The sequence below is a fragment of the Mytilus galloprovincialis genome, chromosome 10 (assembly GCF_965363235.1).
Source record: "Mytilus galloprovincialis chromosome 10, xbMytGall1.hap1.1, whole genome shotgun sequence".
Lineage (NCBI taxonomy): Eukaryota > Metazoa > Mollusca > Bivalvia > Mytilida > Mytilidae > Mytilus > Mytilus galloprovincialis.
This window is the reverse complement of record NC_134847.1, coordinates 31,660,887-31,732,975: the sequence shown is the minus strand read 5'-3', so window position 1 is coordinate 31,732,975 and position 72,089 is coordinate 31,660,887. Positions and strand designations below refer to the sequence as shown.

Sequence of the window (72,089 nt, the reverse complement as noted above, 5' to 3'; positions counted from 1 at the left end):
TGCTATTGCATATACATTGATTCTTACAATTCTTACAATTAATATTCGTTTTAAGGTAAAGATATGAAAAATAATTATGTTGAACATGCGTAACCTTCAATAAGCATTCAGCTGTGTCCGCCGGAGTGAAATTTGTAGATCGGTGTCAAGCTCGAGTGCAAAGCGAACAAGTGAAATGGAATAAAACGTGTATATCTCTTTGTAACAGTACATAACAAACAATAATAGCTCAATTCTTATACATAAACACCGATCGCTACCTTCGGATGGTAAAAATATTATAACATGTAAAAATAAGCAAAATAAGCAATAAATTGAAATTAATTTGCTATAAAACACTGATATTCTATTAAATGTTCAATAATTGTTGCAGGAGACTTACTGTAAGTATACCACCTGAGTTCCAATTGTAAAACAGTGGTACAAAACCTGGACAATGTGGGTCCTATATATTTAAATCACCAACCTTATTTGGTTTAAATCATCAAATAATATTCTGTCTGCTTCAAATGTCGAAATGAAAAATATCACGTGCGCAGTCATATTGCGCATTGACAAACATACATCTGACAGACTACATTTAAAAGAGGTGAAACAGCTAATAACACAAGTAATCTATGCTTACACTAATAACCGAATTTATGCTGCATCATGAATTCTATTATTTATCTAAACAATTTTCATGGTAACTATTAAAACAAAACACAATTCCCGAACCTCCATCTCCATTTTCAAACTCCATCAAACAGGTTAACTTTACCGATAAAAAAACTCTCCAACAGAAGTTAAGCATTTCAGATAATTTATTTAGAACTATTGTGACGAATGACTTGGGGACGATTGTGCATTAACAAGGGCGAAGTCAGTAGTTACTGTCCCCTTTCCTATTTGAACCTTAAACAACGAAACATTGGAATTAAAAGGTACAGTTACAATTTCTTGATCTGTCTTAATACTTACCTTAAACTTCATTGTATTAATAAGTTACATATCTATTAAAGTTACAGTGAGGTTATTCATTTGATAACTTGCATTATTTCGGACTATATTCTACTTTCCAATTCAAGTAGTAATGCATATCTCTGACTATTTTATAAACTGGCAAATGAGTGAACTTGTATGAAGAATCTTTAGCGTGAGAGATGTAATAACAACATAATTGGTATTTTTATTGTCATCGGGTACTATAATGTCTTCCTTGAGATAAGATAGTATCGTTTGATTACTTGACATCCCTTGTTACTATGATATGCTCAATATGGCACAGTCCAACAAAGGTAGACTCATCCAGGGTTGATACACCCTCGTTACTAGGCAATATAGGATAATGGTATTGTCCAAAAGTGGTATATCCTAATCATCCAGGGGTATATAAACAGCCGTCAGCAGTCAGTAGGATTCTGTATTACGATCAGATCACACGTATAAGTGATAGGATAAATACCTGCTTATTGTTCCAAACATTGGATTCACTGCTCAAGTGTTTCCAATAACTGAAACTTAGTAGAAGAATTATCTTAAGCTGTAAGTGAGCTGTATCGAGAGAAACGGAAGAGCTAGAGAGCTAAGAGAGCTTTTTTGATTGAAAGATATAGCGGAAAGAGCGACAATATTGTGAGCCAGTGGAGCTACAGCGCTAGTGAGTCTGTCGAGCTAAGAGCTACAGAGCTAGTGAGCAAGTAGATCTTGCTATTTAATTGACCTATAGAGTCAGTAAGCCAGTAAGGCTGAATAATCATTGAGCTGGAGGAGCTTTAATGAGCAGAGAGAGAATTAGAGAGTAATTATAAATAAAAAAGTATATATACAAGTCTCTGATCTCGAGAATCAACTCGGGTACGGACCCCAGACACGTTACACTATTTGGTTTTCACAATCAATCAAATTTTATATATAAACAGATAACAGCGAATTTCGAATTTATTGATCGTAATGGACAAAAGGAATTCTAGATTGGATAGTCTTCTCCCATTTAATAATTGTGTTTGTTCTACACTTTTCCCAAACGTCACTTGCTTGAAAAAGTGCCCATCAACTTAGGAAAACAGTGAAAACTAACCAACTTGCAGTAAGGCGAATAATGTGGTAAGATTGAGAATGTAAATATGTAAGTTAAGCAATACTGATTCCTCCAAAATGGTTAAATAAAGGTACACTCCCTCAAATTTGAAGTTAGATTTTTTGTTTTGCTTTTGGGCTTGTTTCTATCTACATCCATATCGGCTGAAAGAATTATTGAACGTACATTTTGAACGATCATCTTTAGTCTTTTCTCGATTTCATGACGATCATCATTAGTCTTTTCCTCTATTTCATGACGATCATTTATGCCTTTTGTTATTGATTTCAAGTCCAAGTATCAATACGGTAGCTGAAATACAGAATCAATGAACGTCGCCTCAAATGTTGGAGATTGTGGATCGGATTGTTTTTATATATCTGCTTTACACTGCTTATCCGCTATATATATATATATATGTTAATTTTCATTGCTTTATATATGTAAACTGTATATAATGTATCATGTTTTAAGCCATTGGCCCATATGGGCTTCAAGTGCTTTTCAATAAAGCTAAAAAGCTATACATGCTGTCTTTAAGATTTAGACCAATTATTAGAAAAACTTGGAATCAGGATAATGCTAAGAGGTTGACCATTTATATCAAACTCAGCGTGATAGTCTTCTACGTATCATTGCCATTTTGCTTAGTTTCTTTCGTTAACTATTCTGACATAGGACTCGGACTTCTTTTAAACTGTGGGTATTATTGTGTGTTTGTTTATTCTACATTGGCTAGAGGTATAGTGGAAGGGTTTAGATCTCAAAAAACATGTTAAACCCCGCCGCATTTTTGCACCTGTCCCAAGTCAGGAGCCTCTGACCTTTGTTAGTATGTTTTTTTAATTTTAGTTCATTTATATATTTTGGAGTTTAGTGTGACGTCCATTTTCATTGAACTAGTACAAATTTTGTTTAGAGCCAAGCTGAAGCCCGTCTCCGGGTGCGGGATTTTCTCGCTGTGTTGAAGACCCATTGGTTGCCGTCAGCTGTTTTCTACTGTTTGGTCTGGTTGCTGTCTCTTTGAAACATTCCCCATTTCCCCCATTTCCATTCTCAATTTTATTCTGAATGCTATAAACATTTAAGGCAAAAACTATTTCCTTGAATTTTATTTAAAATTCAGCGTTTTACATTGTCCTGGTTTTGCGAGAGCAAATTTTAAAACGTCCTAGTTTTTTAACAAATGGACCATTTTTTTTAAAAGAAAAAATGTGAATAGAAAAATGGCATTCTTTGCATTTTTTTCTTCTAGATTTCAACTGTTTTCTATATATATAGTGAAGAACAATATTATATATTCCCATGAAATCAAAAAATATATTTCAATATTGATCAAATTTAACCTTTTTCGATTTAATGTTAATTTTCTGTACTGAAATTATTTTACAATTATTATATAATAACCTTGCAGTATTACGATATATAAGAAATCTCTGGGTGCTTTTTAAAACGGTCTTTAGCACCGAGTACATGATATTCATAGTCTTTTCAATTCAATCTCATGCTAACTTTGTATTCACAGTCAATAATAAAATGATTGATACATATTACAGAGGCGAACTCATGAGTTTTAAAAATAGGGATTAGAAAACTTAGGAATAGCAGTGAAAAATTAGAAACAAATTAGTATAAAAACAATTTTTCGCCTAAAAGGGATCTCCCCGCCATAAATTAGATTACAGTTACAAAAACCTTAACCCGACATTGTACTATTTCTCATTGACAATAACATTTGAAGTGAATGGAATATCCAATGAAAATTTAAACAACACTTGACTGCATACAATGTACGTCCGAAGCGCTTTTCTGTATTTATCTACACCCGGAACGCTCAAAGCTAAATATAAGAACCGAAACAATTGAAGAGGTGAATTGCCAAAAGGGACATTAAAAATAGCAAAATTCATCTTAGTAAAACTTTGCCCGGAGGAGTTGAAACCTGAGTTTCTTTATAGTTTATATATAAACGGCCTATTTTAAATGATTGATTGTTGGTTGCCAGTGGCAAATATTTCATGCATGATCAGGACGATAACAAATTAACAATCAATACAATAGGTATGTCCTATACCAAATATAAAAGAAAGAAGATGTGGTATGATTGCCAATGAGACATTTCTCCACAAGAGACCAAAATAACACAGAAATTAACAACTATAGGTCACCGTACGTAAAGTCCGTTCAGGATGAAGGTCGGCAAATTTAGATCGCCATTGGATAGGGACAGAAACGAACCACTCAAAGAATTGTTGTAACAGTTCGTAAGGTGCAGAGAGCATGGCACTCTCTTTACACGCCCCATTTTGACTGGACGGGGCTGCGTAATTGTATTTTGCTCAAAGTTGATTGTCGCACGATAACTTACAAAAGTGCATAGAACAAATACGGAACTATCCCTTTTTGAAAAATCGAATATCCCGGTTCCTTTTATTCGCTTTTTAAGAATAGCAGTACAAGTAATTTCTGCATATTGTTCATTTAGTTAGAGAATCGAAGTGTGTCAAAATCAGGTCTTACTAATTTTTTTTTAGACTTAAAGAAACATATTTCTCTTGTTCACCCTGTAGATCAAACAAAAGAGGGGCGAAAGATAACAGAGGGACATTCAAACTCATATGTCAAATATAAAAAGACAACGCAATGGCTAAAAAAGAAAAAGACTAATAGTCAAACAATAGTACACAAAACACGACTTAGAAAACTAAAGACTGAGCAACACACAAAAAAACTGGGGGTGATCTCAGGTGCTCCGGAAGGATAAGCAGATCTGCTCCACATGTGGCGCTTGTCGTGTTGCTCATGTTAATACAAACCTGGTAATAAGTAATTCGGTATGTCACAAGTTAGCCTCTTGTTTTTATCATTTTTATTATATTTTGATTTTCAGAAAATATTGTTTTCGTTTTGATTTGTTTTTGTAAATTTTATTTCGTTTCCTTCCATTCTTATTCCGTTTCGCATTTGTAACAGGTGTCCACTTTTTAGTCCTTTCTCCCTTTCCTATATTTTAATAAAAAATAAAAAAAAATCAACTTTCACAAAGCGAAATGATCAAAACAGTACGTTCAGTTTAGTATTTTTAAAGTTTGCTTTAATAACTAAACTATTCAATTTTAACGAAGTTTATACTTTTAAAAGTTAGGTTATTTGGTGTCATTTTCGAAATTTTAAAAAAAATTAAAAATTTGGAATTTTGATATTTCAAAACTTCGATCAAAAATCCAATAATCTTATATTTGAAAACTTTTTGAAATTTTCAATTGATAAGTGTTACACGGATCACTTAGCTGTATTTGGCAAAACCTTTCTGAATTTTGGGTCCTCAATGCTCTTAAACTTTGTACTTTATTTGCCCGTTTAACTGTTTTGATTTGAGCGTCACTGATGACTCTTTTGAAGGCGAAACGTGTGTCTGGCGTACTAAATTATGATTCTGGTACATGCATCATTGATTAGCTTTTTATAAAGATTTATGAATTGAATTTTATTTTGCAAGAAGCTAATATATTTTGTACCTGAATTTGATGAATATAATAAGTTTTTTTGTCATTTTCATATTCTACATGGCGTATTCTTTTACATAAATTTTGTATTTAAAAATAAAAATATTCATTTTAAACACTTAAAGATGACAGCATGAAAATGAATATAACAGCACTGTTATTTTCTAAAAAACTTAAGCGATAAAAGCTTTCTTCGATTGTCTAAGCTGTTTGTTTATTCATTCTATTTTAACAACACTCTTTTACAAAACTGAAATATCTTTTAAATGCATACCTTTTTTGCACAAGTTTTATTAATAAATTGAAAACCTGAAATTACTATGATAATGCTACTATTAAAAATAATAGTAATAATAATAATAAATGAAACACAACCACAATCCTAGTCAAATTATTATAATACTTTATTGGATCAAAAGCTTGAGCTAGTGTGCGCAAATTTTTGTTTGAAGAAATGTTTTAGGTTTGAAAGGAGGTTAAGATAATAACAATAATATCGTAATTTAAAAATAAATGTCATAACAATGTATCTATCCCAATAATAACAGAGAAACATTATACCACATAATCAAGGGTCATACCACAAACACATTAAGTGAATAGAACTAGTTAGTGATAATTCTACAAAGGACTTTGTTTTTACAAAAGGTATGTATGGCAAGGTAATCAATTCAAACAATTTTTTAGATGAACGAAAATGATATATCGACTTTAAATATACTTTGATGTATCAGGTGACGGCTCAGTCATACTAGCTTTTTCAATATTGAAACATTATACGACTTCTAGGAATGAAAGCTGCCTTATCTTGTTTTTATATTAATTACAGAATGCGGCTAATTAGATTACAAAAAAGAATTAAAATAAATGAAAACAACATACATATTATAAATTGCATGCGTCCGAAAAAGAGAGGCCAAATATATCAAAGGGAAATTCGAAAAGTCGACAATAAACTGACAACACCATGGGTAAACAAGAAAAAAAGACCAACAGACAAAAAAGCAAACAGACAAACCACACTACACAACACACAACATAAGAAACTAAGAACTGAGCAACACGAACAACACCAAAAGCTGGGGGTGATCTCTGGTGCTCCGGAAGTGTAAGCAAATCCTGATTCTTGATTTACCTGCATCAGGAATGCTCAAAACCGAATATTTGAAAGTCAACGTTCAATAAGTTGAATAAATTAAAAAGTATATATTTTAATATTCGGAAAGACAAACTGATTCGCTGGTTTGTTAGTAAAATGCCATGAGCATGGACCTTTTAGCCTACGGCACATGGTATCTCTTTTACGAACCAATGCTTATCCGTTGTGTAATTACTAAAAATTATAATAAAAAACGTGACCGAAAGGAAAACAAACACAAAAGATGGGGATGATCTTTGGTACTCCGGAAGGGTAAGCAGATCCTGATTCTTGATTTACCTTCATCATGAATGTTCAAAACCGAATATTTGAAAGCCAACGTTCAATAAGTTGAATAAATTAAAAGGTATATATTTTGATATTCGAAAAGACAAACTGATTCGCTGGTTTGTTAGTAAAATGCCATGAGCATGGACCTTTTAGCCTACGGCACATGGTATCTCTTTTACGAACCAATGCTTATCCGTTGTGTAATTACTAAAAATTATAATAAAAAACGTGACCGAAAGGAAAACAAACACAAAAGATGGGGATGATCTCTAGTGCTGTGGAAGGGTAAGCAGATCCTGATTCTTGATTTACCTGCATCAGGAATGTTCAAAACTTAATATTTGAAAGCCAACATTCAATAACTTGAATAAATTAAAAACATAGAAGTGTATATTTTGATATTCGAAAAGACAATCTGATTCGCTGGTTTGTTAGTAAAATGCAATGAGCATGGACCTTTTAGCCTACGGCACATGGTATCTCTTTTACAAACCAATGCTTATCCGTTGTGTAATTACTAAAAATTATAAAAAAAACGTAATTGAAAGGAAAACAAACACAAAAAGACAAACAAGTCAAGAGAACACTGCATATGACTCTAAAGATTAGAAAAACAAACACACACCGAATATGGTGTATATCTTTAGTAGCTGTATAACATACATAGTATCTGATCTACATGTGCTACACGTCGTGGTTCTAGTACGAAGTAAAAATTCGGAGAAAAGTAACATTCCGTGATGTCAAAATAAAAAAAGAGACAATTGTGACTATGTCTGATGAAACTTATCCGTGACCATTTGTGACACAGATAATTCATACCTATACACACCAGCTAAAAAGTTTGCACTTCGGCCCTGACATGATTTATAACAAATTGTCCGTTTATAAATTTTGAAATATAACGAAACTAAGGTTTTAACTCCCAAAGTTAACCGTAAAAGGATTAACCTATTTTTTGGGTCTTTTTGGTCATATAGCTCTTCAACTGTTTTGGTTAGAAAACATTCTTGGCTTTCAAATATTCGGCTTTGAGGATTCCTAATGAAGGTAAATCAAGAAAAGCGCGTCGGACGCTTGAAATTTATAAAGTGTTGGTTTCATTTTTTTACAGCACTGAGTCGATACCTCTGCTGGTGGACCATAAGTCCACGAGGGTATCATCAACTCAGTAGTTAGTTTTTCGGTACTAACATGATTTAAAAAAAAAACAATCTTGATGAAATTGTCCGTTTATAAATTTTAAAGTTATAAAGAAACTAAGGTTTCAACACCCTCAAGCAAAGTTGACCTTACAAGGATTTTGTTATTTTAGGTCCTTTTCCATATAGCTCTTCAAAACAGTCTTGGCAATTAAATATTCGGCTTTGAGCGTTCCTGATGAAGTTAAATCCAGAAAAGCGCTCACGTGTTGGTTTCATTTTTTTACAACACTAGGTCGATATCTCTGCTGGTGGAATATCAGTCCCCGAGGGTATCATCAGCTAAGTAGTCAGTACGTTGATACATGATTTATAACAAACCTATATGATATTGTCCGTTTATAAACTTTGAAATTATAAAGAAACTAAGGGTTCTACACCCTCATACAATTGTTGAACTTAGAAGGATTTGGCTATTTTTTAGGTCCTGTTGGTCATTAATTAATACTATTTATAAAGTTATCTCTTATTTTCCGTTTTGTAAAAGAAAACATCTCAAGTTTTCAAATATTTAAACACCCTAGGCTTTAATTTTTTTTATTTGAACGTTTCACATAAAAGTTAATCCAGCCATGTGCAACAGACGCAGAAAATTTATACCGTGTGTATTTTCATTTTTCAGCAGAGATCGATATTGCTGCTTGTTGGACAGCTAGTTTCTAACGTAAAACTAGTTGGTTTTTTTTGTAAATGATATCATTTATAACACATCTTTCTTCTAAATACACTGTTGATAGATTTCTAATTTATCCAAACTAAAAACCCCAAACTAACTAGATTTAACGATTTCTCCGATAAATTTATTTTAATGGCATTTGGATATCCCTTGCAGTGCCATTTGGTTATTAAGTCCCTCGTTTATTTTAGTACTTATACATTTTTGACTTCCAAATCTTTGGATTAACCCGTTCCTAATTAAAATAAAATTAATCAAGAATATCTTTTCAGACAAAATGTATATAGTGTTATTTCCATTTTTAGGATAATCAAAAAGCGACATTGTTGACTTTTTACAGGTGTGTGAAATGTGGCAGGGCTAAACAATTGTTTAGTTAATCGACCATTGTTTGCATTGTATGAGAGATTCTATCGTGATATACGAAGAAAGGAACAGCTGCATCAATTTGTTTTGAAATCAATCGTTAATGAGATATACTAAGTAGAGTCACCTGTTCGCCTACATTTAGACAACAGATATATCTATTGGTCAGTAAATGCAGTTATTTCATATAAATATTCAACGTTATTTAAACTAAACCTCATAGAGCGCTTGATCCATAACCAAGTCAAAGGTGAGATTTGTTTTATTGTATCATTATTCTATTTTTTGACATTGTATAATTTTGGCTGTTAACAATTAGCATTTCCTACCCACAATATGTTGCTTGTATAACCTAAAGGTATTTTGCAGCATTGGCTTACCAACCATGATGCACATATTGGATTCCCTCCGGTATTTTGTCCGGTTCGTGTTAAGTTTTTGTTAAGTTACATTTTCTGTAATATGAATTCCGATTTTCGTCTATTGTTTTAGACTAAATATCTACCATTTAGTAGTTATTTTTGTTTTTGGATTGATGTCTTATTGTTGTATATTGCTTTTCTTTTAGTCTATGAAACGATGTTCTTTGGATTTTCAAATACTTTAAGTATCACTGAAGAGACCTTTATTGTCGAAATACGCATCTGGTGCAGAAACATTGGTATCGTTAATGGTATAATTACCACTAGGTCGATACTTGTGCAGGTTTGATGTTAGTCCGCGAGCGTTTAAACGGCCAATAAGCCAATACTTTGGTACCAGCATAAAGATATGGATTGTATGTCATTAAAACTTGATGTTTCAAAATGTTCAAACTATTTTGAATAAAGTAATGTATATCCCTCATCCAAAGTTATGATTCCTTGCCAGGCTCTGGCTATACTTGTTGTCCATTGTTTGAATAATGTTTGGATTTTACTTTTACTTTTAAAATACATCTTCATTTTTATTCTATTCCGAATGAATTGATAATAGGATTAATCAACACAAAATTCATGGAAGGACAGATGTTATGACCGGAAATTTTACATCTTATTTAAAAAATATTAATCATAAAGCCGTCAATTTTATTTGAGAGATTTTAGGTTCAGTTTGGAAAAATGAATACCTACAAGTTATCAGTATTTCCTTTATAGGTTATTGTGCATCTCTTATTGCAAATTAATTCATAAACAAATACAAATACAAATTAATCATATAGCTTCACATCAACCCTACAAAACACAAAACACCATTGGAGAGATGTTTTAAACAATACTAGAAAATAGTTAATGGTATATTCTTATATATACATAATTATATTAATATATACTAATCTTAACGAATAAAACTTCTGTGACAAAATGATAAGTTGGAAATTTAGAGAATTATGAAAATGTATAAGAATGAAATCCATGAGATAACTCTATATATTAGTGTTTTTCTTTTTTTTTAATTTCAGGCCAAATCATAAGTGAGACCTTTTAAATGTAGGAAAACAATGAATGTAAGTAGAAACAGTTAAAAGGTTTTAGAACACTTTATGAATATACATTGTTTGTATTCCCCTTGCACACATCGTACATTTATCAAAAGATAATGAGCGACCGTTTATGATAAAGTTTCAGGAGTCATACTAAGAAAATTACACACGATCGCTCTCATAATCAATACAATATGACTAGAAATACATTTGAGTAATTTCTTTGAAATACAGTATATAAACATTCACTGTATACATGGCCTTACTTTAAAACAATAAAACAATTGAAACAACAGTGGAGTCCCCAGTACTCGTGCGGCCGGAGATATCGCGCATTACCTGATTTCGAGATATCAGCAATGTACACAAATAGTATCGTTCTTGTAATTGTTTTAGTCTTTCAAAGGTACAGAAAAAAAAAATCATAAGTCCAAGCATAAATTTATAATTGCAAGCCCATTGATTAACAATATTTAGCAATTTTCCATAAAAAAAGACTAAAAATTGGTTTAATTTTAAGTCAAATTTGATTAAAATGACATAAATGTTGATTTGCATCCTGGCCATCATTTTTGGTTTATACTGAACTATATTTCGTAGTATAACATCTTTCCTTTATTCAAAATTATCCATTTTCAGATGGCATGTAAGCTATCACTGGACATTTGAAAAACCGCTAAAGCAGGGATTCCCCTGATTTCGAGCTCACATTACACAAATTCTTAAGATGAAACCAAAAGTCTTCGTTGCGCGGATATACCGGACTGCACAATTTTGAATACCTGTATTATGATTTGCCTAAACTTCATAATCGTTTAGAATATTTTAATCGATATCAACTTATCAAACAATTTACCTGACAGCAAGATATCGTTCATGTACCCAATTTGGCCATATCATTCTTTACACGTAGATATATTTGGTTCAATTTTGTTCCTTTTCCCTATTCTAAAAGTTTACTTTGTGTATGTTATATTAAATGAGAGTGGTGTAAGTCAATGAGAAAGCAACCCAACAACAAGTAATACCATAGAGGTTACGTCCAATCCACAACATATTACAGATGAATATCCAAAAATAACAAAAAATTAGTCGTTGACATGTTAGGTGGGTTAAGACATTTTTTTAGGTCGCTTTTGGTCACATAGCTGCTCCAGTATTCAATTATTCATAATTCCATGAGTTTCAAATGTTTTGATAAGTGAGTACCAGATGAAACTTCCAGATTTTGACTTTGCACAAGATGCATGTAGCGTGCTTTGACGAGTTTTTAAAACCTCAAATCTCTCCGTTTTTAATATCGATAAGTGATATGTCATTATTATCAAACCCTGTAAACGGAATCATATTTTCAGAATATATAACAAAAAAATAGTCGTTGACATCTAAGGTGGATTTAGACTTTCTTTTGAGGTCGCTCTTGGTCACATAGCTGCTCAAGTATTCAATTATTCATAGTTCCTTGAGTTTCAAATGTTTTTTTGAGTGCGTACCAGATGCACCTACCAGATGAACCTACCAGATTTTGACTTTTGGCCAAATATATGTAGCGTGCTTTGACGAGTTTTAAAGACAGCAAATCTCTCCGTTTTTAATATCGATAAGTAATATGTTATTATTATCAAATCCTGTAGACAGAATCATATTTCCAGAATATATCACTATATTTTTTTACAATACAATCACGTAAATATTTTGACTAATTTATCGTATATATAATCTTGCAGTACTAGTTTTTAGTTATAACTTATTATTATGATCGATATTTCCCAGTGCTCTTCACGAGTACACTGTATCCTTATTTCGCGAAAAGAATGCATTTCTTCACATTTTTATATCATTTCAGTCAACATATGTATTTAAAACTGTATTAAAATCTATTTAGTTTGTCCGAAATGTCTCTCATTGTTAACCCTTTTTATATCGTTGTACAAATACTCATTTTCATATTGGTATGTTTAGTAGAGCATAACATTCATAAGCCGTAGGGTGACTAATTCACTGCGTCATGTGGTTGGATCGGCACCGAGTATAGTCAATTCTGCATCTAGTCAAATCAGGACCTGGTTAATTCAGCTCCTACGGGAGTTATTTCGGCACCCATGATTACAATGATTACATTTGCAAGTAAAGTAATGAAGACTCCGTTTTTTCAATATTTTTTTCAACATATTTTCACTCGAGATGTCAACTTTTATTTGTCACGCATAACAGAAGTTCCATTGGAAATATTGCTATGAACAATTCCATAATATCTGTTCCTATCGGAACATATATAATACAATGGGACTCTTATGACAATTGCACATGCTTTTTGTTTAAAATTCAAACATTGAATTTGTTTTACTCTCAGTTGTGCGTGGCCTAAATAGTAGCTGTAATGTCTTTGTTTTAATAAATTTCCTCAATTATAAAATATAAAAACAAAAACAACCTGAAAATGGTTAAAATAACAAACGGGTTATAGTTCTCTCGGCGGAGGACATTTGAGAGAAAAAATCAGACGTAATAGCGCCTGATTTTTAACCTATTTTAGCGAAAATTAAAATTGTCAAAGCCCATTTTAGCGAAATATTGTTTTTGTTTTTGTTTTTTTTTTACAACAAATAAATATTCTTTTTTCTTCAAATTGCTTGTTACAACTTTACTTCATTGTCCAAGCTTCAATAAAGTATCCCTGTGAAATACTTTCTGAGTATCCATGAAAATACAAAGAATTATATAATAAAATATAAACATTATATTTTTTTTATATCAATTATATTAATCTTTTTAACTTAATGAAAAATATATTTTGATATACTGTTCTGTTAACCTTCGTAGCTCCTTTATAAACATAGCATACACATGAAAAAAATTCAGTTTTTGTTCTGATACATAGTACGACTCGTAAATACAAAAACCTAAAATTGTCAAGAAATGGTTAAAACCGTTATACCCTTGATCTGATACTTTGTATCCAAATACTATATGTTTTGCTAATATCATGTTTTGAAAATTCATTTTTGTTTAACAAAAATTGCATTTACCTTTCTCAGATATTTTCAACTTTAATAATAGCTTCTTTGTACGAATAATATACTGAAGCAGTTTCCATCTGAAAATTTTTAACTTATTTTCTATTAAAATTTTAAATAAAAAATCGTACACAAATGACATATGTGGTACGTATTCTAATTTTAAATATCTTGTCCAAATGTTGATACCGATTGGCTTTGCATATTTTTAATCTATAAAAGTTTTATAGAGTATTTTATTGTTGATATCTTTTGTTTCAATTTGTTTATTTTGCCATCTTAATTTAACCTTACATATATTGATTATACTCTTAACGGAGTTTTCTTTTTTAAAACTTGCATCCATTCTTTTGGGATGCAGAATTTTCACACCTTAAACTCTGCAATCCAGTTTGTTTTATTAATCAAATTTTTTAAAATAAAACTTTCGGATACATTTCCTTCACGATCGTTAATATACACCAATCCACTTTTAACCCAGTTCGGGAAAAAAAGCATTTGTTGCGATATTTAATAGATTTATTTCCCCAAATAATCTGTTTTCTAATATTAGAAAAGTGATTAGAAAATGTTGATAAACCTCCTCCTGTTTTAACCCAACTATAAATTACTTATAAATAAAAATCGGGTATTTTCCAAGTCTATCTATTGATTTAATATTATCTAAATTCATTTAAAGACAAGAAAGTTTTTACCAAGATTGGTAAAATATTTGGTAGGAATAATCTTCCAATTCGGCAGATTGGTTGTTGTTAATTTGGAGACCCATGATGCTTTCAGTGCTGTAAAATAACTGTCAAAATCAATCATTCTTAACCCCCTTTTTTGGTATTCGCCAATAAGTGTGTTTCTTTTTACTTTGTCATTTTTTCCTTCTCAAATATACTTGAAACAGCAGCTTACAATTTCTTTCAAGTAAATATCTGGAACTTTGCACGAAGTAGCCAAAAATGTAAATTTGTGTAATATTAAAGATTTTATGATCAATATTTTTCCACCCATTGTTAATTTTCTTTTTTCTCATGTTTTAGTTAAAGATTTCATGTTATCTATTTTAGGTTCCAAATATAACTTTTCACATTGAAGTTCATCATGACCAAAATAAATGCCTAAAGCTTTGACGGGTTGGTCTGTCCAGCGTATGCCCTCAATCTTATCTACGCTGTTTTTAAGCGCCCCAATCCAGATTCCTTCTGTTTTATTACGGTTTAGCTTCAACCCTGAGAAGGAACCAAATGTTTCAATGATATTCATAGCTGTAGATATATCTGATTTTGAACTCCAAAACAGTGTTGTATCATCAGCTAATTGTGATATGTTGATGCTATGTGTTTTATTATCTATAATAATACGAAAACCTTAAATGTCTGAGGTTTGCTCAATCGCTCGGCCATAATTTCGACCGATAAAACAAATAGTAAAGCCGATAAAGTACATAGATTTTTCAAACATTTCGGATACCCATCCATTATTCATTACACACGTCTGTATTCCCTTATATAATGTTTCCACCCATGATATGAATGATTCATTAAAACCAAAATGTTTTAGAACACTTAACATAAATTCCCATTCCAAAGAATCAAAAGCTTTTGTAAAATCAACAAATATTATAGCTCCATCTATTCCGTTTGATTCTGCATAGTCCATTATATCTTGGATTTACCGTAAATCAAATCCAATCAAACGATTTTTTTACATATCCGGTTTGATCTTTCTTTCATTAAGAAGAAGTTGTTTTTGTCTCTGTGCTTAAACATGAGATAGTATTTTCAAATCTACATTTAATAATGATATTGAACGATAATTGTCTAAAGATAATGGATCATTTTTTTTAATAATAAAGTTAGAACACCTGTTCGTTGTGTAAATGAAAGAAGTTTTTCCTCATGACCTTTATTTAGAACTTTTACTAACATTGTTTTTAATTTCTTTTTTAAAATAATTAATTACTGAGAAAGAACTTTTTCACTTTTTCGAAATTGTTTACCAAAGTTCAGTTATACATTTTATGATTTAAAAATCAGTTGACACCTACTCACTTGCATTTACCTGTTAAATTACGTACCTGCAATTTTCACTTCAAGATTGGTTTTTACACGGTAAACACATAGTTCTTTTATTATATAAAATTTATCTATTTCCGAGTTAAAGTTAATATTTTTAACCCATAATAGTATACTTAGTAAAATAAATAAAAAAAAACTTTTAAACAGACTCAAGACAGCACAATATAAAACATATGATGTTCATTAAAATACAGCACATAATGTTAAAAGATTTATATAAATGTTAAAAGTTCGTTCTAGCCTGGAATTTAGATCCTAGAGAACTGTAATTGCCTCTAGATATACCCCTGCACAATACTGATTTGCATTAGGAACTGTTCTTTCTCTTCATCTTGTCTAAATTGTGATGCAAATTCGTCTATACTTCGTATTTTTGTACAAGTTTATGTTTGCAATTTGATAATAGTATCAAGAAAAACGTAAATAGCTGGGTGACAACTATAACATTGCTCATTATAATGGTCATGGAATGACTCTGGACCATTATTTACTCTGGACCATTTTATGTTCCCTTTGAATTACATTGAACTTCTGCAAAAAGCTTAGTGAGTATTTGTCAACCAGGTAAGTTTTCTCTAAAATGGGCTATCGAAAATACAGTAGAACGGATTAATCCGGCGCAAAAATTGACTCTAATGTTGGCACTCAAATGTCCCCTAGTAGTTCAAATTTTTCGCTAAAATGTCCTGCGCCCAGTTCTCTATTAATTTTTTTTTAAAATGACAACCAATCAAAACATTATTTATAATTCATTGAGAAACTTTTTTTTTGTATTTTGTATTCTAACTGCTCACATTGTAACTACATGTGCTAATTTTTAACGATGTACGAAATGTATCTTTTTAATTAACCTCTGAAATTGTATGTTTTATAGAATGATACACATTATATACAAAAAAAAAGAAAAACTTTTTTCCCAATACCTCAAATAAAACGAAAGAAAAAAGGTAAAAGTAATAATTGATGCCAGATTGATTAATCATATATACCAAAATGACTTAAATAAGGTGCCGATTTGACTGGATGCCGATTTGACCAGGTGCTGATTTGACTTTTTCTATAAGTTCCAAATTGGCCAGGTGCTGATTTGACTTTTTCGGTAATGTGCCAAATTGACCAGGTGCTGATTTGAATTTTTCGGTAATGTGCAAAATTGACAAGGCGTCGATTTGACTTGTACCCACTTTTAGCTGTTAACCTCTACGTCACGTCTACAGTGAAGAGTTGCCTCATTGACAATTATACTATATCTTCTCATTTTGATAAATTATTCTTGTTTCTATTTAGAGCCGACTGAAATAATTTTTTAAACTGATTGTTGTGTTGTTTTTAGAGGTCCTTGTTTATAGAATATATACACATATCAATATAAAAGGAATTCTCGCTACATTGAAGACCCATTGGTTGCCTTCGGCTGTTGTTTGCTCTATGGTCGGGTGGTTGTCGCTTTGACATATTCACCATTTCCTTTCTCAATTTTAAATTTTACTACAGAACAATTTACAGTTAAGTCGGCCTTATATCTTGACTTACATCTAGAAATTGACAATGAGGGTCGGTTGAAAACAAAACTTTACGACAAAAGAGATGAGTTCAGCTTTCTCATTGCGAACTTTCCATTTCTAAATAGCAACATTCCGGCACCTCCATACATGATATATATCTACCAATTGATACGATATTCCCGTACTTGTATTTTCTATAATGATTTTCTTGATAGAGGGTTGCTGCTAACAAGGAAGCTATTAAACCAAGAGTTACAAATGGTGAAGTTGAAATCATCCCTTCATAAAATTACGGACGCCATCACGGGTTGGTTGATGGAATTATGGAATAACCGTTTTACAGATGATATCTGATACGTCATAACTACAATCCCTTTCCCTTTCATGAATGTGACCTACCGAACAGACCTATGATTATCCAGGATTTCCTCTTTGGTTAGTGTCGTTAGGGTATATGTTGAGTTTCCAAATGATTTGTCAATACCTAATTCGTTTATCAAGCAGTTAATGTAATGAGATTTACACACATAATCGATGTTGTTTGGGGCTTTGATCAACACGACGAGTTCCACATGTGGAGCAGAATCTGCTTACCCTTCCCGAGCACCTTAGATCAAGTGTTTGGTTGGGTTCGTGTTGCTTATTCTTTAGTTTATATGTTGTGTCATGTGTACTATTGTTTGCAAGTTTGTTTTTTTTTTATTTTTTAGCCACCGCGTTGTCAGTTTATTTTCGAATTATGAGTTTGACTGTCCCTCTGGTATCTTTCGTCTCTCTTTTAAAGATATATAAAGAGTGCAATAAAATCCATAAATCGAAGAGTTACAGACGAAACATGTACCATAAAGAAAGCAAACAAAAAGAAAAAAGATCAACACATCTCAACACATAATAATTAGCACCTTTTAATCCTGATTGAAAATCATGGAAAAAAGTAAAATCACAAAAATACTGAACTCCGAGGAAACTTCAATCGGAAAGTCCATAATCACATTGCAAAATCAAATGACAAAACACATCAAACGAATGGACAACAACTGTCATATTCCTGACTTGGTACAGGAGAACAGGATCGTAAACTGAAACATATCCGTGATTATTAAAAAAGGAAATACTTTTGACAATTAACTATTCCTGACGTAATAGATTTCTTGAGCAAGCCCTATAAAGGAAATGTGAACTCTGGCATAATGTATAGACCTGGAAATTATTTCCCATCTGTTTACTATGAGTAAAACGAAAAATACCAGGCTGAAAATAGTGGGTATAATTGTGTTCAACAGGATCGGTTCGGTGAATATTCCTACATTTCTAAAATGTATACAAACAAATTAATTTTCCGTAAAATAGACGTATATCGTATACTTATGAGATAGCATGTGATATCTCTTTTTTCTAATTTTTGTGCTATTTTTACATTTCCTGACCGGTGTGAGAAAAATATTTCTCCTCACCAGTGAAAAATCTGTTCTCGTCAAATGATTGGTTGAAATTTAACTGTGACGTTAAATTTTCTTGTTTTCTTCTGAACTTTCTTATTGTGACGTCATTACAAAAGGCGACCATACCTGATGACGTCACATCAAAAGTACACAACTTTCTTCAAATCTTTACTTATGAGATAACATGTGATATCTCTTATCTAAATCCCAAATGATGCAATAAATAATGCTGACATTGCATGACGTCATTAAATTCTACAATTGTTTCAATTAAAGATGATCGATGTAACAAGAAAGGTAACGTAAATATGAAATCAATTAAACGTATTGATTGATTAGTTGGTTGATTGGTGTTTAATGCCACGTTTAAGCACTATTGGCTAATTCGTGATAGTCATTTTTTAATTGGTTGAGGAAGCCGGAGTGCCCGAAGAGAACCACCGACATTCAGTAGGAAAACGGAAGTGAATCTAGATTTTAGTTGAATCATGTATATCTATAATTATATAGTCATTTTATAAAATTTACTGTTCACAAAAGTATGAATTATTCTAAATTCTTAATAATAATAATGGTCTTATCCCAGGCGTATTTCTTACATTTTATGGGACTTTGGTCCTCAGTGCTTTCCAACTTTGTACTTGTTTTGGCTCCCAAACTTAGCGTCACTGATTAATCTTGTTTGGACGTAACGCACGTCTGGCGTATTAAATTTTTAACCTTGTACCTTTTAGCAGCTATTATTCATTTGTTTCTCTGTCATGTAATATTGTCATTTTAATGTTATAATAAACATTGCCATTAAAGCGGAAGATTTCGCATGCCAAAAAAAACAGGTTCAACCCACCTTTTTTATTTTATTTTAAAATGCCCTGTACCAAGTAAGGGAAATGGCCATTGTTATATTATAGTTCGTTTCTGTGTGTGTTACATTTTATTGTCGTGTTTCTGTTGTGTCGTAGTTTTCTTATATTTGATGCGTTTCCCTCAGTTTTAGTTTGTAACCCGGATTTGTTTTTTCTCTATTGATTGATAACTTTCGAACAGCGGTATACTACTGTCGCCTTTATTTAGTCGTGCGCACCTGCTTTGTGCGGGATCAATTACAAATGAGCAGTTTATGTAATAAACTAACTTATATTATTCGTATCTTTTCAGACAACAGTGAACATACAACTGGCTCCAAAGGTCAACCATGCAGTTACAGTTTTATTTACTGCATTAGCTGGACTAACAGTTTTAGTGGACATCAGTTATATCATAGTATGTTCTAAGGCTCTGAAAAAAACGTACCATCATCTTATGATTTTAGGTCTTTTTTTTAGCGACAGTATTCTTGGGATATCATCAGCACTCTTTTCGTTAAGTTCTATAATACAACACAAATTCATTGGATCCTGCCTAGTACAGATCTTTCTTTTTTCATTTGGTATTCAATTAAACTATTGTTTGATATTCCTTCTGTGTTTACAGAGGTACTTTGTGGTGAGCTCATTTAACTTCGGAAAGAATGACAGATTTAATAGGAACAAATTTATACACATCGGGGTAGCTATCTTCCTCTCGTTCATATTTGCATTATTTGGATCGATACTAACTCCAAAAGCTGAGTATATGCAGGTCTGTACAGGTCCTGTCGTATTTGGAGATAGCTTTTATATATTTGTAACTGTTATCTTTCTACCCATAACTGTGATAATCATTGTTCTATTGATAATGTCAATAATCACAAGTTTTCGTTTATGGAAAATATATTTCAAAGGAACAATTGCACCAAAGCAAAGAGTAAGAGAGGATATAATCATGTCTGATTGTATGCAGTCGTCGAAAACAAATCAATGTTCTCACATATCAAATAGTAATGCTTCTGAAATCAAAGAACAAAATGAAGACAAGGAGAACATTGATTTGAAACACTATAGTAATAGAAATCCCCTAACTACATCCACTGACAATAGCAGTTCATTTGACGCAAGTAGACAGCTGAAAAAGTCTTGGGAGATCCGAGCATTTTTGACTACTATTATAATTGCTTTCCAAACTATAATATTAACAGGGCCTTTTGTAGCGTCGTTTTGGATAGAGGTGTTCTCGAATGCACCATTAGCATTGCAGATTAAACTTTTGCTATTTATTCCAAATTTGATCAATTCCATATCCAACCCTTTTATATATGCATGGAGAATACCGGAAATTCGACAGGAGTTCAAGAAACTCTTTAGAATAAACAATTGATCAGACTGAAAGCAACAGCATTCAATTTATTGCATGTAGTTCAAAGGGAAATTATCATTTACAATAATATTGCCTTCTAAATAAGCACAATTTTATGTAGTAGATATACTTACAAAATGTCATTTACATTGTATAATCTGTGGTCCTTGAATTTTTTATTTTTAATATATAATCATTTTTGTTGGTTTAACGTAACGGAATTTCAATTGCACAGGTGCCGACGGATATATTATAATTGCCGTCACCACAATTCCATCGTCATTCCTCGAATGTGAAATTGCTGAAAAAGACTTATAGCTGAGTTTGTCCTTGTACATGTTGTAGTGATGCTTGATGCAACATATATACATGTATTTAACAGATCAATATCATTAGAACAAATGTAGAATGAATAATAACGACAGAAAAAAATATTCACAGTTATTTTCTAAAAAAAACTTTGAGAAACTGACAGCTCAACCAATTGTCTTGAATACATTGTGGTCTACTAAGGGTTTACTATCACTTGAAAAACATGGAATAAGGTTGAAGGTGTATTGTTTTAATATTGTGAATCGGAATCTCATGTTTGTTTGTTAATCTTATGGAATAAATGTAATGCATCTTTTGTAACTTTGCTTATATCAAATAAATATTCTCCTAGTTTCAGTATTCAACTTATCTTTTTTTTTAAAGTATGTTGAAACAAGGGGTTTGTTTATGGTTTTCAAAGAGATGCAAAAAATACCAGAGGAACATTCAAATTCAGAAATCGAAAATAAACTGACAACGCCATTGTTTAAAGAGACAAACCGACAAACGGACAAACAAAAGTACACAAATCACAACATAGAAAAATAAAGACTGAGCAACACGACCCCCACCACTAACTGGGGATGATCTCATTTGCTCCGAAAGGGAGAAGAGATCCAGCTACACTGGATATTATGAACTGTATATGTGCGTTCATTTAACCTGTCTATGTTATTTTTTATCAATCGTCGAAAATATGGCATAGCAATCTTATATCTTATAACCCTAACATGCTGTAGATCAACATAGAATAAAAAACAAATAGTAATTCATCTTTGAATTTTTAGTCTTGATCAGCTGTAAAGGGAATTGGATTAAAAAATATGTTTTGAATTATGTATAATCAATTCAAGAATACATGTTATCTTATACATATTATGATCTATTAGTCTGTTTCAACCAATGCTCATCCGACGTATAGTAACAATTTTTAATTCTTAGATTTTTAAAATGCCTTCATGGGATGTAGCTACAATACGCGGATGGAGTATCATTCCAGTCATTGAAGACCAGATATTGATTTTATATTTGATATAGTCGTCTGAGTTTAATTTAAGATGTTGTTTAATTGTTACATTTTAAATCAAAATTTGAATTGTTTGCTGGCAAGTCGGTATCCGTGTGATGGAGCTTTTCCCTATTATCAGTATACTAAGTACCTATAATATAACTATCACGTTTTCTCAGTAACACATTATAAGAACCTGATATTGTACGGTTGTCATTATCAAAATATGCACCATGCAATAATATACAAAGAAATCAGAATCTTTTACAAAATTATGCTTTTTACTTTTTTTTTATTTGAAATATATGAAAACTAAAACTAAAAACTTAATTATGATTTAAAAGAAAATATTGAAATTATATGAATTGATTTAGTGTTACATACATTGCTAATGTGCTTATTAAAACAAAAACACAGAAACAAATAGTTTGTTGTGAAGTCGAATTACAGCACAATGGCCTCCCGCAACATTCTGGAACACATTTTCCATTTGCAAGATTTCAATCACACACAATATTGTTTTTTGTACAGCAATCACTTGCACAATTTTGTTCATCTTCTCCTTGATCACAAATTTTATCAAAGCACGAATCAGGTACCGATCTTTTTTTCCGGGTTTTCTCGTAATACTTCTTACATGTGTCTTCGAAACAATTTGTAAATACCCAACATAAACCCTTATGCTTTGCTATTGACGTGGCGCATTCGTCATAAACTCTTTGTTGGCCGCTGCAGCCTCCGCACTTAAAAGCCATTTTTTCCCGTTTCCAGTTCCATCTTTTCCACACTAATTACAATATGATCTGGTAGAAGCAGTGTGATAGATACTGTTATTGCATGAATCTTTACTGGAGCCACAATTATTACAACAGCTATAATAGTGTACTCATTCCTCCTCTGTTGAAAACGAAACATCTTCCTGGAGAAGGTTGTTGTCCAGTTTTCGTTTCTCACGTACATGTGGAACTTGTTGTATGAAGATTTGGCATACAACATAAATCAGCTACAAACTGAACCAAGGCTTGAACATATTTCTACAAAAAAGTAACTATTATGAATACCGGGTAACCCGTTTATGTTTCAAGATCAAACTGTCATGTACTGATTAAAAAAATTCTATAAGCCATTAAAGATACAAACTAATCAAATAGATGCATACACAGCTAATCTCTTTAGGGGTTGTATTTCATTAGTTAATCAGTTATATCAATTACAATTTTGATAATATAAAAACGCTCGTATCGTCTCAGAGCCATATTCCTCTTTTAAATTAGTTACATTAACTTTTGCAGATAATCTCTCTTGGCCAGCATTTATAAGTACTTTATACGTGTTTTGATTGAGTTTAGCCTTCCAATTGATATTTATCGTGTGTTTTTCTTTGTTGTGATGTTATACTATTATTTCAGAAAAAGGGAGAATGTCCTAAGTCAGGAATCTGATGTACAGTAGTTGTCGTTTGTTTATGTATGATACTTGTTTCTCGTTTCTCGTTTTTTTCTATATAGATTAGACCGTTGGTTTTACACGTCTAGTAATTTCGGGCCCTTCATAGCTTGTTGCTCGGTGTGAGCCAAGGCTCCGTGTATAGGGCCGTACATTGACCTATAATAGTTTACTTTTATAAATTGTTATTTGGATAGATAGTTGTCTCATTGACACCCATACCACATCTTCCTATATCTATGTTACTCTATGGTTTGAAGGATCATTCACAATGTACTTACAAAACTTTATTATGTATATGTTGCCCGGGTCTGGTTGTTATCTAGGAAAAAATAGAAAAATTATAAAAACATTTTCACATCATTTATTTTACATGTGGTATGTCGGATTATCAGCAATGATTAAGAATTAGCATACTGTTATTAGGGTTAACAATTATCATACTATATGACATAATTGATAACTATATGCTTGTACTTGTTTAATAATTTACTTTTTACATTACTTAAACTCTGTTATATCTAGGAACCAATAGTCCATTTGCCAATTACCGATTTGATTCTGTTATTACACACTTTTAAAACAAATTACTTCCCTTTGGCAATAGTAGACTGGTTCCATACCGGACAAAATTGGCCTTTGCCAATGCAAAGCATGATGAATTAAAAGTGATGTATCTGCGGTTTAACTAATTTTTCATGAAAAACAATTTCTGATGTCGAAAGTATTTAGCTTAACAACATGTTATTGTAATTACAAGATTTCAAAACCTTATAGATTACTTACATTACGCTCAGGTAAATTTGCTCTTCCTGTTAGCTCTCTATTGTAAATAAAAATTAATGTCCCCCAGAAGGGAGACAACTAAGAAAGGGATCTCTAATTACAGGGTCAATTTTGGGAATTGGCAAATAGCCTATTGAACTTTAGTATTCATTTAAATTGGTCTTAAAATACTGTTTATCCATTGAATGAACTTCATGAATTAATTGAAATAACTTGTCATTACATTTATTAAATTAACTAAACTTTCTGTTCATAAACAATATATGTAATATTCTTAAATAAAATAGGTTTTTGTTTTCAGAACGTACATAAGAACATTTACGGTATTCTATTCTTATCTGGAAAACTCTTCATTGATACCAATTCGTAATGAATTTGAGGGTCAATAAGGGAAACATGAGATAAGAAAATAATACAAAATGATAACTAATAAATGGGTATAGGGCTACATAAAAATATATAAAAACTAATCTAATAACAATAATATAAATGTAATAAAGAATGTATTTTCTACTATAGCACAGCTCTATATCGAGGTATCACGTGAATTCCTTTGTTCTCTGAAGACACGTGTTATTCGTACATTCCTATACATTTCGTGAGATAAACAATAATACACTAATCAATAAAACTAATACTTTCTACCGATAGTTCAAAGTGGAGCATTGCAAAAACTTAAAAAAAATATATGTTTAAAAATAATAGTGAAATTCATTATTAAAATATTAAAACAAACAAAGATGTAACCAGTTAAATTAATCAATTAAAATTAACTAAAGATTAAAAAATATCCAAGAAGTTTAGAAGAAATTAAAAATTTCTTTAAAGATGAAAATATAATAAAATTAAGCTTCTCACCTGGGAAATAATAAAGAATTAAAAATATATTTTCATAATATTTATTTTACATTTGGTATGTATGTATGTTATGTATCTTCCTCCTATTGTAGGAGCACCACCATGGGTTATGTTGTAAAAGGAAGACATTTATTGCGAACCCAATAATACCTTTCCATAGATTCACCTGATAGCTACCTGTCCATTTCTACTTTTGGCAGTTCATTTGTCCCATTGAACAAATACAACAGGTAGACTGTTCTCTGTTTAGTTTTATTCACTGGGATATTTAATTTTTTTTTTAAGAGAAATCTATCACTCAATGATTAATCTACTTGAATAAAAAAAATATCTGCATAATAATATGATTTTTGTGTTTATTCAACATTAATAATATATTTTTCAATCTATTCAAAATAAATACTAATCTAATCATAAAAAAAAATATTTTTGAAAAAACAATTATTGTTCCTTTTAAAATTTGCATTTCTTAGTTTTTGTTTAGTTATAGAATACTTTTCAGAAGGTATAATTATATAAACATCACCATTTTTAGGTTTTTTTTTGTCAATTTGTTTTTTTTGGAAAAGGAGTAATGTTGATTTTTTCTGAAATCAGCTTTAAATAATGTTTGAAGTAGTGTTTACATTCACTGCTATGCCCTTTTTAATTAATAGTAAACATGTTATTTCCATCAATTTTGCAGATAATTTTTTTGCTCAGGTAGATGGATCAATGAGTGATAGATTTTTATTAGAAGAAATTTAAAGTCCAAGTGAATAAACTAAACATAGGACAATATATGTTGTATTTGTTCAATGGGGAAAATGAACTAACTGCCAAAAGTTTAAATGGACAGGTAACTATCAGGTGAATCTTTGGAAAGGTACAATTGGGTTCGCAATAACACATTGTATCGGTACAGATTTAATGTGAGCATTTGACTATCCAGTTTCCCAGACTGGCCGTGACTGGTCGTACTACCAGAAAGTTAACCTTTTCCAAAACAATAAGTGCAAAGTAATAAAGCATACGAACACACCCGATTCGCTTGTCATAAAAAATATAAAAAATGCATAATAAAAAAAAAGACATTTCACCCCGGAGGCCGCACAAATGTCTAGACAACAAACGGAAAACGGAGAGGACATACATGGAATTCGAACCGATACCACTAAATGTCCAGCTCTATTCCTGGTAGAGGAAAGCCTAAAATCCTATGATAAATGAACCCGGAAAGAAACTACCTATCCATTAGACGAACAGCCAAAACCCTCAGACATCACAAAGATTGGTCTGGTAGTAAATATGATATGTCTACGACTCAAAATGGTCTTAAAAAATACAGCATGTCTATATTCTTTTTTTTTTTTTCTTTTAAATAAAAGACATTTCAAAGGGAAGAAAAACATAGCCTATAGTCCAATATTATTTTATACTTTAATGCTCCCTCTTTTCTCGTTACGGCAAGTAACGTTAAGTTAGAGCAATTTTCATTCGTTCGTAAGATGTTGAGAAACCTCTAATAAGTCATTTCCCATAATTCAATATTAAGTTGGTATGTGTTCTCCATGGCTGTGCAAGGGCTCAAGTATAGTATATGTTTAAGTAAATCTGGCTGGTATTTATAATGTTGTTTAACAGTCGGGGCACTTAGCGAACTCCATAATATTATGGAATTCCGTAATTTTTGTGGAAAATTAAAGTTGTCTCCCTTTGACTAACAGGCTAAATTTAAGATGGGAGATAACTATATTTTGAAACTGATTCTCTAAAAAAAACAAGGGAGACAAATGAAATCTATTTATTGTTTTCTTAACTACAACGGAAAAAAATATATAATAACATGAAGGGATGTTACCTCGGTGAAGAGTACTCGCTCGGTAAAACATTTACAAAATGGAAACACAAAATTATATCCATTTTATGTATTGTGGGTCGTTGTCTTTTCATTGTTTTATATATATGTAAACTGTATATATTATGTATAATGTTTTAAGCCATTGGCTCATACTGAGGGCTCATATGGGCGTAAAGTGCTTTTCAATAAAGAATTTAAGGACTTATAAACGTAAAACCCTCAACATTATAACAATGGACTAGATAATATGAATTATATACCATATAAATCATAATTAAAAGCTTAATTAATACATGACATACATGTTCTTATTTTATTATGTAAACTGACAATTATCTAATCCAGTAATAAAGTGATATCTATAGAAAAATTATTACTCAAACAACAGTATTAAGGGACCGTAAAAAACACATTTTTAAAATAATCATCAAAGGGGTGATGTTTGAACTAACTGATGATCACTGATGACTTTAATAATTTTCTGAGGATCGACATAAGGTGCATTGAATTTGACTGATCTAAAATTAGTATCTTGACAACTGTGCCTGGGATGAGGCTAATTCTCAACTTTATTTGTAACTAACAGTCCTGCTGATGAAAATATATGCTCTGACGATATAAATGGAGAGGGAATGACTTAGATTAGCTTAAAGTGTAAGATTTTGAAAACTGATCTTGTTCATGGCATACCTCTGTTTGGGAGAATTTTAAATGAGAGCTAAGCGGAAATATTCGATTCGTATTTTAATTATCGAAAAATATTAGATAGTATAATTGCAGGACATAAATACAACTATTGACAAATTGTTGATGCAATCACATTGACGTATGCGTATCTGTTTCCATATGTGTGCTATAAATACATTATAATCTGCAGAGATATATAAACTGTGTAATTATAAATCGTCTAAGCTACAAAATATTGTGTTTTATCAATGAAGTGAAATACGATACTAATACATCTGAGTGTGTACTGTAAGCTACAGTAACAAGGTATTTGATTTTTAATGGCTCAAGTGTATCAGGAAACCTCATTATAACTAATGATAGTTCAACGATTAGACATTTCTCTTTAGCTAGAGGTCACATTGGTACGATGATCCCTCAAATTGCACTTGCCCCTTTAATATATAATATTTTGTGATAAAAGTTTAGAGATTTATAATCGCCAACTTTGAAAACAGACAACGCATCATAATACACAAGCGTAGATATTAGTTATAAATTATTATTTTTGTTTTAACTTTAATTGTTAATATGCTTCTGAAGGAAAACAAACTAATCGACGACACAAAATAAAATAAAACTAAATTAATCATTTGAAAAAGTCTATATAATAGAAAAACACTCGCAACAAATTTATGAGTTTGTTTGAATGTTAAATTCGTTTGATTTTTTTTTTCGTATGTTCTAACTTTCACGGACTTCAACGTGAAAGGTTGCTGGAATTTAAATTAAATTTATAATCAATGCTAAAAGCTTGTGAAATACTAGAACTCTTTTCTTCTCGCGTTTGTTTGAATTATATGACTAATGTTATGGCATATTCAACTAAACTGGGAAGCAGGGCTGTATTTTGTTTACGTGCTAATGTACATGTAGATTTAAATAGTCAACAAAACTTAATATGACTCCGCGAGCACCACAGTCTTTCCTCTGACATATAATACAGGGGCGGATCTAGCCATATTAAAAGCTTTAAGGGGGGTCCCAACTCAGGACAAAAAGGGGGGGGGGTCCAACTATATGTTCCCATTCAAATGCATTGATAAGCCAAAAAGAGGAGGGTTCAAACACTCGGACCCCCTCCCCCTGGATCCGCTAATGTAATAGTTCTTATTAATTGCCTCGAAAAATATCACTCATACGAAAGATGTCTATGCCAGCACGAAACTGACGGGTCGGTTTGAACATGACATGACACATTTAATTATATTGCAATACATGTATTGTAATCTTTCTTTTAACATAAGCAGTATTGTTCATATGTTCAATTAATTTATTAAACTTTTCTAGGAGTTTTTGCTTAATTTCATTCTAATAATACGGTAGAGAATTAATATTTCCTGCAGGAAAAAAATGAGTAACAAGTCGACCTTCAATATTATTGCATTCATCACACAAAAGAACTACAAACAAGCTGTCCCAAGTCAGGATCATGTAATTCAGTGGTTGTCGTTTGTTGATGTATTACATATTTGTTTTTCGTTCATTTTTGTACGTAATTTAGGTTTGCATTGTTTTATATTTGTCATTTCGGAACCTATTATAGCTGACTATGTGGTATGGGTTTTACTCGTTGTTGAAGACCGTACGGTGACCTATAATTGTTAGTTTCTATGTCATTTGGTCTCTTGTGGAGAGTTGTCTCATTGGCAATCATACAACATATTTTTTATAAGATAAAGTTTAGTTCATGATTTCTGAAATCTTTCAACATCAAGAATCACTTACACAGTGAAAATTGTTTTTCTTGAACTTGAGGTGAGTGATATTTTCCCCATATCGAAGTCCTAACTAATATTTACTTTTCTACAACGATTCCGCCAAGAGTATACCCCGTTTTCACCACGCTTGTTCTGCGACCTCACTACGATAATCACGATCTTGCTACGCTCATCACATTCTTACTACGATTATATCACACTTTATCCGATTAAAAAACGATCTTAGCACGTTTCTTCTGCGATTAAAGAACGATTTTATCACGATCATTCTACGATCTTACCATGTTCATATGGCGATTTTACTACGCTCTCGGTAATATAATAACGTCAATATAATGTTGTCGGAGTCAATATAAATACTGTTCCATTCCTCCTTATTTTCATTTATACGTAAAATTCTCGATAACAACACAGACAGGCCACCAAAATCTACAATATTTTGTATTTGTGCATGACATGGATAGAGGTAGAGTCAGTGGGGCCTCTGATACGAATCCTGATCCAGATGAGATGTCGGATTAACCTATCACAACGTATATTGCTGATCTATCAAGATCAAATGAAGATATTTTATTGAACAATTAATAGTGGGATGATACAAATGTGTCAAGCATGGCTGAGCTGTTGGAGACTAGCGACATTAGGTCCAAATTATATACAGACGAATAAAACCTGGAGAGCTTTTACATGCTTTATTTGACAATGAGAATGAGCCCGAGCATGGCTATAAGTAAAAATGGTCGTAATATGAACGTAGTAAGGTCGTAAGACGTGCGTGATTAGGACGGCATGAGCGTGCTAGAATCGTTCTATGATCTTTAAAGCGGGGTTTACACAGGGCGATTATTGCTCCCGTTTGAGATCAGACTGCGCTTAGACTCGAAAAGTTAAAAAGTCGGATTACTATCCTCAATGATATGGAATGTCCTGTTATTGCCTGAACGCTGTAGTATACGTTCGTAACACTCGGACTCCTACGGATCGGAGAGTTTGGACAAGCACCCCGACAGTAAGGTGCGTCCCTTAACATTCGGGAAGTCTCAATCAATTTTGTCTAGTCGAATTACAATCGTTATTATGTCGTGACAAATTCTCTAGTATCGCGATGATCAAAATCGTAACATTGATCTGTGACTTAGAATTTCATTATCCCAGGAATTGATCACCTTAGCCGTATTTGGCACAACTTTTTGGAATTGTTGGTCCTCAATGCTCTTCTTCTTTGTACTTGTTTGGCTTAATAACTATTTTGGAACTTAACGTCACTGATCAGTCTTATGTAGACGAAACGCGCGTCTGCCTTAAAAAACTATAATCCTTGTGTCTTTGATAACTATTTTCTGGACAGTGTCATGTGGAACGGGCATGATCTATAAAGATTTACCATTGCTGTTTTTTTGCCGATTGAGTCCAGATTGCATCCCGAATGCGAACAGTTCAAGATACGACTGAGTCCAGCATGCCGTCTTATGACGGCAATTGATATATGAGGTTTGAAAATTTTCAAAACTTTGTACTACAATGACGCACTGGGTCAGTTTATTAAGCGTGCTAGTTCACAAGGCAAATATAGAAAAAAGAAGAAATGGTATGATTGCCAATGCATCAACTCTTCACAAACGACCAAAAATGGCACAGAAATTAATAACTATAGGTCAACATACCGCAAAGTCAGCTATAAAAGACCCCAAAATGATAATATAAAACGAGAAAAATAACGGCCTAATTTATGTACCAAAAAATGAACGAAAAACAAATATGTAACAGAAACAAACGACAGCCACTGAATTACAGGCTCCAGATTTGGGAGAGACACATACATACTGGATGTGGCGGGGTCAAACATGTTTGCGTGATCGCAACCCACTCCCTTACATGAAACAGTGGTGTAATAGTACAATATAAGAACGATCTATAAAAATCAGTTGAAAGTCTGTAACTCGACAGATGATTAAAGATACAAATACTACATGAAATTACACGTGGACGTGTCCGGGTACTTGTACATCCCAAACAAAACCAAATAGACACTAAGTACAAATATGAGAGTACTCACAGTAAGCCTAATAAACTCATCGTAGATACAAGGATTTAAATTTTGTATTTGAGCCAGACGCGCGTCTCGTCTACAAAAGGCTCATCAGTGACGATCGAATAAAGTTCGAAATTGCAGAGTTTCTACTCGAATACATTATTCTGACTCCTGGCAGACAAGATTTTCTGTCAAGCAGCAAATACTGATTTTAAATTTATATGTTTGATCAGGCACAAGTCTTAATCCACGATCTTTTTCCCCCCAAAAAATCTATAACTTTCAGAATAAATCATGGTAGAGCTAAACAATTAATTTTTTGTGAGAGATGCATTCATCTGTTTACTTTTCTGTTGTTTGTTTTGTAGGTGTTTTGTTACTCAGTATTTAATGTTGTTTTGTGTACTCCTTGTCTTTTTGTAGTTTTGCAACATTTCAGTACTAGGGTTTATTTCCGTTGGGCAGCCTCTTCGTGGGTGTGTTACATGCGATACGTTTTTCGTGCAGTTTTGCAACATTCAGACATTTGAATGTGTCCCTGTCGAGCTGACACAATCACAATAGCCGCCTTTCGAACGTGTCTTAAAATATTCTTGTGTTACCTATTCTAAGATCGGTTCCGGACTTCTTTTTACTTTGCATATTGCTGTGTGTTTGTTGATTCCACATAGGATAGATGTATACAGGGGGGGGGGGGGTAAGATTTCACTATACAAGTTATACTAGTATATAAATTGAGGTCTAGCAGGACGGCAACAGTGCAGGCGATTGGGTGTCCCGGCGAGGGAAGAACAAAAAATTTGCGAAAGCACGTTTACAGATCTAACATTGTTGGGTTGATGTTAAGACGAGTTTTATATATATAATTATATATATTTATACGAGTCTAAATTGAAAACTACGTTCAAACCTATGATTGCGTTGGATAAAAACCGCAATTATTATACTCGTGCATGTAAACCAAATTTCGTTGTAGAAGGGTCTAAAAACAGCACAAACAACATTTTCCAAAAGACCAAAATAGTGAAAAAGTATATTTAAACAAAACGCACAACTGATGTTCTTTAACCCTGCTGACTGCCATTATATATATACATGCCGCATTTGTGCGGCTATTCTAAGTCGGGATTCTCTGGCCTATGTTAGTTTAGTATGGGTTTTTTTTACTACTTATTTTGGTTCCTTTATATGTTTCGGAGATTTTTTTTTAAATTAAATTTCATATTTGCTGAACTTGGATACAAACATACTGTTTAGATGCAAGCAAAACCTCACTTGTGGGATTTCCTTACTGTGTCGAACAATTGGTGGCCCTGTGCTGTTTTCTGCTCTTTGGACGGGTTACTGTCTCTTTGACACATTCCCAATTTTCATTCCCAATTTTAAGTTCTAAAGTTTCCAATGAGAATAATGTCATGCTTTATACTATTCTAATATTGATAGACATTACATTTGTCAATATCTAAATGGTCAGAGTCAGAATTATTTCACAACAATTAAAATCGTGATGTTTAAACTCCATACAGTTGCATAAAGGACCTACATGTTGTACTTATGATTTATCTGTTCTTGTCTTGAACATGTTCGAAATATTTGTGACTGGACGTAAAGAAAATAACAACCAATTACAGCGAATCAGTTAAAAGTAATATGTAGTAATATAATAATGTTTTAGAAAAAAAATGTATAAAGCTAGTTCTTTATACAGCCTCAACCTACACCTGGCTACACTAGTATTATAATACTAAAATGAAACTCGCATTTTATAACGTCCAACACATGCATTTCTTCTTGATATAGCGGATAATTATTTCGACAGGAAATCTCAATTGTTGACAGTTTAGTTGGAGCGTTTGTCTGAGATTTATTATCGGAACTCCCAGCCTGTTTATTCTAATTAGCAACAAGCCTAACTTTAACATTCCTATCTTGTTTGATAATCACATTTGATTGTTTCAACAACGCGCCTTTTTCTATCTGCGGTAAATATTGGTGAACTTTGATATATATTTTCAAGGTTGTATAAAATATGTTGTTTTAAAATGCTACACAATAAATTTACAATGAAACTTAACATAACGTATACTTGAGAGGCGGATCCAGCCATTTAAAAAAAGGGGGGTCCAACATATGTCCCAATTCAAATGCAATAATAGTTAAGAAAAAAAAGGGGGGTTCAACCCCTAGAACCTCACCCACCTCCACTCCGGAATCCCCAAACTGTAGTAAAATTTTAATTTACAAATCTACAAAAGTTACTTGCATGAAAATTGTTTTCCATTTTGTTTATAAAACTTGAGGAAGTCATAAAATTGAGAAAGGAAATGGGGAATTTGTCAAAGAGACAACTACCCGACCATAGAAAAGACAACAGCAGAAGGTCACCAACATGTCTTCAACGTAGCGAGAAATTCCCGCACCTGGTCCTGGTCCTGGTCCCTATTAAATAAATATATACTAGTTCAGTGATAATGAACACCATACTAAACTCCAAATTGTACACAAGAAACTAAAATTAAAAATAATACAAGACTAACAAAGGCCAGAGGCAGCTGACTTGGGACAGGCGCAAAAATGTGGCGGGGGTAATCATGTTTATGTTTATAACATACATGTATGTACATGTTTATATAAAATCTGCTATTTTCGGTCGTTAAATTATTTATAAAAAATACGTTTGGCGTTACAGAAAAGAGGGATGATTCCTACTTTCAATTTTCTTAACCCCTATACGAAAATCCGTCAAATCATTTTCACCAGAATATCACATCTTTTACCTCTTCTATTCATCCAGTTCCTAATCCCTTGACCTCAACTGCCCGCCCGCTAACCCCCGCTTCCCTTCCCATGTTCCTTTATCTCTGTCCGTCTCTCAGGAAATAACGGGTTATGTGGGATCGCTTCATTTTTAAGTGATACATGTATGTGTTTACCATAAATATGTGTCTTTTAAAAGGTGTGTGGGTTCCCTAGATAATTATTTACCAAACTGTAACTTGTACAATGTAAATGTGTTCTTAGTGTAATATTTCTATGTTCCCCTAACAGAACACTTCAATGGTGAAAATTGGCATATTTCACTTGAAGACCATTTAATATAAAATCCCCAAAGAAACATTGTATTCAATGTTAAGTTGATGTGTTTTCCTATATGCAAATTTATATATGTTCCTCCCAATATTGTTTCGCTAAATAATAATTTTATTAGGTGTTCCACATGGAATATTTCACTAAATGATGTATTTGTAATTCTTGTTTGATATTTTTTATTCATCTTGTTTTTGGTAATCAGTTTTTCTATTTATATAGTATACATATATATAGGAAGATGTGGCATGTGCTAGTGCCAATGAGACAACTCTCTATCCAAGTATCAATTTATAAAAGTAAACCATTATAGGTCAACACGGAGCCTTAGCTAACACCGGACAACAAGCTATAAAGTGTCTTAAAAATTACTAGTGTTAAACCATATACAAACAGGAACGGTCTTGTGTTTTTTTTTTGGGTGGGTGGGGGGGATTGACAGTCAAATGATAAAATCTGAGTCAAAACGTAGCGGAACTTTAGCCGTGTTTTTATTTACTTGATGTATAGTCAACCCATTGTCCTTTAAACTATCGATTTTCTAGACGAAAAGGTAACATTAAAAAAAAAATTGTCACTCTCTCGGCCATGTGATAGAGTAAATTAACACCCTCGTATAAGCCATCAAAATATTGCATTTTCATATGAAGTATTATTCATTTTTTGTCGTTCACCAATTAAACCATAAGTCAGGCTGTTTGTTAACTTGTTTGTATTGTTTTACCTATCATTTCGAGTCTTTGTAACTGATTTTGCAGTTTGGTATTTTTTTTTATTAGTGAAGGTCGTACGGTGACCTTAAGTTGGTAATTTTTGTGTCACTTGGTCTGTTGTGAAAAATTGACTCATTGATTACAATATCACATCTTTCTTTAAATTATGTTAATTACGCGAGCAAAAATTTAATGCATTACACGACGGTTCCCCAATGAATAGCCTTCATCTATAGATAATTATATATATGGTTAGGAATCTGGGGCCTGTTTATCGAAGCTCTCTTAGGATTAGGACGTTTCCTAAGACAAACTTAGGACACATCTTAGTCCTAAATGGGTTTATCAAACATGTCTCAAATTAGGAAAATCCTAGGAACTGTCCTAACTTTAGGATACCAATTTAGGTGTCTTAAGAGGGTCTTAGGATGGTCCTTACTTTAGAATATATTCTAATTCTTCTTTTGTTCATTTTCACACGTATTATATTTTAGCAGTAGTAAATTAGTTGAAAGTCTCCGTATTTATATGAAAAATGCACGAGATTTGCCTTTCAACTGTTAAAGAATAAAACCGTGACACTTCAAATTCAACTCATTCAAAAACATGTAATTAGAGATTATCGTTGGCTATATCAACGAGATTGATTTCTCGCTTGAGCCGGTCACGGCGAAAGCGAGAAAAGCAATCGAGTTGAGATGACCAATGATAATCTATTTATCGCTATTTTACCTATGACGACGTTGTCAATTTCATGTCAATTTCATTAGCAACATCACGTGGCTCCTTAGTTTCTAGCGATAATTTTCCATCTCAAGCGAGTAGCATGATATGAAAAATTATCACAAAAAAAGATCAAAGGAAAAATGCACAAAATAGCGATAATGATTTTTACCGATTATAATTATAATATCTTGTTTACAATTAGTTTGATAATTTTTTTATATAATATGTAGTTATTTTTTTTCTTCTGTTTTGTTTTACACAGATTAATTTTCAATTATTTATTACGTTTAATCTAAAACTAGTTTCTAATTAATCATATTTAAAAAAACAAAATATTGATAAAATTTGATATCATATTTTTTTTTCATATTTAATTTGAATTTTCTTTTCCGCCAATACTTAGGACATCGGTTAGGACGTCCTAGCTAAGATATTCCTAAGATAGCTTCGAGTGCATGCTGAGACGTGTCGTATAAAGTCGGTCCTAACTTTATCCTAAATTCTGTCCTAAGAAATTCTTAGGACGGAACTTAGGACAATTTGGATAAACAGGCCCCTGATATGCTACTGTGTAACAGTAATTGTAATATTTTCAAAAGTACACAAAGTCATCATGGTCACATGCAGTTGTGATAATACTAATTTGATTGAAAACCTAATACATATTTTTCTTAAAAAAATTACAAGTTGAGAAAATTTTAATAAAAGATGATCTAGTCTTAAGGTGGTATTAGTGTCTTCCTCCATCTTGGATTGTAAATATAAAAAACAGAGAACCAAAGATCTAGATTTTCCATCAAGATAGCAAAATTTGATGCAGGAATGCAGATATTTAATGTGAATTTTCATTTATAAGAGCCAATTTAAATTTATAAGAATAGAACTTATAAATATTAATATTATTGCAAATGTTAACTATTTTGGCTTGTTTTTAGTTTTTTTTTAGGTATCTCTAAAACAGTGCATTTTCTGAAGGATTCATGGAATTTTCCTATTTTGTATTTTAGACGGAAAAAAGTACGGTGACCCTATCTTTTCTTTTGATATTCTCAAAGCAGTGTCTGAAATCTATCTGTTCCTGAAGTATTTAATAATTCTATCATTTTGTTTAGTTTCTAATCACAAAATGGTGTTTTTTCCTGTATAATCCATACAAAATGTGTCATTTTGTCCCGTCCTGTAGCTTGAGAAAATGCGCGTTGACTTATCATTTTTATTATATTTTTCGACATGTATCAATAGATACTACGTTTTGGCAAAGTAACGAACAAATTCTATCATTTTTATTTAGACTCCCATACCACCTTAAGTATTTTCTAGACTGATTTAACTCATTTCTGTACAATAGTTAGTACAATCAGGGAGAATCCATGAAATGTGAAAAGGGAGTGTAAATCCCAAAAAGGCAATTCATACTGGCGAGAGGAGCTAGGTGAAGGACTACTTTATCCTTTAGATACATATAACTGTGAGAACCATACTATTTTCTGTCTATTTCGATGAAAGGAGGGGGTGAACATCTTGCACACGCCCTATCATAGATCGCCACTGGCAATGACAAGACGCGATTCTTTTATGATTAAGTGGTAAAGTTGTTAAAAAAACCTTAAAACATCCATTCTTAAATTTCTACACAAATATATTTGAACAAAAATTTGAAAAAATAAATATAAAAAGTAAATTGTATTTATATAAAAGTTTAAAGCAAAATTTAGAAATGGAAAACTACTTAAACTGTAAATCTTTTGAAAAGAGAAGTAACATAACAAAAATGAGAATTAGCGATCATAATTTAATGATAGAAAAAGGCAGACATTTAAAAATACCTAGAAAAAAAAGACTATGCACATCCTGTAATACAATGGAGGATGAAGCCCATTTTATTTTATACTGCAAAAAAATTGCTAAACTAAGAGAGAACTTTATAGGAAATGTAATTAAACATATGCCAGATTTTATGTCCTGGCAAGAAAATGAAAAAAATACATATCTTCTTTGTCCATCAACCTCAAAAGAAATAGAAAGCTTAGGGTCCTATTTTAAACAGGCATTAGAACTGAGGACAGGGGACTCTTGATTTATTTATAAAATATATATTTATATATCATATAGATAGATTGTTTTGCTTTTTTGCTTTTTTTGTTTTCATGGTTTTGTTTGTTAAATGTATTTTGTGTATGTTTATATTATTTGTCACAAACTTATTGTTTAGAGTTTATATGACAATAAATATTTGAATTGAATTGGTAAAAGATATGACATGGGTATAATCTGTTATAATCTTCATAAGTTGAGTTTGAATATTGATTATATTTTTTAGTAAGACTAGACATCGTGGTTTCGTCCTTGAATCAAAGTACCTAGTATGCTTATTTTTAGACTGGACTTTAAGTACACGTATTGACGACTAATAAACCCATGCTGATCTTAAGGTGCACAGTTATCTTTGATTTCAAAACCTTTCTGTTTGAACCCGTCTTTGTTTTCTTGATACATTACACTTACAATAAACGAAATTTAACTTTTCAACTTATTAACCAAAATCGAGTGATGTTATGGTGGGAGAGGACTGACATGTAAGAATGGTGTACCAAAGATTAACATAGATATAAAATAACTACTGGAAGAAGTCCATAATTAATAATAAATTACGTCTTGTGTGCATAGAGGAGCTTTGATACTACAGTTTATAAAAAAAATATTACATGTTATTAGTCACTTGATATAAACAAGCTTCAATCGATTTATATATACTAGTCAACAAAGGAAACGATTTGATTGGACTCCAGTGGCAAATAGTTCATGAATGGTTCCGGACGAACACAAGAAACAATACAAGGCAATGTATATCATTAAATTGAATACACTGTAATAAGGAAAATAATAGGCCAATTGGTCCTATATTTACAAAGTGTTATGTTCTTATTAAAGCTATTGAAGACAAATACGCGATTTCTGTTGTTGCAATAATTGATATTTCAAAAATCTTATTTTCACCAAAAAAATTCATGAATCGATTTTGAACTGAAAACTTCCAACTTAATCAAAGTACTGAAGTACTAAACATCGGATGACTCAAGTTCTTGTGGATGGTCAAAAGCAGATGTCACAGAAAAAGATCACACCTCTGTACATTTGCTATACCTGAAACTGAGTTTAATGTACAGAGTAACGTAACGGTACCCAAATTGCACCGAGTACCCAAATTGCACCTATTTAGCAAAACTAGCAGCGCAAATCTTACAAGATTTCATAGAGACTAAACAATTTGTATTTTTATGATTTGATACTAAGCACATCTTTCAACATATGTAAAACTATTTAGATATGCACAAAACGTTCACAGTATTTATCAACAGATGTGAAGTATTTACTGAAAAAGCAAAATGTACTGAAACGTGGCCATGCGACGTCATCAAAACGTCATCTTTTTAAAATGAGCAAATACAATATGTTACAAGTATCCATTTAAAAAATAATGAAGAGTAAGCATGGACTAATATCCAATTGTTCAAAACATTTGAAGAAATTAAACAAAAGCTCTGTTATTAGCCTTTTGACGATGTGAATTTAAGCATGGATGCAATTTGGGTACTCCTCATTTCAGAATCATTGATGGTTTGGAGGTCAGTTTAGACCAATTTTTCTATGATTCCATATGGAATAAAAATCAAATTGGTGTACCTTTATAATAAAGAAGGATACGGCTACAAAATAAACACAGAATGGACATTTTTGTCTTTATCATATAAAAACGTAGACGAAAAAACTGTCAAAATAGGTGCAATTTGGGTACCGTCACGTTATATTTTTTTCTGAGACAAGTTCTTGCGTGGATGATGAATAAATGACAGGAAATTCAACCGCACCGTAATATGGGGACGGAGTCCCCAATAACAGTAGAAAATTCAATAAAAAAAAAAAATACGGGAAAATTTCCCGAATTTTTCATTGTACTAATGAACTCAAAATCGTTCAAATTTTTTTTGTCGTGTTTTGAAATCCCGGACCTGCACAGAAATGTATAATGTACTTCCTTTTTCCGGTCTCGTTTGTATGAAACTTTGAGTAAAATATATATATTTATCAGTCTAGTATAAAATAGGAAGGAACGCGCAATACCAATTTCATTTTTAATAATTCCTTGATATGAAAAAACGTTACCTGATGATAGCGTTTCTTTGTTTACATTGCATATGACGTCATAATTTAAATCACGTCACAACTAAATCCATAACAACAGAACCAAAATCGGAAACGTTACGGTATTTCCGTTTCTTTTTTTTTTAAACAAATATTTAAGTTACAAAAAAATAATTCATACAGACTTCGTCCCCATTTACAGGTAATGTCTGCCTCATATTAACTATGATATTGTTGAGATACAAATCAGTTTACTTGGGACTATTATACTAATATGGGGACGTAGTCCCCAATAACAGTAGAAAATTCAATAAAAAAAAAAATACGGGAAAATTCCCGAATTTTTCATTGTACTAATGAACTCAAAATCGTTCAAATTTTTTTTTGTCGTGTTTTGAAATCCCGGACCTGCGCAGAAATGTACTATGTACTTCCTTTTTCCGGTCTCGTTTGCATGAATCTTTGAGTAAAATATATATTTATCAGTCTAGTATAAAAATAGGAAGGAACGCGCAATACCAATTTCATTTTACATAATTCCTTGATATGAAAAAACGTTACCTGATGATAGCGTTTCTTTGTTTACATTGTATATGACGTCATAATTTAAATAACGTCATAACTAAAATCCCTAACAACAGAATCAAAATCGGAAACATTACGGTATTTCCGTTTCTTTTTTTTTTTAACAAATATTTAAGTTACAAAATAATAATTCATACAGACTTCGTCCCCATTTACAGGTAATGCCTGCCTCATATTATAATAAACGTCACAGAGTATGTACTGGTTTGTTGTTATTTTATTATTAATATAACAGTTACATGTACAGTCCTTGGATGGTGTAAACTTCCCACTAACACCATACACCATTACACCATACACCTGACAGCATTACACCATACACCTTGTACCATTACACCATACACGTTACACCTTTGCACCATACACCTTACACATTACACCATGCACCATTCCCCATTCTATCTACACGATCCGAAATTACCCATAATGCAATTAAATTTCAAATATTAAGATTATTATTATTGAGTATGTTTACAACTCGAAAAAATAAAATAAAAAGAAATTCGTTTCAACCAATGAGATGTCGTACACCATCATTCACACCATTCCCGATCGCTAGTTACACAATCACACCATTCCTCAAACACCATTACACCATTCCCCTTACACCATACACCACAGCACCATACACCTTACACCATTACACCATTACACCAGTACACTATACAATTTTTGGAAAGTTAACACCATCCAAGGGCTGTATATATAATTTCCACATTATTTATGTATATGCCCGTCCCAAGTCAGGAGCCTGTAATTCAGTGGTTGTCGTTTGTTCAAGTGTTACAAATTTGTTTTTCGTTCATTTTTTAAACATAAATAAGGCCGTTAGTTTTCTCTTTTGAATTGTTTTACATTGCCTTATCGGGGCCTTTTATAGCTGACTACGCGGTATGGGCTTTGCTCATTGTTGAAGGCCTTACGGTGACCTATAGTTGTTAATGTTTGTGTCATTTTGGTCTTTTGTGGATAGTTGTCTCATTGGCAATCATACCATGCACATCTTCTTTTTTTATATTTCATCCATTTGTATATCAATATATTCTACTATGCTTTTAATAGTGCAGTGTAAGTGCATGGTGGACACTCTTTTGTAAGAAATCGATTTTTCTGAAAGATTAGATATGAGAAGCCATTCATATTTTCCCGCAAAAAAATACAGAGTTACCGGTCCTTATCGGGAGTGTCGTAAAACGTTTTTGAGATATTCTTCCGCAAGCTTTAACACAATTTACAACTTCAAACGTTTAATGTTTTGCATGTTATTTTCTGTAATAAAGCACTAGCATGAATTTTATTAAATGGCATGCATATATATTTCCAATTTCCTTACTATTTCCTATACCTTTCCTAAGATTATAAATATAAGGCGATGTTGTATGATTGCCAATGAGACAACTTTCCACCAAAGTTCATATTTAGTAGATGTTAGCAATAAGAGGTAACGGTACGACTTTCAACAATGACAAAAGCCGATACCTTAAAGTCGATTATGAAAGGCCAAGACATAAATAAAAAGTGAAACAAATAAATTGAGAAAAATCACGGCATAATTCACAAATCAATTGGGAAAAACAAAAATTAATGACATGAACCATTACAACCACTAAATTGCAGGTTCTATACAAAAGACAGGCGCATACATAACGTGGCGGGTTTAAACATGTTTGTGAGCGCTCAACCTTCTAACATATGAACAAACTATAGAAGCCAGTTGAAAATGGCTTGTCTCATCAGATCGATACAAACAGAAAAAAAAAAACTAAAACATAGACCGGACGTGACAGAGTATTTATACATCTCTTACAACAAAATATAAAAAGTAGAGACCTAAGACTATATATATTGATGTTTCAACTCATGATAGGGTTCAACTTGATTTCTTAGACTTAGCCTTTTGAATATATGTTTAGGCTACAACAGTGAACTAATGGAAGAAATAAATGTCTAAAAAAACCGAATGATATAAACATACAACAAAAGTGCCTAACTATATAAGTTTAACATAGAAAAGTATACGACGTATAATTGATTTTAAGACCGAGAAATATTTTCCAGTTAACAAACATATATACATAAGTACGTGTACGTACAATTGAAATTAAAATGAGATTTATAGAATAAATTATCGAAGAATCCAAAAAGAAAAATATTCAACGAGTGACCGAACAACACATGAATTTGCTAATGCGCGCAGCCTATTTGAATTCTTTGATTCGTTATTCTTTTTATTACATTGGCAAATGGCTTTTTTTTAAGTAAAAAGGGTAAAAAACTAACATGTATATCTAAATGAGATTTAAATTTCACACACATTATTTGATAAGAAGATACCAAGTCAATAGCTGATAAAGAAATTAAGAAAACAAATGGCACACATACAGGTGAACTCGTTTGGACCCTGCAAGATGATTGACCAAAAGGAAAAATGTAAATCCTATAATGCACTGGTCATTAGTCATTTCTCTGCATGTCTTCTGCCATAATCATAACAGACTAAATGCACTGATCCAGGGTTTGGTGTTTGAAGGCTCTACCAATGTTGGGAGTTAAAGAACCATATTTTACCACCAAAAAATGGATGTAGTCTAATCTATGAAATATATTCATTTCTTAAAAAAAAGGGGGGTGGGGTAAAATTGAAGAAAAGAAAATAATAAGCAACTGCGCATCCAATTTAGGATTTCAAGCATGTCAGTCATTGTGATTACAATTTCTAAAACATATCATTTATTCATTTTTTTTTCTAATATATTTTTCGGTGTTAAAGAAGTTATCTTGTCCTCCCCTGAGTGCTCCGTATAAAAACATTTTGGGGGAAAAACACAGATACATTGGATTTGACAGTTTGACACCACCATTTATTTGTTTTCATGCTGCTACTCGTTACTCGACACGTTACTAGGATAACCTTGGGGTGATATGTATAAAACTACTTATCCGAAAGGACGGATTTTTTTCTACATGTCCTACGATAAGATCTGTCCTACTAAAAAGCGCTTGGGAACGCCCGAGAGCGCCCGAGAAAAGAAAAAGCGCCCGAGGAAGAAAAAAAGGCCCGGGAGAATAAGTGATTTCCTGAATGAAAAAAAAACATTGCGTGTTTCACCCGTATAAATGGGGATATTAACGATGCTAAATCTAAAGTGTTTAGATAGTGTTGTTGCACTTTTACATTTTAGATTTAAAAATTGTATATAAGTTGGTAAATATAAATATATAGAAGAATCATGAACGATATTGTCCTCGATCAAAACGTATATTTAGTTAGTTTAAAAAAATTCAGTTCCCGAGGTCTAATATTCGCAACTGCATGGTGAACACTTGTTCAATTACTTTTACCGTTCTTAAATAATGTGCAACTCTTTTAATTTTATAAAATTAATATTTATCTGGGAAATTTGAGAAACGTATCTGTCGGTGTTTTTACGATTTATAAATCTTCAGCATAAACTGTGATCCATTATTAGCTTTTCGAAATAGTATTCATATATTATTGTTAGAATTGAAACATTCATCTCTATATATTTTCCCCGGGCGCTAATTTTTTTTCCACGGGCGCTTTTTCTTCATCCGGGCGCTCCCGACGCTTTTTAGTAGGACCCGATTAGAAATCTTAACTTAAATAGTTTTAAATTATTGAAAAACAATAGGTAATAGTTTTAAATAGTTTTAAGGAGTATGATTGAATTTAAGTAGAGTAGAACTCGTTTTTATAGTTTTACTTATAATTTTGCAAGTTAAATTAATCTAATCGTTATTTTTCAGTACAATATGAATTATGTTGAAACAAAGTTACATTTCTTTTAAAAATAACAGTATTTTTTAAATAGTTTATTACAGTGTAGAAAGTTGAACGTTAATCTTTACGGGATTCCTAAATGTTATGACACCTTCAGTAGGTCAGTCTAGTCATTAAGAGTTCAAATAATAGTCGTCTGCAAATGCAGCTGGTGGATATTTAATTACATTGTTTTTATCATCTCTGGGAATCAGGTTAACTTAGTGTGAAATTTTCTGTCTAATGTTGCAGACGTAAACAGTTCGCTTTTATTACAGCGAAAACAATGTTGTGAAATTATAATAAATGTTGTAAATATTGGATAAAAAAAAATAGTTATAAGAAAACATTCGATGTCACTGCTTTAGAGGAGATGATACTTTTGCAAATTTAAATGTGAAATTACAAAAAATCCTAATGCAATTGTTATAAAATATATCATATAACAAATACTATGAGAAAAATATAAAAATATTCATAACTGTCATACAAGCGCGGAATATAGTTTCAATTGGGAGATATATTCTCCGTAACACATGCGAATATCAACCAGAATACAGGTGCGCCTATACATGCGATTTCTTTATAATAAATGACTAGAGGCTCTAAAGTACGAAGCCCTGTTGGTCTCACACAGATTATAAAGTGTCTTTTAAAGTCCTGCGCTGATGATGTGTAAAGTCTAGCGCTGGAGATATAGAGTCTAGCGCTAGAGATGTAAAGTCTAGCGCTGGATATGTAAAGTTCAGCGCTGAAGATGTAATGTCTAGCGCTGGAGATGTAAAGTCCAGCGCTGGAGATCTAAAGTCTAGCGCTGAATATGTTAAGTCAAGCGCTGAAGATGTAAAGTATAGCGCTGGGGATGTAAAGTCTAGCACTGGAGATGTGTAAAATCTAGCGCTGGAGATATGCAAAGTCTAGCGCTGGAGATGTAAAGTCAAGCGCTGCAGATGTAAAACCAAGCGCTGGAGATGTAAAGTCTAGCGCTGAAGATGTACTATCAAGCGCTTGAGATGTAAAGTTAAGCGCTGGAGATCTAGATGTAAAGTCAAGCGCTGGAGATATAAAGTATAGCGCTGGAGATGTAAAGTCAAGCGCTGGAAATGTAGACTCCAGCGCTGGAGATGTAAAGTCCAGCGCTGGAGATCTAAAGTCTAGAGCTGTAGATGTAAAGTCTAGCGTTGGGGATGTAAAGTCTAGCGCTGGAGATGTGTAATATCTAGCGCTAGAGATATGCAAAGTCTAGCGCTCAAGATGTAAAGTTAAGCGCTGGAGATGTAAAATCAAGCGCTGGAGATGTAAAGTCTGGCGCTGAAGATGTAAAATCAAGCGCTGGAGATGTAAAGTTAAGCGCTGGAGATCTAGATGTAAAGTCAAGCGCTGGAGATATAAAGTCTAGCGCTTGAGATGTAAAGTCAAGCGCTGGAAATGTAAAGTCCAGCGCTGAAAATGTAAAGTCTAGCGCTGAAGATATAATAAAATTAACGGTATCAATTTTCTTGCACCAGATGCTCGTGGCCAAAATATTTGAAATCCAAAGCTTATAAAAAAGATGAAGAGCTATAACCCAAAAGGTCCAAAAATTATAGCCAAATCTGTGAAAGGAATCAGAGCTTTGCATGAGGGAGATACATTCCTTAATTTATAACAATTTCTATCAATTTGTAATAGCAAATTTTAATAACACATAAAAAATCCGTATTTTCATGCCAGTACCGAAGTACTGGCTATTGGGCTAGTGATACCCTCGGGGACTAATAGTCCATCACCAGAGGCATCGACCCAGTGGTAGTAATAAAATTAACGGTATCAATTTTCTTGCACCAGATGCGCAATTCGACAATACATGTCTCTTCAGTGATGCTCGTGGCCAAAATATTTGAAATCCAAAGCTTATAAAAAAAAAGATGAAGAGCTATAATACAAAAGGTCCAAAAAGTATAGCCAAATCCGTATAAAGTGTAGCACTGAAGATGTAAATTCAAGCGCTGTAGATGTAAAGTCTATCGCTAGAAATGTAAAATCGTGTTTTATAGTGTGTTGCAAATAAGGATGCAAGAAAAGCCTCGGTCACATCTTACCGGATATCTCGAACGCACGCCTAACGGAAAACCTTTTTTCCATCCGTTCATGTCCGTTAGACGTCCGTTCTTATTCGTAAGACGTCCGTCCATATCCGTTGCATGTCCGTTAAGCGTACGTTTTATCCGTCGACGTCCGTTCTGTCCGGTCGAAAATTTTGAGCATATTCAAAACGTTGAACGGACGTCCAACGGATAAAATGTCCGTTGAACGTCCGTTGAACGTCCGTTAGGCGTCCATTTTGTACGGTACTCGTCCGTTTCGTTTCCATTTTGTATACGTTACGTGTCCGTTATACATCTGTTGGTGGTCTGGATGATAAACTGACCAACGGACTTCTACCGGACGTATAACGGATAAAACGGATGTTGAACGAATGAGATCGGACTTCTACCGGACGTATAACGGATAAAACGGATGATCAACGGATCTGAAACGGATATATGCCAATTGAAATTTTCGTCAGAAATGCCAATTATTGGTATGTCAGATTTCTTAAGGTTCATGAATTCTTATTATTCATAATCAACCTTAAAGTAAGGGCGATTCTTCACAATCAAGCAGCTCTTATTTCAGACGCTGACCTTATGCGGTATTTTGAAGAATAAACCAAAAACAGTTACACCTAAACATTTTGAATATTTATGCGATGTACATGTATTATTATTGTTGCCTTTTATTTTTCCGTATATATTGTTTATCCGTTTTATCCGGTACGCTTCCGTTAGGTGTGCGTTTTATGCGGTACTCTTCCGTTGGATGTACGTTCGACATCCGTTCTGTCCGGTACGTTTCCGTTTCTCGTACTTTGCATATCCGGTATGTGTCCGTAAGGCATCTGTTACACGTCCGCTGTATTCGGTCAGTACATCAACGGACTCCCAACGGATAACAATTCTGTCAACGGACAACTTTTATTTTCATTCGTTAGACGTCCGTTCGTGCTTCGGTCACACCTCACCGGATAGCACGAACGGACGCCTAACGGATGAAAAAAAAAGATGTCCGGACAGAACGGATGTCCAATGTATATACGGATGGTATGCTGCTTTCACGAAAAAATACTTTGGGTAGCACTTTACCAAAGAGTATAAGCCTTCTGCAAATCTCTTCGATCATAAGCTTAAGTTTTATAAAAAATGTCCATGAACCAGAGTTTGAATGGTGTCGAAACTTTTATATTGACTGCTTTATTTGAATGAACGAATCAGTACATTGCTTTAAAATTAATGCACTTATATAATAGAATCGAAGAGTTCATCGATAGAGTATGGTTATTAAATTGGGTATGTTGTAAAGGTTAGATGAAATTGTCTACGTTTTTTTATTCTTCTGTAATGTTTACTGTTTTCAGAGTGTTTTTTTGTTTTCTTTTTTAGCCATGGCTTAGTCAGTTTATTTTCGACTTGTGGGTTTTTATGTCCTCTGGGTATCCTTTGCCTGTTTTTTAGTTATGATTTTTTTTAAAGTAAATGAAATAGCGGATAAATGGTTTATTTTTAAATAAATTGTTACCTATGTCAAATTCAAAACATTGCCAGTGTTTATCTTATGAAAGCACCAAATGTTAGACATGTCTACCGAAACAAAAACATATTCCAATAAAATCGTTATCACGATATGATCGATTTTTTAATATCTTGATGCATTATAAGCATTTCCAAAATTGTTTGATTTCATAATATTAATCCACACATTATGCTATCTTATAATATTATTGATTTTTATAATATATCTTAAATTATGGTGTACCATTATATTCGTTATGGTGTAATGTAACTAGCACTTTACCAAAGAAAATAAGCCTTCTTCAAAACTCTTCAATCATTAGCTTTAGTTTTTCAAAGATGACGAGAGTTTGAATAGTGTCGATAGAGTATGTTTATTAAATGTGGTATTTTGTAGATGATAAATGATAGGTATGGATTAACCGTTTTACAGATGATATCGGATATGTTCCTTATTTCATAACTAAAATCCCCTTTCCTTTTCACGTATATGACATACCGAATTAAAGTATTTACCGGGTTTGTAATAACATGAGCAACACGACGGGTGCCACATGTGGATCAGGATCAGCATACCCTTCCGGAGCACCTGATATCATCCACAGTTTTCGTTGGGGTTCGTGTTGCTCAGTTTTTACCTTTCTGTGTTGTGTATTGGGTTCTATTATTTGAATGTTTGTCTTTTCTTTTTTAGCCATAGCCTTGACAGTTTATTTTCGATCTATAAGTTTGACTGTCCCTCTGGAATCTGTCGCCAATCTTTCACAGAGAGTGGTTATATTGTTTTAGTATTTTTTAAGCGCGACATTTTTGTAAACTTAATAGGAAGTAACATTCATATATGTAATATATTATTGTATTAGTTTAAAGCAATTCAATGGGACGTCATATATCTTATATGAATTTACTCGTCTAAACTTAAATTGGAGAAAAACAGCTTCCTTACGACAAATCACGATAATACCATATCAACCCGGCTTTTTACTAGTCTTAAATGTTGACCAGGATTTAAGTCTTGCTAGTTCACAAAGTGTCAGTCTGTTGTCTGCTCTCTGGCTGGAGTGTTGTCTCTTTTACATATATTCCCTATTTCGATCTCAATTTTATGTAATTAGACATGACGTCCTACTCGGACATATTATTGTGAATCCGGAGCAATAAGTCATTACTCTCAATAAAAAAATACTACTTAATTCGGAAATTAAGGAATACAGGTGTTATAGTTTTAGAATATTAGCCGAGATAATAGAACAATTTTTAAACCTTTATACAACATTTCTCGTAGCTTTTATATTATATTTTATTGTTTGAATCAACTGATTTACCATTCAATGAATTGCGATTAACACGTAGTGATTGATATTTGTTTGGAGTGTTCAAATCTCTATATTATAAATATTTAATATATTTATTTATATTATTCTATATTATATTTTGACTAACAAACTTCGTGTTTTGACTAGTATGATGTGCAAAGAAGTCAACGAATAAATTTGGATAAATAGAAATAGAATTTTTTTTTTTCGATTTTAATATTATATATTAACAAACAAAAATAAAAGTCTATTATAAATGTCGTCATGCATAAGTCATCATCCACATTTCATACAGTACTTATATATTTATTTCCAAAAGATTATTTTGACAGGTTGCACTCCCATTAGTATGTTGTGATATAATTTCAACTAGGCATTAATATTATGAGTTCATTCTGCAATGTGTATAAATTTTCATATCAAACGTAAATTATGTCATCTGTTTCTTACCAATTAATCATACTGCTGAACTAAATAATATTGTATTACATGACCTTGCTTCGCTTTGAAATAGTTTAATATTTACAATTTATTTCTTCTGCTGTTTTTATACTTGCATATAAATTAATTTTGTGGTTCTCAAGAACCAATATGTTATCTTAATTTTTTAAGAATTTTTTTCTGCAGATATATAGAAGTCAAATGGACAATAACTGAATTTTGATATGCAACGTGTTATGTAGGAAAATAACAATCATACATGTCATAGTGCTGTTTGAAATACTCAGGTGTATCTATCATCAAATATTGACCGACGTCGAAATAAATATGTATCAAGACATATAAACACGTGAAAGTAATGTGTTTCTATACCTATTGTGTACATAGTCATTTATAATTTATAAAGACGTCTGAAGGATGTGTACTATTTTTTTGTAACATTTCCCCTTGATAAAACTAATGTATTGAAAACGAGGTCAACTGACACACTTATTTTCTATATTTATTTTCTAAAACACGATTTATTCATTGTTTAAGGAACGATAATACATTTAGGAAAAATATGGCTTATAAGACGACACGATTTGTCTCCCTTGTACAAAATACTGTCCTAGATAAAAGACATTGAAGACGAAAGCATTTTAAATATGACGCGAGAAAGGCGACGATTGTCGGATGAATATAATCAATAGATGATCATAAAAATAGCATTTTAAGATTAATAAATTACGGAACTTGTTAGCAGTACCCAAAACATTGTTTTTCGGACACATCAAATTTAATTTTTTCATGCATAATTATGAAATTCAATAATATTCAAAATTATGGATACGCATAATATAACTGGAAATATTATCTAATCTCATAATATTATGGATTTTCATAAAGCAGTCAAATTTAGCCAATTCCATAATATTATGGAGTACGCTAAGTGCCCCGACTGTTTAAAGTACGGTCTTATATGACTTTTGTTTTATTAAGTCATCTCTCCATGTGTGTGGTTAAAATTTTTACATGCGTGTGTTATTATTGTATGCCGTCTTCAAGAGTGAAACTGCACATATTTATTTTTCTTAAAAGACAGTAAAAAACGAATATTTGTTTCCAACAACAACGTACCACATCGTCTTGTTTACAGGACATAGATTTAAGACAATAAAGGACATAGATTTGGAACGTCTATGACGCAATATTAAAAAAGACATAGATTTGCCGAAAAGACATAGATTTGAGGCCGAACATAGGTTTGAGGCTTACATATATATTTTATTCATTATAGTTTAAAAAATACGTTTTGTTTTAATTTAAAAAAAAATAAGAGATTGAAGCACCGTTCCTGAGTATTTGCAAAATTATATTTCTACATTGAAAGGATTTATAGACCAGTTTCATCGCCTCATGAAAAATAATGAAGGAAAAAAAGCATGTCTTACCTGCTATTCCGACGAAGATGTTCTATTGTGCATTTTATCACTAGTATAACTTACTATTATGACAATGAATGCACTTGATATTTTATCAGAAAGAGGTCAGAGGGATCAGAATTGACACTAACAATAATTTTTGTTTACGACTGTATCACCGGTTGGTATTTATAACTTTGTTTTATACTTTGTTGATAGTAAAGTCTGGATAATTTGACTATAACTATGATAGAAAACCAATATAACTTTTGCTAGTACTTCAAAAAAAATATTATCATCAGGTGCATAATATCAAGTACAATACATACAATCATATGCACGCCGAATGAAATGTGACTTTATCAGTCAAAAGATAATATAAAAGAATTTATGGGAATGATTTACTTTAAAATACAATTATCTTTATCTAGAATATGATAGTCTTTTGTTTAAACACAACATTTCCCTTTACATTCAAATGAAAGTTAATTAAGGAAAAAGATCATTCATAAATCCTTACATAAATGGGGTTCGTGTTGCTTAGTATTTTGTTTTCTATGTTTTCTGTGTCTTGTGCAATGTTGTGTACCATTATTTGTCTTTTTCTTTTTTAGCCATGGCATTGTCAGTTTTTCAGTCAGATCTATGAGTTCGAATGTGTCTCTTGTATCTTTCGCCCCTCTTTGACATAAAGCATGCAAATTAATGCAATATAAATGAAATGCATCTCAACAGAAACGTTCAGGTTTTTTTATCCTCTTGTATTTCGGTATGGTCGCTAATTGACCTGATATAAATCAGATTACTGTTCTCTTGTTTTTTAATGATCCCTCGAATTGTCTACACGTGTATATTTTATTTTACGAATGCCACGTCGCACATATTAAAACATTCATACCTGTTTTTTTCGGAAGGTTTCGTATCATTTTCCCTATGTATATCAAGGAAGACGAACATACACCTATCACTAAATGTTCCCTACCTTGTACATAGTATGGATGACTTTCATTAATGTCCTGTTTGTCCTTTGAAACCAGCATTTACCTGTTGCTAAATAAATGCATACATTTTATACGATCTATCAGTAATATTTTGAGATTGGTTAAAAGTCATCTACACCACTTTAATAGATACCTACTGTTAAAAACGCGTCTTATATTGTGTTGTATTTTATTAGTATATATCAGTTGATTTTATTAAATTGATGATGATTTGTAAACGACGTACACCTATTATCGGCGTGCTGTGTATAATTATTAATTATTTACAGCTAGTATTGTTGATAATCTTTGCTGGTCAGAACTTGTAAACACGTTTAAAAATGTCTTGTTCTTCGAAAATATAGGGGATCATTTACATAATATCTAAATTTCTATTCTACCTTTTGCTCAGTCAGATATCAAATTCAATATTGGATGATTCCTTGACAAGCAAGCATTGTATCATCCAACCTTCATTAGTTCAGTATACCATGGAAAAAAATCACGTTGATACCCCGTGCTTTTTTTTAAACTAAAGTTTATAGTAGATATTATACAATTGTAAACTTTTTTCTACTATCAAATTGAAACAAAAGGGAGAAAGGGTTTATTTTTAACGACATTATCGTGTAAACATTACTGTGCCTTTTATAGCTATGCGATATGGGCTTTACTCATTTTTTAAGGCTGTGCGGTGACCTACAGTTGTCTGTGTCATTTTGGTCTCTTGTTGTGGAAATTCGTCTCATTGGCAATCAAATTACATATTTTTTTTTATATCTATATTGATTGATATCCAAAATGTTTTGGAATAAGGCAATTCGAAAGTTTGCTGATCTTTCATTTGGTATGTATTTCACACATTATCATCTCACCAGATGCCTAAATAACAGAAGAGTTCACAAAAAAAAATAACTTGTATACTTATGAGTTTATAATTTGTTCATTTCAGGCATTAAATTTGTTCATATCGTTATACCGAGCATTAGCATAAAGAATTATATCATGCTAAAAGGAAAATTTTGAACTCGAAGCGGAACTATAACACGCGTTCAACAACCATTCATTTTGAATTGGTAAAGCCAAAACGTTCACGACAATCTTCCGTCCTTGAACAGATACATGTAAGCTCACTTTAATAATGATGTAAATAAATTACAAGGCTTTGGGATAATGGAAAATAGTTACAAATACGGGTGTAACACCAGATGGTAGTTATAACTTTTGTGTTAGTGGTTGACCTTTTCATCTTTGAGAGTATCTCTCTGTAAACATAATGTATTAAATTTGGAATGATCCAGAGGTTATTAAGTTATGAAAGTTGTAAGTTGTAACGTGGTATTATCATGAAAAGAAAAAAATGATTTTTGAGCAGAGAAAACTAAAGATTTTAGTAAAAAAATGCATTAACAGAATAAAAGTGTCTGTCAGAATAACCCCTCTGATTCAACAAGATACTGGCACACAAACAAACACCATTGAAGATACTTCATTTTATTGTCTAACTGGAAACTCAGTATATTGCATAACATAGCACAAAGGGAGATAAGCAGTTTAAATAAATTGTTCCAACTTAAAACAGAATAATCACTCTGTCGATACTGATACACTAAAGCATATAAAGCAATCACTACATGACTGACGTTTTTTGTTTGTTTGTTTCTTTCTTACATTTGTTTGATGTAAAATTAAAGATAAACGGACAATGAAGATAATCGATTTGCCTGTATAAGAAGAATGTTTGCTGGTCTTATTGCAATAAATATTGTCATATGCATTGCTAATATCGTTTTAAGGAAGCACACCAAGTTTCTTGCAAACATGCATAATTTGTAAACGGCCTCAACAATCAAATGCAGTATTAGTCCATTTGAAATTAAAAATAATTGTGAATAAAAATGGGGAATGTGTCAAAGAGACAATAACCCGACCAAAGAGTAGAAAACAGCCGAAGGCCACCGATGGGTCTTTAATACAGCAAAATTATCTTCCACCTGGAGGCGTGTTTTAGCTGCCCCCTAAACAAAAATGTATACTGTTTCAGTGATAATGAACGTTATATTAAACTCCGAAATATATAAATGAATTAAAATTTAAAATCATACAAGACTAACAAAGGCGAGAGGCTCCTACCTTGTACCAGGCGCAAAAAAGTAACATTGTTAAACATCTCAACCCTCCCCTTATACCTCTTGCCAATGTTAAAAAGATCAAATATTACACCAGATGTAAAACCAAAATAAACGAAGAACTTACTAAACCTAGTAACAAACAACAACCACTGAATTGCAGACTAATCTGGTCGACATGGAGCACAAAACTAGTAATCAATAGGCCGACTTTTTTCAGAAACAAAGCACGAATCTGGATGTAGTCACTGTTACATGTACTTAAAATGAATTTGAGTATGGTATAAAATAGCAAATAAAAAAATGGCAGTGGTACAATTTCGTTAAGCTCCGAAGTGAATAGTTTCTTTCACTTCATCCTGTCTTTAGATGTCTCTTTACAATTCTATTCATAAACAAATATACGTATTCGTGTATCAAAGAGTAAAATCCGATATTTGCTGTTAGCAATTAACGCATTTAAAGTTATGGTGAAATCATGTTTACTTCATTTAAATATGTGTTACAATTCTTGCTCACCTGACCCGAAGGACCATGTGATTTTTTTCCATCACTTGGCGTTAAATTTTACAGATTTTTTTTTATTTTCTACAAATACTGATCAAGCTAAGCTAAAATAATCATTAGAGTATCTAATTTTAGAAATGTGTCTGATGACACCGTCTGCAAACCAAGATGGCCGACATTACTAAAATATGAGATTCTTGTAAAATGAAAGCTATCATACTGCTTATTTTGAAAACCACTATAAATAGAGGAGTTCTAATAGTAGACAAAATGTTTAGAATATAGAGCTTAAAGTATTGTCCATTTATGTGAAAACTGTCAGACGACTACTAATATGAGTTATTGCCCTTACATGACGAATTTTACCATTTTTCTTTGCACCATAGGAAATATGACGGTTGTTCCATAGTTCCGGGTACAAGGATCAACTATTTACATGATTTTGTGTCAAAAATGTCCCGATGAATCTGATATTGTATTATTTTTGTACGATGTTCAGATTTTATGTATTTCAAGAGATGAAAATGACCAGTTACTCTTTCGGGTCGACTTAACTTATAAATTTCATTAAAAAAACCACTCATCAGTGATGATCGAAAGAAAAAAGTTAAAAGGCCTATGAAGTACCTATTCCTAGTCAGGAATATGACAGTTTTTGTTCAATCAGTTGATGAGTTTTATCATTTGATTTTTCCATTTAATTAGGGACTTTCAGTTTTGAATTTTCCTCGGATTTCAGTAATTTTTTTTTAAAGTTATTGAAGATCCAACATTCCGAAATTGGTAGGCTTCGATTGATTTGTGGTCGGGATGTGGTCTCTTTGACACATTCCCGATTCATTTCCTTTCTCAATTTTATTATATATAGATAGGAAAAATTGGTGATACATGGAGCGTATTTATTATCATTCAAAAATCTAAACAAAATAAAGATATCTTCATTTGATTAAGAGGAATTATTTAAAATTTCCTGTAGGTGTTTTACACTTTCATAATGATAATAATCATAATAATAATAATGTAAATATAAATAAACTAGTGTGTGAACTGATTATGACAAGAAGACGAGTAGATGCATTGCTCAAGAACTAATCGCTAAACTAGTAGGACAATTTTATAAGTAAGTTATTTCTGATTTTTATTGAAAAAAGTTTTTAGTAAAACTGCATGTAAAACCTGGAATCAGAAAAAAAAATATGACATATAATCACACCTTGCATAATACCACTAGTACAGTGTGTATTTAATCAATTAAATTTGCTTCTCAATTCATTTACCTAGATGTCCTTGGAAAAGGCATTTGATATGTTGATAAGCTGTATCAATCAAGTACCGTTTCTAATTTTTTATGAGTAATAGCAATGTATGGTCTGCTATTCGTTAAAAATTAGACATACCAGGGATGATATATCTTCTTATTGACTGTTTACTTGTGATAAAGCACAAACTGTCAATTTGAAGCATGTCTAGTGAAAAACAAGAAGCCTGATGAGAATTATCATTTTAACATGTTATTGGCCTTACTACCGATTTTATATATAAAACTGGACGTTAAGCATATCACCAATAGTGTGAATTCATTTATTTTTGTGAGTATCAATTTTTGTGGATTGAGGAAAACTTGCATTTTTGTGGATAAATAATTTCTTGGTTTTGGCAAAGTCTGCGTATATTCCTTTAGGAAATTTGTAATTCGTATAATATCTAAATTCTTGATTTCCCTGTACCCATGAAATTTACGAAAATTTTATACAACAAATTATAATGAATTCACTGTACATAAATTATCCTGAGGATCATGGAGTTACCGTCAGGAAAATGTCAGTACAAATGTCTTGAAACGTGGCACAATGTAAATACTATACATGTATATTGTGCCGTAGTGCTACGGGCAGATTCATGGACGGAACCAACGTGCGACGAAAAGCAGACCATTGTTTGATTATCTTTGCCGCTTCGTTGTACGAGTGGATAATTACAACTCAGTTATGATATAATGGAATAATGGAACATTTACCTACAATCAAAAAGAAAAAGCATCAAAAACAGTAAAAAAGTAAAAAAAAGTACATCAGGCTACATTCGTCACAGCTCTGCCGATTTCGTACCCTCATCTAACGGATATAAGGAGCGTATCGAATTCACCCGAGGATTGCCGATTGATGAGTCTATCATTCGTCACAACTCGGTCGATACCGTACCCTCATCTAACGGACAAAAAAAGAGTAGCGGATTCACCCGAGGATTGACGATTGATGAGTGTATCATTCGTCACAACTCGGCCGATTCCGTACCCTCATCTAACGGATAGAAGGAGAACACAGATTCTACCAAGGATTGCCGAATGCATCAGTAGTAATTAATGAACTTTGTTGAAAAGGTTCGACCAAGAACACACCAATTATCCGTATATATGGGACTACTTTGGAGAATTTCAAAACCATGGTCGTTTCTTCCTCTATAAAACATCAATAACACGATTTTTTTTTATAGAAACTGATTAAATATCATGGTCAGAAACTAGTTTTATTAGACAAAAAACAAAATTTTATCAAATTATGGAAAAAAGGAAACTGGAAAATTTATCAAATGTCAATCTATTGTAAATATTTACGGAAATGTAAAAATTTGATGACTACAAATATTTTTTTTAGTTAAAAGTTGAGATTGTTATCACGAATTCTCTGAAAACAAGAAAACATAAATTGTGTCAAATTTATTAAAAATCAAGACATCTTTAGTCAATTGATTCTAAAATGTATGCTGAATAAATTAATATATTCAAAACTTCGGTTGACAAATAATTTTAAGGATAAATATATCTATATGGATATACATTACATATGGCGAAAAGTGTAACAATCTTTGCAATAGAGAAATATATCTTATATTTGTAGAAGAATACACTCATTATTATATAGCTGTTACTAAAGAGATATTTACAACATAATTCGTGGTCGCAATATATGAATCTTTAAGAGTTAATAAGTTCATTCAATTTCTCAAAGTACGGATGTTGATGTCATATGGAACACAAACACAAATTTCGTTTAAAAGACGTCCCATCAGAATATTTAGTTTGACTCAAAATATTATTTTTATATGAGCGTAATTAAACCATACTCAATAGTACCAATTAACATGTTTCAGTAAACATGTATACCAAAACCTTTTTTAACCTGCAGACATGCTTATAATTATATCAAGTCTGTGATAGAGACGAAATGCATCTTCTTTCGGTTGTTATACTCAACAAATGCAACAATTGGCTGTTGTTTTTTTGTGTGTGTTTTTTTATATATATATATAATGCATTAACAACGTGTTCATACATGTGAGAGTTGTAGCTAGTGTTAAGCCTGGTTTAACCTGTACAATTCTATCACGTCATAGATTGTGGTTTACCATTAACATCGTCTGATTTTTTAAGTACCGAACGTGACTTATTCCCGAATAGGACGTTTCTCGGTATTTGTACATCCAGTGTTTATGGTTTTATTTGTAATTCTGTTCGGGTGTTGTTTTGTGTCTAATCGTTTGTAGTTGTAAATCAATTTTTTAAAATTTCTATTTGTATGTAAAAGTAAAGTTATTAACCCTGTATTAGTTGATGTGTTTCCCTCGATTTTATTTTGTAACCCGGATTAGTTTTTTTGCAATCTATTTATGACGTTTGAACAGCGGTATACCACTGTTGCCTTTATTAATACAACATTTTAAAAATACCTAGAACTGTACTTAGTCAGGAATATGAGAGTTGTTATCTATTCGTTTGATATATACTTTTTTTGATTTTGCCATTTGATTATGGACTCTTCGTTTTGAATGTTCCTCGGAGTTCAGTGTTTTTGTGACTTACTTTTATAACTAGCTTTACTGTTAACTTGTATGACACCGTATCGTCACGTATGTTTGCACTAAAACAGTATGAATCTACGAAAAAAGGTGTCCAGTATACGAATAGACAAGTGTTGAGGTAACACTATAGACTAATACTTGGCTTCAGCGGGACGTTTTTTTTCTAACAATAGCATTTAAACTTTTAGATAATTAATTATGCAACATGAATGTTGTAAGACTTTTTTTTTATATTTTATTCTTTATATCTTTGTTGTTATTATATCAAAATAACTCAAATGTTATACATACGTCTGTTTTTACCAGCAGAATTACGACTTTGTGAGGAAGAAAAAGAAATCTGACAAAGATGTCCAAAGCAACTCCGAACGTATATGTCAACAATGTTTTCGGAGAAGACGATGGTGAAGACTATGAAGACTGTTTTAGTCCTGAGGAACAATCCGATTACGAGGACGTGAACCCGATTCCTAAAAGTAGCCCTCTTAAACTGAACCCGATTCCTAAAAGTAGTCCTTTTAAACTGAACCCGATTCCTAAAAGAAGTCCTCTTAAACTGAACCCGATTCCTAAAAGTAGTCCTCTTAAGACTAACGTTAACATTACACACAATATAACCAACAATCAGTCCATACAAGATAAACCACGGAGTCAAAAGAAGCAAGTGCCATGGCGTTTGCTTTTATTAATTAGTTTCTTTCTGATCACAATTATCGTATCCAATGTGGTCACCTTCGTAACAACACAAAACAAGTTCTTGGAAAAGAAAACAATGCGTAAGTATATAAAAAAATGTATCCAATACAAAGATTTATATTTGTAGTTAAGTATGCAAAAACTTATTTTTACCCGATGAAACTGTAATGGCCTAACTGTAAAGTATAACCACGATTGGGCTCAAGCAATAAGAATATCAGGTGCTGACAATTTATTCGTAAACCAATCTAACAAATGGTAAAAAGATGAAAAACAAATAAAATACAATTTTACAATGTGTTGAATTAATGTTATTATAACGAAATGTCAAAGGTAATTTATAGCATAGTCCGTTGAATGCGAGAACATGTTGTACTTTCAAGAACAGATAAATTCCAGGTATTTCACGTAGGTTCAAATATGTAGAGAGCAATTTGAAGGGTTCAAATACAATGTTGTAGAATTAACTCACTCTGTGGTTAGCCACGAATTGTGTCCAAGATGTCGTTTGTCCTTTGAATGTTCTCCGTACTGATATGACCTTGCAATCTTCAGTTTTAGATACGCGTGAGAGAGGGAAAGGTAGTGACGGTACGATGTTTTAACGTTCTTATAAGGTTAAAGATGAATAATCCTCCTAGACTGGAACACATAAATAGATTAAGAATATAATCAAACGAACTATATAAATTGAAGAACGGCGTAACAGAATAGAAACATAAACGGAAAAATGACACCAAAATATTTGCATAAAACACGTGTTCAAACATCTTATAGGTGTCACATGTGGAGTAGAATCTGCTTACCCGACCGGAACACCTGAGATCACCCCTAATTGTGGTGGGGTTCGTGTTGTTCAGTTTTTAGTTTTATATTTTGTGTCCTATGTACAAAATATATGTACTATATTTTGTCTGTTTGTCTTTTACATTTTTAGCCATGGTGTTGTCCACTTATTTTTTTAACTGTTTCCTGGTATCTTTAATCCCTCTTTTATGAATTATATTCAATTTGATTGATTGTTGGTTGCTATGATCAATTATGGTTCCTAAGAAATAGGAGAATTATAACATCTTTATCATGTTTATGCCAACAACAAATTTCTCATTTTAAATGTAAAAGTAACATCATTTGAATAGATACAATCATTTTTATAATCAAATTTCCTGTTTAGAAATTTTAACATTATTCGAGTTACAAGGGGTTTATTATTCTTAATTTAGACATTTAATACTTTGGCTGTATTTGGCATAATTTGTTTAATATTTGGGATTCAATTTTCTCTTAACTGTAATTTCTGCATGTTATGATTTGACATTTTTTGAATATTTTGAATCGAGCATCTAATCAAGACGATAAACGTATCGTGTTTTACCAAATTATAAACCTGGTATCTTGTATCTATTGTTTAATTTATTACAAAGCTAATGTTTTCAGACGACCACTACTTAATGTTATACCTTTGAAGTTGAATTTACATTTTCCATTGAATCCCAACGTATCAAGTCCGGATGATTTTCAATCAGAATGTACTGGACGGTTAAAAGATATTCGAAAGAGGAACAATCTTTCAAACTCAACACATTGTAGTATTTATCCAAGATAGTCACATCTTAAGTCGCTGTTGCTTACTCTAGATTTATAAGATGTTAGATGCTTTGATGTTTTTGAACCATTTTTTCAGGACGTTATTTTCGAAAAATGAGATGTCGTATGATTGATATTGAGACAAATATCTAGCAGTGTGAAAAAGATAATGTTTTAAGCAATGATATCCCGCTATATGGCATTCAACAATGAGAAAATCTATACATTACTATCGGCTATAAAACGCACAGTTAAAAAAATTGGAAATTCAAACGATAAAACTCACGACCGAATTCATAACAAAACAAAAATCAAATATGACGGAAACAAACAAACGACAACCACTGTACTACAGGCTTCTGCCTTTGGAAAGGCACATACATGATGCTGCGGGTTTTACATTGTTTGTGAGCGCTCAACTCTCCACCTGATCTGGGACAGTGGTGCAAGAACAAGTTATTTCAAAGAATTTTAACACTTGTCGAAAATTTGGCATCGTAAATGTTCAATGTAAATGGTTTGACTTCTGTGTTTTAATAACTTTCTTTATTACTTTAAACGCACAACTTTACAGACTTACTATGCAGTTCACTCCCTTGTTTGAATGGAGGGTTATGTGTAAATAACGAAGAACAATACTACTGTAGATGTACGCGTGGTTTCTCCGGGGAAAACTGTGAAGGTGATCTAATAAAATTAGTGGTAGTAACAATTACAGTTTGGAAGTCTGAAGTATATCTGATAAGAAAGTTTAAAAAATAGTAGATCAAAATCATCAGCGTTATATTTTCGAATTTCTTAATGGATAGAAGAAGATCTGAGTGTGAGTTCCGAGGAGACAACTCTAAAATACACCAATACAATAATTTTCAAGATTTATGCATGATGCAAATATAATATATTTTAAGGTGAATTATACGAATATCGATTTTGTTTAGGTAGTTCGATATTCTTGTAAGATGTCTTGTGATTCAATTTCTGTATCAGAAGATAGGATTCATATGCAACTATATGATTCAGTGTACTTGAAAACACAATGAAGATGTATTCAACATTAATTTAATCTTAACATATGCTTCATTAAAACAGTTCAGCTAACCTTTCGTATTTTAAAGTTATATTATTGTTCATTGTATTACTGTAACAGTCATGGTTTTTTACCAGATTTTACAGTTTATGAAATACCTAAACTGTTAAATTAAAAAAATATCATTGATTTTTTCTTATGTCATATGTTTTCTAATTTCAGTGACACCTTGTACTGGATTTAACTGTTTAAACGGAGGTTCATGTGAAGTTTTGAATGGCACGTTTCACTGTTCATGCAAGTCCAACGTTACAGGGATGTTTTGTGAGGGTATGTTTTTTTTTAAATACTAAAATAAGAATATATTGGAATAAGTTGAGAAGAATAAAATACAAAACGATGTGATATCGAAAAATAAAATAAAAATATACTAGAGGGTGCCAGTTTAGGAGTGATAACTATACGTTAGCATATGTTGTTGTTCTTGTTGAAATAAACATAGCGAAACTTTTCTTGATATGATTGAATTTTGATTGTGCTATTGACATTAGAGATTATTTTAAAACAGTGTATCATATTTCCTTATAATTTGAGAATCGAAACCATGCTTATCAAATCCATGTTTCCATTCAAAACTGTTAAATGAAAAAAAAATAATTACTTATTTCTTCTCATGTCATACATGTTCTAATTTCGGTGACACCTTGTACCGGATTTAACTGTTTAAACGGAGGTTCATGTGAAGTGTCGAATGGAACGTTTCACTGTTTATGCAAGCCCAATGTTACAGGGATGTTTTGTGAAGGTATGGTTTTTTAAATGCTTGAATAAGAATAAATTGAAGAATAAAAAAGCAATGTTATATCGAAAGAAAAAAAATATAAAAGGATGCCAGGTTAGTAGTGATTACTATACGTTAGCATATTTATTTTGTCTTATTGAAATAAACCAAGTGATATGCTAACGATACTGTTATAACTTTCCCTGATTTTTTTTCTATTTTGATTTGTGTTATTGATTTAAGAAATCATTTTAGAATAATGTATCATATTTTTATATAATTTCAGAACCAAAACCATGCTTATCAAATCCCTGTTTCCATCCTAAACTGTTAAATTTAAACAAAATATTTATTTATTTATTCTCATTTCATACATTTTTAAATTTCAGTGATACCTTGTACCGGATTTAACTGTTTAAACGGAGGTTCATGTGATGTGTTGAATGACACGTTTCACTGTTTATGCAAGTCCGGCTTTACAGGGATATTTTGTTGAATTAAACAAAGTGATATAACTTTTCTCGATTTGATTTTATTTTAATTTGTGTTATTGATATTTAAGATTCTTTTAAAATCATACTTCTATATAATTTCAGAACCGAAACCATGCTTATCAAATCCTTGTTTCCATTCTGCTTCCTGTACGGGTTCCGACAATAAGTACACTTGCCATTGTCCTATTGGAACTGAAGGCAATCGTTGTCAAGGTGAGATTACAAAGTAAATAAACTCATAATAAATACCAGGAATAAAATTTAATATTTACGCCAGACGCGCGTTTTGTCTACAAAGACTCATCAGTGACGCTCGAATCACAATGTTATAAAAGGTAAAATAAAGTACGAAGTTGAAAAGCATTGGAGACCAAAAATTCCTAATTGTTTGGCCAAATACAGCTAAGGTAATCTATTCCTGAGGTAGAAAAGCCTTAGTTGTTAAAAGATAGAATAAGGCAAATATACCACACACCGAACTGATAACACCTATAGTCAAACTATAATAACTATTTTCATTTATATTTTCTAGTATATGAATGAAAAAGTCTATTTATATAATAATATTATAATAATGATTTATTTCGATATATGTTAACTGCCATATTCTGATATGTTTACCTTTCTAAATGTACAATAGTAACATGTAATTTGATATATTTCATGATTTATGAAATACTGAATGAACATAGGCTATAGGAGAATGTCGATCGTAAAGTTTCATAAATTGAGACGTATACAATAAAAACATAGTAATGTTATACCATAGTAAGTGTCATTATTCTTTATTACTGACAAGAACAACTGGTGTGAAGGATATGACATGTATATGCTGTCATACATCATGTAATGTACACCATAGACGCAGCTGAGAAGGAACTGCACCACTTGACTACATTTTTTTTTGCAAAGCCTAGTGCGTTGACCAATGAAACGGCGACCACGATATCAATACATTTGAATCAATCAAACATATTTTGTTAATATATAAGAAGTTATTTAAACATCAAATTCATATAGTCGTCCTTGTAATAGTATGTATAACACCTATCGAACGAGATAAAAACTAATTGAAACCAATCAAAAGCATTAGATAAAAAATTTTGGCAGAAATATCTGAAGATTGATTTTTTTGCAATTTTTGTTTTAATAAAATTTGACAGAATTCTGTCTTTGTATTCTTATGCATTGCTTTGAAATATACCATTTTCGTGTTGCTCTATCTTTGGTTTTCGATGTTGTGTTTTGTTAACGGTTGTTTGTCGTTTTGTCTCCCCCCCCCCCTACGTTATCATTTTATTTTCGACTTATAAGTTTGAATGTCCTTTTGGTATCTTTTGTCTATCTTCTTCGTATGATTGTATACTTGGTGGAGACCTGGTCCAACTGGTAATAAGAACAATTTTTATTATGAATGTATTTCACATTGAAATTTATAGTTTATCCGATGTTGATTCATTTTAATTTTAGATGAATTTTACGAAACGATAACATCTCCCGGTTTTCCTTCAACCTACACAAACAGCATTTATAAAACATGGACTATTGATGTTGGTGTTGGAAACACTGTCAGAATAAAGTTTACTAAATTTGCACTTGAACATGGAAGTGATTATGTTAAGGTATGGTAATTTCACTTTCCATTCATTGTTAATCAGAACCGAAAAAAATAAAAAAGCATGCATCTCTTCTCAATATATTCGAACACCCAGATATATTTGGTCTACTCAAATAAAACGAATAGTGTTACCACAGCAAAACTGCAATATATTTTCGACTTGATAATCTTTGTTCTTCTACATGAAAACATTACACTGAACTATAAAAAGGAAAATAAAGAGATCTATGATAGTGAAATGAACTACCCTGAATCTGGTGTTGAACCATCCCATTTTTGTTAAGGATGTACTTGGGTGAGGTTTTGGAATTTGTGTCAAATGGTCGGACTCCTTGGTATTTTTTCCATACAATAAAAGGTAAATTATTTTGCCCCATAACACCCATTTATTTTTTCACATAAGACTTAATAGCTCATAAAAGGTCATTTACCAAAATTTTAGAAGATTCGTAATTTTCTTTCTTTTGATTTGAGACACAAATAATACCAATGTAAATATAAGGTAAAAGTCTGAGTCAGCCTTTTCCCGCAATATTTCAAATATTAAATATCTCGAAAAGGAGCTCCATGACCTATCAATATTTTTTTTAGCTTATTTTGATCTTTCACCAATGCTCTACCAGCTTATAGTATCAATTTTAAATTCTTGATTTATTTATTTCACCTAAGTACATCCTTAAGATAAGGAGGAGACGTGAAATGATATTGCCAAGGATTCAACTACAAATGAACCCTCAATAGAACAATTTTGTTATAATTATACATGTTAGAAAACAAGGGAGTACGAAAGATACCAAAGGGACATTACAACTCATTAGTATTTTGTCGATTAAAACGTACAATAGTTTGATAATCTCATGTACTGTGTATTTTAATATTGTAGAATCAATGTGTGTCGTAAAATAGTAAGATTTTGCATGGTCTCAATCCAATAACTTTTCCCCATATCTAATGACTAGAAAACCGTTAATATTCTCGGTAAGAAAACGTAAACCAGCAGTCGTATCGACCAAGGTGTTGTGAGCATTTATCACATACACCAACTGATCGATATAAGACGCCAGACCGTTGTGATTGTGTCTATTTTAGACCCATGCAACAGTGGTGTTCGGATCAACTTATTTTTTATTTGTGTTTGAGCTTTTCATTTTGCTTTTAATCAGGGACTGTCGGCTTAGAATTTTCCTTGTATTTCGGTATTTTTATTATAATTTTCTTCTAGATCCTTGGTAATACCATGTAAACTAACAACTTTAAAATACAAAACGCATCTAAACACCAACTAATATACCGTATACAAAACGCAACATAGAAATCCAAATACTGAGGAAAACAAATATCACAAAAATATCACCGAGGTTTTTAATTGATTAATAGAAGATTGAAAAAACGAAAACAACCTTTATATATTTCATGCGTCCAAAACACCTTGATTTACCTTTATCAAGAACACTCAAAGCAGAATATTGGAAAACCAAGGATCTAGAAGAAAATAATAAAAATACCGAAATCCAAAGAAAATTCAAAGCCGACAGTCCCTGATTAAAAAGCAAAATGAAAAGCTCAAACCCAAATAAAAAATAAGTTGATCCGAACACCACTGTTGGGTTTTCTAGTCATTAGATATGGGGAAAAGTTATTGGATTGAGACCATGCAAAATCTTAATATTTTACGACACACATTGATTCTACAATAAATACACAGAACATGAGATCATCAAAATATTGTACGTTTTAATCGACAAAATACTAATTAAGTTTAATGGATGGGATCGTTACTTCAGCACACAGTAGGTACGTCATGACCGTAACAACCGGTATTATGTTTTTTTTTTTGGTGATCATATGCAGCTGACAATCTACAGAAACATCTTAAACAAAACAAAAGGCATCTTTCAAAGTTCTTAACTTTCCAACATTTCGTATATCGCATAGAACTTAAGATTAAATATCCAACCGAAAGTAGAAGGTCTGTGTCATATCTTGATCGTTTTCGCGATATTTACACGTATACGCGATTCAAACGAGAATCATTGACAAACATGATGCTTACACCTTTCTAGTTGTCAAGTTCCCATTTCTCAGCAGTAGAAATATCCTATGGTATATCGAGCGGTGTATGAATAAATTAAGGAATACATTAAATTCATAAGAGAACCAACTGTGCACCATTCCTTGCCGACCAATTTTTATTAATCATATCAGTATCTTCCGAGACTTGTAGGAACAAAGGAACACAAAGCTATATCTTTTAATGTCACATACATGTATAATGATTATGTTCTTTCCAATCAATAAGAATCCCAGCATTTATAATTGAGTCACATGGAGAGATGTTTAAAGATGAAGCGCCCATATGACGCACAAAATTTAAACCCGGTTATCTTTGGTGACTTTATTTACATGGTGGATGCCATTGCTGGTGGATGTTTCCTCCTCGAGCGTCATTGATAAGTCTATAATGTCATTGTATCTAAGAAAACGTTATTTATTTATATCAATATCCTTCTTTAAGATTGTAAAGAAACAACACATAAATTAAGAAAGTCTTACCTGCTAAATGTAACCATTTACCTCAAATTTGACATCGGCGGTCACCTCAGTACAAGACGTTTTAACATTGTGAATGTTATTCACTTTAGAAGCAATATTGAAACTTCACCAGTATGGAGTATACATTTCTCAACTCAAACTATACTCAATACATTGCGTCTGCTACATAGCGGTGACTTGGATAAAGTTATCGATCTTGTATTTCGTCAAAGAACGTCGTGTTCATTGTCTTCAAAATTTCATCTGAAAGTACCTTAACCTTATAAATAAATATTCAGTGCCCACTTCACAAATGATGCAGAATGATCTAATATCATCCTGAGACTCCTATATCGGCCCGAGTCTTCAGTCGAGGGCCGATATAGGTCGAAGGATGATACCAGGGCCAATATGGAAAAGACATGTTAAATATTGAAGTTCTGCAGAAAAGAGAAAAAGATCAATTTTAACAATTTTAAGAAACATAACAGGCAAAATTTCAACGAAAATTATTCCAAAAGTGTTTTCAAATTTAGTTTTTATCATTCTCTCCATAGGAATAGATCATAACATTTCCACTTATTTTGGAATATGACAATATATGCCAGAATTTGGCTAAACTTGGACTAAATCGACAACAGTTGGTGCATTGTTATTAGTGGCAGAATTCTTCGCATGTCGTTAAGGACGCAATGACGCCAAGTCAACCAGGGCACAATAAGCAACATAATCTTTTTTGCCCGAGCAATTTTGAGATTATAACATATGCAAAACCCAACGTTTTCGTAACAAATAATTATGTGAAAACTGTTTTACATGAATGACGTATTTAAAAAAAAACTGATTAAATAAATATATTTTATTTGTCTAAATTTTCTCTTTGATGTAAGATTTTTGGCGCACGATCAACAAGCTGTTGTTCTTTAGGAACCTACACAGGAGCTACTCTCCCAAGTGAAAAGGCATCCACTGGAAGATATATGACAATTGAGTTTACAACAGACGGCTCTGTAACAGGACCTGGATTTCGTGCAGTTATTTATAAAATAGCGTCAAATTGATTTAATAGAACATACATACTTTTTACGTCAGTTAGGACGTAGTGAAGGAAATGTTTATGATCCTATATATTCAAACATGATATCATTGAAATTTATTTTTAGTTGTATTTACTACATTCTGGTTCTGTGAGGTTTTGTCAGTTATAATCCTGGTACTTTTGATAACTATATAATATTACCTGTAACTGGGAATACTTTTGTTTTATTACCTAGTGCTTGCCTAATCTTTTATATATTAAAATAAAATACAACTGAGATATAATGATATGTATTATAGTGTACATTTTTTGTATGGTTTTAAACGAAACGGTACATTCTTTATATGTATGATGCAGTACTTAATGGAAGTTGAAAATATATTCCTATGTTTTTTTTTATCGTAATAAACTGCAAATTATTGAGAATTTATTTGTAGAATCTTGGTCTATGTAAAGAATCATCTATCAAGGATGATCGCGATGTCAATGTCTCACATTTTCTTAACTTGATACTAGTTACGTATCTGGTCTACTAGTATTGTTGACAATATATTGGAAAACTCAATCATTTTGTCGCCAAATACAAAAGTACGACAAAAAAAAAATAACAATAAAAAACACCTTTGCTATTATTTCCCCTCCATTTGGCTTCTAGCAAAACAAAAAAGGACCTTAAGGATAAATTCAATAAAGTCCAAAGACAAATTTGTCTTGGTAATCATTAGACAAAAGCAGAGAGTCAATCACTATTATGATTTTGGTGTTTGGTTTGATAACAGTGATATTTTTTGTCTTAGGTACCTGCAATGCACGTGTTTGGTGATGATGCTGTTTTGTTAATGACTATTTAGAGTTAACATTGTTAAAAACCCTGGGACAAAATATCCAATTGTTTATGTCTCGTCTATACTTAAACAAGTTCATTCATGAAAAACAAGTCGAAAACATCTACATACCAATAAAAAATGTATTTCAAGTAGATGTTTCAAAGAAAGCAATTATTACCTAGGTCATTACTCTAGTCCACCACTGAGGTTTGCATTTACATGTTGTATAACTTGGGCATGAAATCAATTGTCAGGTTGTAACTATTTATTCCTATCGTTTCAACCTACAAACAAACAAAAACAAATTTTCAGTCACATAATAAACACAATAATTCAAATCAAATTAACACCATAAATGTTCCGTAAATTCACTTGCAACTTCATCACTGATTCCGATTGTCCTTTGAATTTTATATGTAAATGTTATTCAAGCGTTCCATAGTTTTTCCACACGTTGATCTCTGTATTGATATGTAAATGTTATTCAAGCGTTCCATAGTTTTTCCACACGTTGATCTCTGTAACATAATAACATCTGCGAATCATGTTCATAATATTATTATATAAAACAAACGTAATTATCAGTTCATATTCATTGTTCTGTACACGAAACTGTTAAATAACTGTTCTTAATCTGTAATTCAACTTACGCATTGACATAATACACCCAAGTTATGTGTTCCGCCTTGTCATTCATTTACGGGATTGTTGATAATGGGGATAGTAACGACAGTTTTGATATTGGCATATGCTAAATTAAATTCAACAAAAACAAGATATATATCGTTCAAACGATACATTCCCCCGGCAAATAGTCAATCCTTTAACTGTTCCTCAACTGGTAATATAACAAAAAGCCTGTGCACGGAACGGCGTATGGTTTGATCCTCGCATCCATTGTATGAGACTCCTTGACTGACATTTTTATATCTGAGAATTACATCTCTCACAAACCCATCTCTTCCGGCATTTGCCTCAACGATCTGTGCCATTTTCCATCGTCCACGGACAATGTTTGAATCTTGCACTATCACTAAGTCCCCAACCTTTACATTCCTTTGTTTGGTATGCCATTTTTGACGAATGATTAGCGTAGGAAAAAAGTCTCGTGTCCATTTTTTCCAAAAGTTTTGGACTACTTGTTGAATAAATTTCCACCTCAATTTATAATTGCTGTTCTCACTGAAGTTTCCATTAGGAACACGAATGCTTGATCTACCTAATAACAAATCATTTGGACACAAATATGATCCTTCCGTTGGGTCCGAATTTTTTGTTCCAATTGGTCTTTCATTTAATAGATTAGATACTTCAAATAACACAGTCTGTAACTCAGAAAACGTCATCACCGATGTTCCTATGGCAACCTCCAAACTCTTTTTCACAGATTTGACTAGTGATTCACTGACTCCGTTTTCCCATGGGGCATCTGCCGATTTGGTAGTGACCCAATCCATACCTTTGCATTTACCAAACGACTTAATCGGTTCCCAGTCCCATTTGTGAACCACTTGCTGCAGTTCCTTGCCTGCTGCCACAAGTTGTGAACCTGAATCAGACATCATTTTTCTTGGATATCCTCTCACAGTAACAAATCTTCTTAATGTCATTATAAAACTGCTTGTATCATAACCCTCTGCCAAGTCAACATATACTGCTCTGGTGGTCACGCAGTTAAAAAGGACGCCATATGCTTTACCATGTGTTCGTTTCTTCACAGTATCTCGAATCATAAATGGTCCAAACAAATCAACCGCACAATAATAAAATGCTGGTGCAGGTTGTAGTCTCTCTATCGGTAACATACCCATCTGCTGTCCTACAATCTTTTTCTCTCGCTTCCTACAAATGATGCATCGTTTCTTTACGAGCTTAATAATCCGACGTACCCCAGGAATCCAGTATCTGCTCCTTAATTTGGCCAACGTTGTATCCACCCCTGAATGATCCTCCGAATGAAAGGAAGCAACAATCAACTTGATAAATGGATGCGAATTTGGCAAGAGAATAAATTCAGTCTGATTCCAAGTGCGTTTCATCCATTCTTGCATTCTTTGTCCAACTGTTATTATGCCATCTGAGTTTGTTTGTACACCTAACCTTCGATATCTCACTAATGAATCCTTCGGGAGACTCTTTTGAATATGTTTTATCCATATCATTTCTGCTCTTTGTATATTTCCTGCTGAAATTCGGTTCGCTGCACCTTTGAATGATCTATGTTTAGCTATATCCAGAATTATACTTGTCACGCGCAACATCTTGCTTACATTCGAAAATCGATTAAGATCAATGTCACTTACATCGGGTACAATGTCTCTACTCTTTTCTTCATGTTCAAATGACATCGTGATTCCAACTGCATCCGGCAACTGACTTGATTCTGAATAATCTTGCCTGATCGGCCATTGTTCAATGGGCAACCGTAAAAAATCTGGACCCTTTTGCCAAACTGATTCCATTACCAATGCGGTTGGATCTGTTGCTCTCGTGGTCAAATCAGCAGGATTCTGTTCCCCTTGTACCCACCACCAATCAGAAGGTTCTGTCTT

At 32.3% G+C, this 72,089-nt stretch overlaps 2 protein-coding genes and 1 long non-coding RNA gene across 6 annotated transcripts; all 3 read left to right on the top strand.

Annotated features, from left to right (window-relative positions):
* The first annotated feature begins 9,186 nt into the window (after nt 1–9,186).
* On the top strand, nt 9,187–21,948 carry LOC143047380 (uncharacterized). 3 transcript variants are annotated; one of them, XR_012969535.1, is made up of 4 exons: nt 9,187–9,488; nt 10,680–10,724; nt 17,507–17,726; nt 19,892–20,036. XR_012969535.1 is itself a non-coding variant. In XM_076220409.1 (3 exons), the coding sequence occupies exons 2-3, from the start codon at nt 10,719–10,721 to the stop codon at nt 20,966–20,968; spliced, it is 1,083 nt and encodes a 360-aa protein (XP_076076524.1). In that variant the 5' UTR covers nt 9,187–9,402; nt 10,680–10,718; the 3' UTR covers nt 20,969–21,948. The 3 variants fall into 3 exon arrangements, 2 of the variants coding, with proteins under 2 accessions (XP_076076524.1, XP_076076523.1); XM_076220409.1 differs by lacking the exon at nt 17,507–17,726 and having other exon boundaries at nt 9,187–9,402; nt 19,892–21,948; XM_076220408.1 differs by lacking the exon at nt 17,507–17,726 and having other exon boundaries at nt 19,892–21,947.
* A 34,183-nt stretch (nt 21,949–56,131) lies between these two features.
* Nucleotides 56,132–62,579, top strand: LOC143049098 (uncharacterized). 2 transcript variants are annotated; one of them, XR_012970061.1, is made up of 4 exons: nt 56,132–56,198; nt 59,246–59,712; nt 61,794–61,901; nt 62,469–62,579. It is a non-coding gene; the product is annotated as an uncharacterized LOC143049098 (long non-coding RNA). The 2 variants fall into 2 exon arrangements; XR_012970059.1 differs by having other exon boundaries at nt 59,243–59,712.
* A 348-nt stretch (nt 62,580–62,927) lies between these two features.
* LOC143049097 (blastula protease 10-like) lies at nt 62,928–68,988 on the top strand. The gene is made up of 4 exons (XM_076222869.1): nt 62,928–63,051; nt 63,624–63,734; nt 64,992–65,143; nt 68,562–68,988. The coding sequence occupies exons 1-4, from the start codon at nt 63,039–63,041 to the stop codon at nt 68,730–68,732; spliced, it is 447 nt and encodes a 148-aa protein (XP_076078984.1). The 5' UTR covers nt 62,928–63,038; the 3' UTR covers nt 68,733–68,988.
* Nucleotides 68,989–72,089: the final 3,101 nt, after the last annotated feature.

Bases quoted from the DNA above. Each gene is read 5' to 3' on its own strand.
- LOC143049097 (XM_076222869.1), top strand. The intron at 63,735-64,991 runs GTGAGATTACAA...TTTTAATTTTAG, and splicing joins TGAAGGCAATCGTTGTCAAG to ATGAATTTTACGAAACGATA. The intron at 65,144-68,561 runs GTATGGTAATTT...CTTTGATGTAAG, and splicing joins ATGGAAGTGATTATGTTAAG to ATTTTTGGCGCACGATCAAC.